This window comes from Phoenix dactylifera, chromosome 17 (genome assembly GCF_009389715.1).
Source record: "Phoenix dactylifera cultivar Barhee BC4 chromosome 17, palm_55x_up_171113_PBpolish2nd_filt_p, whole genome shotgun sequence".
NCBI lineage: Eukaryota > Viridiplantae > Streptophyta > Magnoliopsida > Arecales > Arecaceae > Phoenix > Phoenix dactylifera.
The window spans coordinates 12030242-12100738 of NC_052408.1; the positions used below are offsets into that span (position 1 = coordinate 12030242).

General features: G+C 43.3%; 6 protein-coding genes and 1 long non-coding RNA gene across 8 annotated transcripts in view; 2 read left to right on the forward strand and 5 right to left on the reverse strand.

The window, feature by feature from the left end:
- LOC103701121 (probable serine/threonine-protein kinase PIX13) overlaps positions 1–5719 on the reverse strand; it is a 6488-nt gene extending 769 nt beyond the window's left edge. Inside the window, exons 1-5 of the mRNA XM_008783096.4 lie at positions 5477–5719; positions 4485–4831; positions 1166–1307; positions 489–631; positions 285–408 (exon numbers count right to left, since the gene is read on the reverse strand). Coding sequence (XP_008781318.2) covers positions 285–408; positions 489–631; positions 1166–1307; positions 4485–4831; positions 5477–5540 — 820 coding nt within the window. The 5' untranslated portion in view covers positions 5541–5719. The remainder of the gene's footprint in view (positions 1–284; positions 409–488; positions 632–1165; positions 1308–4484; positions 4832–5476) is intronic.
- A 3484-nt stretch (positions 5720–9203) lies between these two features.
- On the reverse strand, positions 9204–12509 carry LOC103701177 (probable galacturonosyltransferase 3). Its single transcript, XM_039115221.1, has 3 exons — positions 12291–12509; positions 11312–12157; positions 9204–9278 (listed from the first exon to the last, which is right to left on the reverse strand). Exons 1-3 carry the CDS (start codon positions 12507–12509, stop codon positions 9204–9206), a joined length of 1140 nt encoding a protein of 379 aa, XP_038971149.1.
- A 4484-nt stretch (positions 12510–16993) lies between these two features.
- On the reverse strand, positions 16994–21611 carry LOC103701122 (probable serine/threonine-protein kinase PIX13). 2 transcript variants are annotated; one of them, XM_008783097.4, is made up of 6 exons: positions 21278–21611; positions 20275–20621; positions 18981–19116; positions 18304–18446; positions 18100–18223; positions 16994–17693 (listed from the first exon to the last, which is right to left on the reverse strand). In XM_008783097.4, exons 1-6 carry the CDS (start codon positions 21339–21341, stop codon positions 17233–17235), a joined length of 1275 nt encoding a protein of 424 aa, XP_008781319.2. In that variant the 5' UTR covers positions 21342–21611; the 3' UTR covers positions 16994–17232. The 2 variants fall into 2 exon arrangements, with proteins under 2 accessions (XP_008781319.2, XP_038970980.1); XM_039115052.1 differs by lacking the exons at positions 20275–20621; positions 21278–21611 and adding an exon at positions 19779–20255.
- A 5547-nt stretch (positions 21612–27158) lies between these two features.
- Positions 27159–35028, reverse strand: LOC103701123 (probable serine/threonine-protein kinase PBL7). The gene is made up of 5 exons (XM_008783098.2): positions 34550–35028; positions 34048–34211; positions 33736–33925; positions 28425–28816; positions 27159–27799 (listed from the first exon to the last, which is right to left on the reverse strand). Exons 1-5 carry the CDS (start codon positions 34650–34652, stop codon positions 27503–27505), a joined length of 1146 nt encoding a protein of 381 aa, XP_008781320.2. The 5' UTR covers positions 34653–35028; the 3' UTR covers positions 27159–27502.
- A 6725-nt stretch (positions 35029–41753) lies between these two features.
- Positions 41754–43932, forward strand: LOC103701178 (glycosyltransferase family 92 protein RCOM_0530710-like). The gene is given in 2 exon segments (XM_026802169.2): positions 41754–43105; positions 43107–43932. Coding segments are annotated over 2 exon segments (1791 nt in total). The 5' UTR covers positions 41754–41938; the 3' UTR covers positions 43731–43932.
- Positions 43933–62724: 18792 nt separating this feature from the next.
- Positions 62725–63499, forward strand: LOC120104323. Its single transcript, XR_005506766.1, has 4 exons — positions 62725–62802; positions 62913–62980; positions 63092–63257; positions 63416–63499. It is a non-coding gene; the product is annotated as an uncharacterized LOC120104323 (long non-coding RNA).
- A 2806-nt stretch (positions 63500–66305) lies between these two features.
- LOC103713172 (bromodomain-containing protein DDB_G0270170-like) overlaps positions 66306–70497 on the reverse strand; it is a 9609-nt gene continuing 5417 nt past the window's right edge. Inside the window, exons 6-9 of the mRNA XM_008799999.4 lie at positions 68544–68612; positions 68065–68428; positions 67739–67896; positions 66306–67429 (exon numbers count right to left, since the gene is read on the reverse strand). Of these exons, the coding sequence (XP_008798221.1) occupies positions 66572–67429; positions 67739–67896; positions 68065–68428; positions 68544–68612 (1449 nt within the window). The 3' untranslated portion in view covers positions 66306–66571. The remainder of the gene's footprint in view (positions 67430–67738; positions 67897–68064; positions 68429–68543; positions 68613–70497) is intronic.

A 70497-nucleotide genomic window follows, 5' to 3' on the forward strand; every position in this document is an offset into this window, starting at 1 on the left:
AGCAAGCATGCATATATTCTTGTTCATTATATTAGCAGGGCTACAGAGATCTCATGAGAGACAACTCAGAAAAGAGCTTTGGGAGGCTTCATAAAGTTTCATGTGTCCTGCTGCCGGAGTCAGTGGAAGATCAATGATGTGCAATATGGAACAGTGTGGCCCCAATCCAAAAGCACAACAGCATTTGATGCTTCTCTCATTGGGGCCCACAATCCCCATATGAAATGGTGGCTACCTTGATTTATGATGTTTGTAGCACATTTTTGGTTTTTTATGATACATACCAGTGGCAACATACTCTGGAGCTGCATATCCATAGGTGCCCATGACTCGTGTGGTGACATGCGACTCTCCACAACTTGGCCCATGTTTTGCCAATCCGAAGTCAGCAATCTTGGGATTGTAGTTCTACACAAGAAACCAAGATAAAGCCACAATGAGGCCACTAACTCTCAAGAAGAATAGAAGGATGAAAGCAAGAACTTTACCGAGTCGAGGAGGATATTGGAAGCCTTGAAGTCTCGATGAATGAGCTTTCTTTCTGATGTATGCAGGAATGCAAGGCCACGAGCCGCACCTATGGCAATCTTCAGCCTTAGGCTCCAAGAGAGTGGCTCAAAAGCTGCTCCTCCTGCCCATTATATGCTGATCGCATGAGTATGCAAAGAATAAATCATGAAACTGAAGGACATCAAATCATTCCCCAGCAACATAGAACAATGAAATGCAATCTGCAGGCCCACAATACCGATGAATTTTTACAACTTGGTTCTTTCTGAGATACTCCAAAACATGATGAACAGCCTAAAAAAGTATATTTTTCTTTGCTTGAAAGACTATATTTTCACAGTTATATAGGTTTAAGAATAGTTATGCAAAGATAACTTTTCTAAGAGTGAAAATCAAAATAAATAAGATGATAAAACTACTAAGATATATAAAAGAACCTAAGATTCCAGTACATTTCAATTCATACCAAAATTATTATTCTACCCAGGGAAGTTTGATGAAGAAACCACTGTGCCATTTGATGTGACTCATCTTATTACCATTGAGTGGTCTATCATTAGCATTACATTAGTGCATTATCAGTAAAGTAGTATTGCAGCGTGGTCGGTGCTTGCAATATCCTCTTGGTAATATCTGTATTTGCTGCAAGACTCACTTCGAAAGAGGTGATTCGCTAGGATGCCCCTTGCCACGAATTCATACACAAGAAGGAGCTCCTTGTCCTCCCAGCAATAGCCCAAGAGCTTGACAAGATTGGGATGTTGATGTGATAACCTCCCCAGGAAATTTACTTCAGACTGCAAATAAAAAAGAAAAATAAGTTTAACAGATTGAGTACCAATGAACATTGTACCAAAAAAAAATCACAATTAACAGAAAGAAGCATGGTTACCAATTAAAGAACACCTACCAGACATCAACAAAGGTTCTGGAATTCGGATCATCTCCAGTTCAGGGTTGAACTAAAGAGTTCTGGTTCTACATTTCCAGCCATCCATGTATTGTGGAACAGCCAGTGAATGGGGCTGGGATTTTTTGCATTACACGAATGGTAACTGATTTAGAACCGGCCTTCTCTAGTTCAACCATGAATTGGAGAGGATCCCGACTTAAGGTGCTGACTTTCCATAACAATGACAATGAATCTTTTTCCTCTCATTCCTAAATGCAAATTATCACACTTCAAGCACACAGATGCCTAGCAAATTTGATGTAATTAACTGGGTCACATGTCAAAAGATTTAAAGGGTGACAAAAGGATCTGAAATGCCTTTCCCTGATACTTAGAATAAGGCACACTATGATTTCCCAACAGAGTTATGCCAAAGTATAAATGCTCAAAGGTTATAATAATGAATGCACAAGAAGTCATGGGTAGAAGATAACAGAACTTTAACTGATAAATATATACTGATTACACTCATGTGACATCTGTTCTACTACTAAACAGAAACTCCTAACCTCCATGGGTGAAGCTAAAGGGCATCCATGCATACATATCTACTGTGTGAGCAAAATGTCATGCCCCAGATTCAGCTCATGACACGGCTATGCTATTGCAACCTTTACCCACAATAACACGAAGCCACTTAAAAATTTGATATCAAAAGTGAACAATTTTATTCATAAATGTCGTAAAATGTTTTATCAATAGGGAACGGTACAGAGCTTCTAAAAATTTGAACATTTCATATTCAATTTTTTCCAACCCATGAAGTACATCAAGCTCCCTGCTCCTGGCAATCTTATTTATCCGTAAGAAAATAAATGGAAGAATGTGAGCTATAAGGCTCAGTAAGTAACCATGCACAATCTTACTGGATCAAGCATAATATTCCACATGCCAATGCATTATTTAAAGAAATTCACAGTTATAACAAAGTAAAGCATTTCATATAACATATATCCAAATCTGTTAAAAGCAATGCATGCCCAATCATGCAAGTTCATAAATATGGATATGCATCATAAAACATTGCCATTATTCCATGCTTTGAAATCCGTACTCTCAGATGGTAGTGCAGCTATGGCTGCTCTTATTTCCATGGCAAGGCTTTTACTAACTACTATTACCCGCTGGCGGGGGTCGTATGCCGAGCTACTATTACCCGCTGGCGGGGATCGTATGCCAAGCTACTGTTACCCGCTGGCGAGGATCATACATAGCAATCTGAGAGTTCATAAATCATATCATGCTTTTCATAAACCTTACTTCATAAGTAGATTGAAAGATAAATAATGGCATCATATTGTCTAAAATTCATGATCATGCTACAAACTTCATTTTTCATGTAATTTTCTACATCATCATAAATCATGTGTACACAATATAGTCATCATGATAGATGCTATTTAGCCAAAATCATGCAACACTTGCTAACATATGCTTGATCCTAAGTTTTGAGAAATTTACATTATATGCATTTTCATATCCAAATAATTTTACGTATTTGAAAGCAATAAGATTTATGTCAGGATCACTTACTTCGATTTGCTTACAACTCCCTAGACCCAGATGACAATTTCACTACACCTATCAACATCATAGAGAATAGGTTATTTACCACCTACTCATCATTTTCCATTTTTATTTATTTATTTATTTTCCTTTTCTTTTTCTTTTTCTTTTTCTTTTCTTTTCTTTTCTTTTCTTTTCCTTCCATTTCTTTTTTTCTTCTTTTTCTTTTCCTTTTAATTCTCTTCTTCCTTCTTCTTCCCGAAGATTCTCCCTGCTTCTTTTTTTTCTTATCTTCTTCTCCTTTCTTCTCCCCTCTCCTTCACCCGCGACCCAATGAAGGGGGGTGATCCTCGTCGGAATGCTCGGGAGGGCCAGGCCGAGGCCGACGGCGCCCGCGGCGGTCGGCCCTCTCCTTCTTCCCGCAGAGGAGGCACGCACACGGGAGAAGAAGAAAAGCCCGCGGCGGCCGGCCTTCTCCTTCTTCCCTTTTTCTTTTTCTCTTCTTTTTCTTTCCTGATTCATTAGATCTCCCCTCTTTTCCCGCATAGCAAGGGGAAGATCCCCCTATCAGATCCCTCGGGAGGAGACTGGCTGAGGTTGTCGACGCCCACGGCCGGCCAGCGGTGCCCGCAGGACGGCTGCGGACGAGCCTGCGACCACTCTCCACGACGGATCCACGACTGAGGACCCCAGATAAGCCCTTCCCTTCTTCTTCTTCTTCTTCTTCTTCTTCTTTTCTTTTCTTTTCTTTTTTAATTGATCTATCCTCCCGAGTGGATCAGGAGGAGGAAAGGCAGGAAAAAGGGAAAACGAGGTGGTCGGGAGGCTTACGTGGCTCTAGGGATGAGCTACGACGACCCTCTCCGATGGTATCGACGTAGGTTCGGAAAACCATATGTCTGAGGGAGAAGGAAGGGAAACAGTGCGGGGAGGGTTAATGTGACTAGTGCATGTTTGGGGGCTTTTATAGCCCCTAGAGAGGAAGAGGCCGCAATGGCCATTGGGCCTGGCCCACTGGCCCAACTATGTGAGGGCCGGTCGATGGACCGGGCTCTCACACACTACATTTCCTCTCTCCTTGATATGGTTTCATGCGATTTGCATATGCTGAAGTCTGGTAAAAGGGTAAATGGAAAATCTTGGCAACATTTGAGTTTCCTAAGTTATCCAATGCAAGAAAATATAATTGCGTGAATCTATTTCGTCGACATCACAATTTTCAAGAAAGACAAATATTTGGAAAATCATAAAATCATATTACAAGAGAAACAAGAAAAAGAAGAAGAAGAAGAAGATAAAATCTAGTATATAACTATATATACAAGTAAAGAAGAACATTTCTGCTTACAACAATTTCCTACTCCTTGCAATGAGAAAGGAAAGAATATACACAAAAAAAAAGTCATGAAAAAGCTAAGAAGAAAAACAGCAGGAAAAGAACATTAACTACAAATTCACAATATAATCAACAAAAATGGCCATCAACCTCTTAAAATAAACAAATATGGACAATCACCTGCCACTGCTCCAACCCTTGCAAGCTCTCAGGGATCATTTTCTTTACAGCAACCACCATTCCCATCCCACTCTTTGCTGGGTTCAGAGTCTTGTCATCCACCCATCCCTTATATACTCTCCCAAATCCACCTTCCCCTATAACTGTCTCGGGCTTAAAATTCCTCGTGGCTCTCTTCAATTCAGCAAAAGTAAAGATTCGAAGGTTTGGTGCCTCCAGGATCCGACCCTCTGGAGAAGCCTCGCCATCGCTTACACTACTGCCAGTAGACTGCCAAAAGGTGCTACTGCTGATGCTTGATAGCTTCCCAGTTGTGGTGATGCTACTACTGGTCTTTGATGTCGGCCCTACAATTAAAACAGATGGGAGAAAAAGAAAGAGACATGGAGAAAAAAGTTAAGAAACCTTCAACAAGACCCATTCGAAAGCAAATTGGAGAAATCATCCAAACCTGAATAAGAAATACAGAAAATTCTGGCCAAAACCCAGTTTTGAATCACATTTGAGTATGAAATTTCTCAAACCCATTCTAGTTTGATAGATACTAAAGCATCAGAACCACGATTGAAGGAAATGAAAGAAAAACTGGGAAGTTCAGGCTGCCTTGCGATTTCAAAAGGAAAAAAAAAACCAAAAATTCCATTTTTCTTTAGGTAGGAAAAGAGTCACAAAGAAAAATCCATAAAAGAGTCACAAAGTGTTTTTTTTTTTCCAAAACAGCGACCTTGAAACTATAGGATCAGATCAACCATTCATTGTGAAGTAGATACATAAAGAAATCCATGCGAAGAACATATAAAAAAATTGAATTTTTATATGATTACTAGCATGGGGGGAGCAAACTAGCAGATAAACAAATAAAAAAATAAAAGCTTTGATCAGAAAATGGAGAAGACAAAAGGGGAGAAAGGCAAGCAGAATCATAAAAATCTCATCTTTTTCGTTTCGGTGGCACATATAAAAGGTATAGATTCTTGTTGATCTTGTATTACCTGGACTGGATGGTCTGGTTGCAGGACATAGAGACGTCGCCTGAGAACCGAAGCAATTCCCCATCACCTATTCTTGTTTCTCTCTCCCTCCCTCTCTCTCTCTCTCAAATTACATCTTCTCACTTCTCTCTCTACGAGGTTTCTCTTCGTCTCCCTTCTCTCCAGGCAGAAGGAGAACTGGGCGCGGCGTGGAAGGAGGGAGGAAAGGAAGAAAGAAAGGAACAGGCGAAGGAGAAGAAGACGGGGTGGGCTGCTACACCCGGCACCAAGGTGGTAGCCTAGTGGTACTGGGCAGCAATTCTAACCACAAGGTCCCGATTCGAATCACTGCGGCGACCATTAAATTGTGGACCGGAGCTCACTACTTTGGCCACTGCTTGGACTTATGGTGTAGGACCGCTCTTGAACCGCGAGTAGCCAGAGTGGTGCCGGGTGTGACGTACTCACACGTGGGACTCGAGCCAGAGCTCAGAGGAGTAGCTAAGCCGGACCCACGGATGGGGAGAATATAAGTAAAACCGGTCGGGGTGCCCAACACACGGCCATTTCTGCCCGCATCGAACATTCTCCTGGCGGGGCGGGGCCCAGTGGGGCTTGCTACGCGGGGGTGGGCTTGTCCCTTCCTCCCCTACCCCTTTTCTTTAGCGGAAAAAAAAAAAAAAAAAAAAAAAAAAAAAAAAAAAAAAAAAAAAAAAAAAAAAAAAAAAAAAAAAAAAAAAAGGGAGGAGGAGAAGAAGACGGTTGATTTGATGCGCCCATTCCCCATAGTTTGTCGTTGGCTTCCGGTCGCCGAGTCATGAAGTCTAATCTACCGTTGGTACAGTGGGCTTTAAACATGGTTTAAAAGATTATGAAGGGCAGGATCCCATGTTGTGTGCAAAACAAATTTCATGAAAAAGTGGCCAATTATATGTAGCGACAGATTTTTTTTAAGTTAGGGTAATAAGAAGGAATTTCTTTTACTACCAGACATAAAAAAAGGAAAATTTGTTTCAATACATATGAGGAATTGGACCCATTTGGGAGACAACATGACTACATAAGGTAGCCAATTGGACTTGTTGCAGTCCATTGACGCCAACTCTTTTTGCTGAAATGGTTCAAATTCATCTCGAGTTGGTAGCATTTTTATGTTGATTCTTAAAAAATATATAAAGGAAAAGAAAATAAGCAGCATTGTGTTTTTCTTGATAGAATTGTTTGATTTTTCTCTTTTTTTTGGTAAATTTAGTATCAGCATGCATGTTTGTCTTGATTCAATTATGATTTCATGGATCAAAGAAAATGCTAAACTACCTGATGATAAACAAAGAGTTCTGGAAACTAAGTTATAGTGATTATCTAGAACATAAAAGCCAATATTTAGGAGAAGAATGCACTGCTGAAATGTTCCTCATCTTGATCTACTATTAGCATGACACTTTGTGTCAAAAATTTGAATTACATTAAACTAATCCAAAAACAACTGCAATCCTGAAGAATTAGAATAGCCTATACAGATTTTTTCAGGATGGTAATCTTAATTCTTCAGAGTTAATCCATGCATTTATGTTGATCTAGCATTGCTTCATGAGTTGCTCCAACCTCATGAATGAGATGAACCTCCTCATGCTACACTGGCCCAAAGACATTCGTATACTTGTTCTATTTCCATCTAATAAAGTATATTTTGACCTTTATCCTGCAATGAAAATAAAAAGTGTGGTCTACAAACAATGCTCATGGCTGAAAATATGTTGGAGGTTCCACGGCAAATTCAGGTTGGTAAAAGATGCTGGAGGTTTCGCAGCAAATTCAGGTCATCCATTAAAGGGTTGATCATTGAATTAAGGTACCTATTTTAATCGCTACAAGCTTGTAGCAGAAATTCTTGAGGGAGGAATGTAAATAATAGTTGAAAACTTGGTAGAAAATCCAGCAATCCGGTTGACAACTTGGAGTTCAAAAAGATGAGCCAGATGCTTGAGGGTGACTCGACCACAATTATCGGTTGGATTTAGAGAGGCACTGGCGGGCCATGGTCAATGGTGGGTGGTGTTCTAGGCCAAACTTGTATACAGAGAGGCTAATAGGGCCGCGAACTGCGTGGCCTCGTATATGGCCAATCACTCCGGAGGAACTCGTGGGTCGAGGAGAGGAAGCTGAATAGAGCACCTCGAAATATATTGTTTTTTCGATCTTTTTGGATATATCGTAAGTAAAATTGTATGAATCATCCATTTTAGTAAAAAGAATAAAATATAATAATAATAAAAAGACCCGAAGAGTTCTCATGGAATCCATTCACTTTGTGAAGATGAATAGATGGTGCTGACCGCCCAATAGCATGGTTGAATAAAATCTTGCGCCATGAATCATCCATTTTAGTAAAAAAAATAAAAAATAATAAAAAAAAAAAACCCGAAGAGTTCTCATGGCCTCCAGCGAGAGACTGCCAAGGACAACGGGGTGGGTTGAGAGCAAGGGGCCGAATTCCAAAAAGTCGGTCGTTAACTGCAGACTTCAAGATGTGCCATGAAGAATTGGAAGTAGATCCACTTTTATCTTCTTGTGCAGGAAAAAACAAAACAAGAGAAAAGAAAGGAAAGAAAAAAACACTTTGCTTCAGTCAAAGGCATCTATTAAAGTTGATTAGTCGTAATTATGTTAGTATCAAGCTTAATTAAGGTGCAAACAGAAGAAAGAAAAAAGTTTTTCTTTTTTTCTAAAAAAAAAAGAAAGTGTGAGGACCAAGAACAACTTTCCATTTCAGAATTCAGTGGCTTATAAGAATAGGAAAAATGAAGAGCTACTTTATCCAAATAATATTGGCAGAAATGTAATAAATAATTTTTTAATGAAAAAACCTGTATGATTAGCTTGCTAAAATGAATAGGGCTGATGAATATTTAGCGGGTCGGAAGGCAAGCACTAAATAGTTGCTAAATAAAGATATATTCAACTGATTCAAATAATTGGAACAGGACTTTAATTGTTATTATTCTGTTATGTATCGTTTGAGATATAATAAGAACTTTCATTTTTCTTTTTAAGAATAGGAGGGACTCATCTCTAATTTTTCTATCCCATCTTTAATTCAAGTATGATTTTTTAGGGTGGTCACTTTTATAGTTGGTGAATTCATTGAGAATTGGTTCCAAGCTCTCGTATGTGGATTTTAACTATAATTTGTTCTGTCCTGCTTGTTATTAAAAAATAAAATATATTTTCATTAATGATAGGGTATGTATGCACTCCTTAAAATTCAAAGGCCTGCAAACAAAGGCTAAAGTAGTTTGCAATAATTTGCCCATAGAACGTAATAGGATTGACAAATTCCTTTGCGGAGTTATTTTAGGCCATGCAAATCAAATGTAATTGAAGAAATAATTGTTTAAAATTTAGGAAAAGTTGGTTCCAAATTGCAAACCTTTTATTCATATGGTAAGATTTTTTTTCTTTTTCTTTTTTTACAGTGATGATATGGTAAGATACTGAGATATGGTTGGACCACTGTATTCGACGTTACTGCCAAGAGGGTCTTGCTATATTTTAAAACCAACTAATTTTCTCTTCTACTAAGCCATAAAATTTTAAAAGTTAAAAAACAAGAAATAAAATTTACTCTAATAATGTTGTTATGCTTGCTACTGCTAGGCTTGAGTAAGGTTCCGTTGCAGATTATCAAACAATAGATAAGATTATTAGATGAACAGTTGCGATTCTATGGCATTTTCTTGTTGTTTGTTTATGAATTCACAAGAACACTTTCACTTTTCTTTCTAAAAAGAGCACTTTCATCGACCTCTATTGTTTCATTTCTCTAAAACATTTTATAAAAGTATATGTGGCAAAAATAAAACCATGTAAATTTAGAGAAAAGCCTCTATAGCCTCATGCTACCATAGTGGAAAGTTTTAGTTATGATCTACTATAATCTAATCGAGAAAAGAGAAGAAATTCATTGAATCCACTGAACTCAAATATCTTAAGAAAATGCTAGAAAATAGAAAAATTAGCAAAAGTAGGGTCTGATTCTTTTTTCTTCCATTAAAGATGAATGAAACTGAATTACAAGGCCTATTATACTAGTGAGCTTTGCCCTTTTGTATCTAAATTGGATTCCTCTTCTAATTAAAACAGATTATAATTTTTCCAAAATAAACATAATTAGAAGATTTGATCAGTATCTATGAATTATCATACTATCAAATATCAACCAAAATTTTTGCACTACTTTCCATACATATGCTCCCTTTTTAGTTTCCTTTTATTGTCATATGTTAGGGTGGTAGTTACTAAAAGAATATTCATCGGGGCTCAAAAGATGCAACCAAGGATCGGTACCCTATTGTTGTCTATGATTACAATTATTTGCAATCCCAGCAAGCCTATAATTCATCACCAGATGGATTTTTAGCTAGTATATATCATCTCACAAGAATATAGTATGATGTAGATAAACAACAAGAAACTCATGCTCCTATGAACAACGGATTGGGTCGCCTCCTATGCAATGGAGCATTCTGGAGAGTTTCTGTGGACCACTACATCTACTATCCCGACCGCGCTCTATGATATTTTATTTTCTAATTTTCTTGGATGTATCCATATCATGATATTTTATTTTCTTCAAACTGTTAAAAAGTCAAAAAAACTAAACAAGAAGATTAAAAAAAAAAAGAAGAAAGAAAGATGTCAGAGTTTGGATACTGCATCCCACAATGGATATTCAAAAGAGAACTGGAAACTTTAGTCCATGGTCTCACCTCTTGGACCATGTCTTTCTGAATATACGAGGAGAAACCCAAAAGGAATGAAATAACACGAGGCAGAAATGAATCCTTGCTCTCCGTAATGGTTCTTCGAAACTTTAGAACAAATTCTAGAAAATGGGGAGATGGTGAGGAAAATTTACAGCACGAAAGCAATAGTGTGTCGCAGCTTGAAATAAGTGCAGTATCTAGGCACCATACAGAAAGCAATGGGACTAGAAGCAGATGCAAGTGATTGATTATATGTACAGGATTTCTTGCTGTCCAACTTCACATCCACCCTTGATCAAGAGAATCTACCAGTTAAAAACCTTCTCTTTATTGCTGGAGACCGTTCAAACTTTTGCTAACATGGCTACCAGAGAGGCATATACCCTCTCAGAGTTCACCCTAGCAATCCTCTTCTTCATTCACTGAAGCTTCTCCTACCCTCCTGGCAAACAGAAATCATGCTCAAATATCCAGTAATTTAGACAGCGTATAGGTTAACCGAACAAGCAAAAAATTATGGGCTTTAAAAAAATATTGGATTGAGAAATTTCCTCATGTAAATACAAATGTTATGAGACCAGATGTACTGCATGTAACATGTTTGTGCTAAGTTAATTTAATACAAAATTGTAGGTGTTATGGGCCTGAAGGGTCTGAACTTAGTCCCACATCGGATAGGTAGCGGATAGGTCTATTTCTTAAGTAAAGGGGGATACCCCTTTCTCTTAGGAGGCGCCTTTTGTGGGGCAAAGCCGTGCGTTGGGAAGATACTATGAAACCTCCTTCAAAACGAACAATACCTCCTGAGAGAAGCAATCGTTTCCGCTGCCTCAGCTTATGTGCGGACTAACGTTCTGGGGTCCGGGGTTTGACCTCAGCCTGATCATCAGTAGGCATGTGCTTCAAGAGACCTGCAATACTACGAGATCAAACTGGTCAACAGAGGCAGACTTGCTCTCCGTAAAGAATATGAATACATCAATCAAAGAAAATGCTATCAGTTGGTTTAGGCAATTGTTATTGTAAACAATATAGAAGTCACATAGGAAATCTACCGGACAGAAAATAACAACCACCATTTTTTTCTTACCCAGTCTTGCCAATAATGATATATTCCAGTGATATTTCGCTTCTTCCATTCCTTCAAGTCAAAGATGTTCATCCCAAATGCCCATCCACAAGCTTGTGGATCAAAATTTTCAGAGATTTTTGGGTTTGAGAAATGGAGGTAAGTATCAAACCTATGAAAGCTCTCTTTGCATGTCTCGACTGCTCCATTCACCATCCCCTTCAAATCTATAGACCAGAGCGGTGTCAGATCCTTTTGAACAACAACATCATCATCAAGAAAAAGTATCTTATCAAGCTTTGGGTACACTTCTGGCATGTAGAACCTTGGATGGTTAAGCATAGACAGATACTTGGGATTCCTATATTTGATATTTTCATTCCAAACAGAAAGAGATGATGGATGATTTGCTTTGAAGTAGTATTCTTTAATCCTGGCTGACTCAAGTTGACGAAGAACTGAACAATAAGAAGAGTTAAGCCACTTGAAATCATCAATATTCTCCACATTAATTGTCGCAGGTGAAGGAGGATGGACAATGAACCACATTCTCATAGCTGCAAAGTTCAGTCTGTCTGTAACTAAATGAAATACATGTTTTTCTGGTTCTTTGGAATGCATCACAGTGGAATTGACAACTACAGCTATTGCAAGAACATTATCAGAGAATATAATAGCATAGTGGTAGAGGGAAGGATCCTCAAGCTTGTTCTTGTCTGCTAGTTCTTTGCTGGTATAGTTGTGCAAGAAGTAATCAGTTGTTAGCTGTAAAGGTAGGCAGTGGAGGGGTTTAGGGATAGTCTTTGCAGCATGCTGGACTAAGAATGTGTTGTGTTTCTTCCCAGCATTTATGCTTTCATCTGCAGACTAAACAATAATAGGATAACGAAAATGACTGGAAGAAGTACCTTTCATGCAGTTCGGTATCTGAATTTGCATCTCCAATAGCATGTCGGCTATCTTTGATGTGTCTCATCAAGGAATCATAAAGATCAAATACATTCTTGGAACGGGCAATGCTAGCATACACCTTGGCCGTAATAATCTGATCTTTCAATAGTTTCAAAGTGGAATCTGAGTGAGGGCTGTTATGTTCTTTCCTCCATATGTTGTATTTTCCCCTGACAGTGTTATTAAACTGCTTTGTACGTTCAATGGCTGCTCTTTGCATCTCGAGTTCAGTTTCTTTGCTCATGTTAATTAGCTCTTGAGTTCGCATTTCCTTTCTTTTCTGTCGTAATTGCTGCAAGGTGAGAGATGGGGGAGACAACTTATACCTTTACCAGGAAACAACAAAACTAAATCAAAATTGAGAATGACCAGATGTTTACCAGCCGATTAAGCTTCACTGGGCGCATAGGGGCGGTTTGTTGATTTTGATCAGTAGAAGGTTAAGCATTGTCTTGTATCCCACTCGCAATTTTTTGAGATGACCCTTCTTGCCTCTGGCAGTTCATGGAAGAAATAAATATGAAGCAGTCAAATAAATCCAACACAAATTATGAATGCTCACAAAAACGAAGCAAGGTGAGAGTAGAAGGGAGAATACTAAAAAAATTGACTACTGTGATTCTAAGAGGAAAGTTTTTTTTTTCAGCTCTCCTCTATACTTTGATCCAATCTATATAGGTATGGTACAAACATGTGAAAAAAAAATCAAATTTGAAAATGTTTTGATACTTCAGTGGCATCTGCCAACTTCTGGGCCAACATATTTTTGACCACAAGTGGGGCCTGACATGAAATATAAAACTCAGGTTGGTGATCTATCTTTTCTAGATTTCAGAATTTAAGCTCGCATAACGAAGGAGGAAGCCTTCAAGATTCACCTAGACCAGGAAAAGTGTAAGGACTGAAAGATTTGTTGTTCAGAACTGCAGTCATCTCTAATGCAGAGTACAAGCCAAAGGAGCCAAATTGAAATGCAATCCCTTAAATAAGTTGCACACAGTTTCAAAAACCTTTTGGTTTAACATAACTGAAAATATTTTCTCAATTTTCTCACAAATCCAAATATACAACTAATCCTGTGACCAGCAGTGCTGAAGAGGTTAAAAGAGTACCAGTCCAACCATTGCTTGTGTGTGGTTTGCACCAAAAGAGCTCTCCCACACCCAGGAAGAAGACAGGTTTCTTGAGTTGACCTTGAATGTTTGAAGTTCACCCAAAAAAACATAATGGGATAAATAGACTGAACAGTCTACTTTGATGAAGAAGATGTATTCCAGTTACCTCATCTAGTTCGTGGGAGTCAAGTCGTCCAGCCGGACTGCCTGTCCTGAAACCATGTTCCTGTCAAGTCAACATAGAGCCATTCCCCAAGCAAGATAAGGTGATGCAGTAGGGACTCATATATCCCCAGGATAACATCATGTACTTGAACAGATCAAATATTCTTCTGCGAATCCAGACATAATCAACAATATACCTCTACAATCGACTTTGTTCTTGCAGATGTCTTTTGGATGGCAGTGCATGTCTCATTTTTCAGCTTTGGATGATTCAACGTAATTTCAACAGAGGAATGAATTACTATGACACTAACTAAAGTTGTGCATATTTCAAGAACATACTAAATTGGATGCAGACTTTTAAAGAATCTCTTTATGTAATATATTAGCAGCAATAAGTTCCAAGATCTGTACATATCAAAGTTCTGGCATTATCATATTTTGGAATTCAAAAGAATTCAGAGACAAGGAAAAGCACATACAACATCCATCAGGTGTAGCTCAGAAAAGCATGGTAATTGGCTAGCGACAGTTTCAAGACTTTCAATCATCAGTGGTTCACATGTCCCACTTTGAATTTGATATGTATATGTGTGTGCGCACACACACACCGACATATATATATATATATATATGATGTTTTTAAAGAACAATGTGACCTAGACAAATTAATGATTAGCATTTTAAAAGATCACCAGGACAATAGAAGATAACATGAAAGAAAGTCAATATTTATAATGTAGACTACTGAAAAATATCCAAATAGCAAAAAGAAATAAAACAGAAAAGCAGACTAAAACATAGATGTGTTTGAAGAAAAGGAATCACAGGAAAATTGCAACACCTGTTCGTTCTGGCAGTTCTGACAAACTTGCAGACGCCTATATCCTTTGGCATCTCTTTGGCTGGAATAGACACCAAGAGCTCTTAGCTTGAGATGAAGTTAACAAGCAAACAATAAAATAAAACTTAATAATCTCCATCAAAGAAAGCTAATGCATACATATCCTATTGAAAGTCTAAAGCAGAAAAAATAGTTTAACGAGACCTGAAAGACACATCAAAGTGCCAATTTCATACCACTATAAGTTGAACATGGAGGAATTAATGATAGTAGTTAAAATTGTGCGATGAATCCAGACACTCTGTAGGGAGTGTCAAAGCAACAATATGCACATTTCCTTGCTTAAAAAGAAAGGCAGTGGGGGACAATAATGCTTATTCCATCTAGAACAACAGAATTGAAATCCGAAGTCAATATAAAAATAATAAATTCATTGAATTTAAGTAGTGATATGTAACCTGCATAGAAGTGAATAGCCAAATTTAAATATAGCTTCACATTAGATGAAAATGAAAAAGAAATAAGCCAGAGATAAACTCCATGCTTATAATGATGGTCATGAATGCAAACTCAAATTGGTTGAAGATTTAAAAGAGATGGTGCTTTAGCAAAGATAATAACTCTTTATCTTACTTCGGTAAAATATAGGACCGCTCAAAAGGAAATTGTTTGGCTTTGCGCGTGATGACACGGAAGAGTGAGTAGTGGTCGATGGAGACACGGGAGAGCGCAACTACGGCACTAATTTTGCCGACTTTATTTTTATAATATCCTGCAAATGATTGCCGGCTTTTCTTAGTTTTGATTACTTATAAATACAGATCTACCGGTCATTTTTGAGACCCAAGCTAGGGTGCCACCGGATTGGGAAGATTGTGATGTGTCAACTTGACTAGTAAAATTTATATCCTAAACGATATTGGCCACCGAAATTTTAATATGTCTTGATCTATAGATACTTCAACTATCAATACAATATTTTCAGATCGGGTTCGATAATGTCTCGTTTAGATTTTGTTTAGTAGTTTACCCTATATATGAGTGAGTTTTGGTTTTGGATTGAGTTGTTATAGAAAGGTACATGTCAATTATAGAGTGTTTGGTCAAGTTGATAGTGTGGTTACAAATATTCAAGTCGCATTTTGAATTGTCCAAGTCTCTAAACATGACTCAAACCAAGCTGTAATTAGACTTGACATTTTTTTCAATCAACTTCAGTTGCATGTTGACCCTACCAGGCTGTAACTGTTGCTTGAACTTGTCTGTTACGGATTATAGTTGTATCCTTCATGTAAAACAAGGATTCATCTTTCTACGCACAAATCCATCATTGGATCATCCATTGCTCATTTTGAATGATGGAGTTTGGAATGCTTTGAGATCTGTGTAGTAGCCGGCATAAAGGAAGATAAATCTTTTTTTTTTTTACATGGAGGATACAACCGTTATCCGTTAGGTACATACTTTATGAGTGCCAGTTCTAGCATATTCATTGCTGATTCACACACGGATGCACAGAAAGGTTACTGACGTTCCAATTTGTACGTTGGAGCCTTCCAGTTGGAAGACTTAAAAAAAAATCCATAAAGGTTTCTAAAAATTGGCGCACACAGAACCAAAAGTAATTCTCCACAAAAAAAATAGCACTTTTTCTTTTACAATGACATCAAAGGTCATGAATACTTTGCTCTTAAATTTTTCTCGGTCACCTCCTTTATTTTCTTCTTCTTATAAAATATGTGGTTCTTGTGAAAACAAGTGTAAACTTCAATTCCAACAGAGAGAGTGCAGGGGTGGAGATGGTCATTCAAATGCTGGTGGAAGTTGACATTACAAGAAGAGATAGTGGCCCTCATTGGATGTGTGGATGCACATGCTGCTGGCTGGATGGCTAAGATTAGATTGGCATTAAGACAAAGTGTGAATTAGAGGGGAGGGTAATTAAGATGTGCATCATAGTATCAAGGAACTAAGGTCTGTTCTTGGAGTAATAAGGTGATCAAGAGCTAAGGAGGCATTAAGGTGGAATTTTGAGGACATACTCCATTCTTCCCTGCAGCAGGATGATTAGAATTTCATCATCCTAGAATTGAATTGAATCACATGGAGGTCTCTTAGTTTCATATCAAAATGATATCATTCTAGTCGGTTTCGCAGGTTCCTTTTTCGAAGGACCTCAGCATAGAAAGTAGCCTCTGATTGTTAGGCAAGTAATCCTAAACCAGGTCAATTTTCACCAGCATTTTGCCCATATTTTTATGTGTAGAATTCTTCATGAGACCGATTCTTACACAGGAAACCAATACAGGCACACAAAGACAGGGGCCTTTTTCAGTCTTCAGACTTGCATTGTTTAAAGTTGACAAAATGGCATACAGATCAAGTTTCCATCCTAACCAGAACTTGTTGGTAGGGGTGCACCCAAGTAAATAAGCAGAAGAAAAAAAAGCCCTGCTGAATACCTGTGATAAGTAAAACTAGAAACTCCAGTTTATGCAAATCAAACACACTCTTCTTCATGTTTCCATAATTGACATCATTAAAAGCATTAGCTTCTCATTTCAATGCTCAATTACATTTGCCATCGATACAAGTCATCGCATCATTGTAAATAAAAGCAGAAAATGCTATTTTATGGAAATAGGAGTCGCTCCTCTTTAATTTTTCTATATATTAATCTTATAAAATATGTTGTTACAATATAAAAGATAATATTCTGATTTCATGGATCAGAACACTTTCAGTTTGTCGATACAAAATCGTCACAACATCCTCAAACCCTAGAAAAAATCTACAATCATTAGGTTTACAATAAACAAAAATGGTGTTGGTCTACATGCACAATTAATCAGATCAAAGCATGACTGTCAACTTACTCTATGAGGGGGGTGGTTGGCCCGCATGCCAGACCCAACACCATATCTCGACTTAAGTGGGGATCGGGGCTTTGCTGGTATTTGGCCGTTGGGAGCAGTGGGCTGGTGGGAGTCATCTTTAGACTTAGACTCCCTTGACCTGCCTTTTGTGGCCTCGATCTGCTCCAACGTTTCCAACACTTCCTTCATAGATGGCCGGTTTTTAGGTTCACCAGCAAGACACTTCAGTGTAAGCTGAGCAGCCCGAAAAGCTCCTTTGGAGGGGTACCGTCCCTCAAGCCGTGGATCCATCAACCGCGCCAGCTTTCTACGATCAGCTAAGTAAGGTTTACCCCAATCGATTAAATTATGTTGCTCACTCGGACGATTGGTATCAAGTGCTCGCTGACCAGACAGCATCTCCAGTAAGACAACTCCAAATCCATAAACATCACTCTTCACATAAAGATGGCCTAATTGATGCAACGGATTTCAATTATTTCACTTTAAAAAGAAAAGGACGGATGCAAATAAATAAACAAAGAGCAAGCGAGCATGCATATATTCTTGTTCATTATATTAGCAAGGCTATAGAGACCTCATATGAGAACTCAGAAAAGAGTTTTGGGAGGCTTCATAAAGTTTCATGTGCCCTAGTGCCTGGGTCAGTGGAAGATCAATGATGTGCAAAATGCACCAGTGTGGCCCCAATCCAAAAGCACAACAGCATTTCACCACTGTTGCCAACAAGCCACTTCATAGTAGAGGTGGTGAAGCATATGATGCTTCTCTAGTTGGGGCCCACAATCCACATATGAAATGGTGGCTACCTTGATTTATGATGTTTGTAGCACATTTTTGGTTTTTTATGATACATACCAGTGGCAACATACTCTGGAGCAGCATATCCATAGGTTCCCATGACTCGTGTGGTGACATGCGACTCTCCACCAGTTGGCCCAAGTTTTGCCAATCCGAAGTCCGAAAGCTTGGGATTGTAGTTCTACACAAGAAACCAAGATAAAGCCACAATGAGGCCACTAACTCTTAAGAAGAATAGAAGAATGAAGGCAAGAACTTTACCGAGTCGAGGAGGATATTGGAAGCCTTGAAGTCTCGATAAATGACCTTTCTTTCTGATGTATGTAGGAATGCAAGGCCACGAGCGGCACCTATGGCAATCTTCAGCCTTAGGCTCCAAGAGAGTGGCTCAAAAGCTGCTCCTCCTGCCCATTATATGCCGATCACATAAGTATGCAAAGAATAAATCATGAAACTGAAGGACATCAAATCATTCCCCAGCAACATAGAACAATGAAATGCAATCTGCAGGCCCACAATACCGATGAATTTTTACAACTTGGTTCTTTCTGAGATACTCCAAAACATGATGAACAGCCTAAAAAAGTATATTTTTCTTTGATTGGAAGACTATATTTTCACAGTTATATAGGTTTAAGAATAGTTATGCAAAGATCACTTTTCTAAGAGTAAAAATCAAAATAAATAAGATGATAAAACAACTAAGATATATAAACGAACCTAAGATTCCAGTACATTTCAATTCATACCAAAATTATTATTCTACCCAGGGAAGTTTGATGAAGAAACCACTGTGCCATTTGATGTGACTCATCTTATTACCATTGAGTGATCTATCATTAGCATTACATTAGTGCATTATCAGTAAAGTAGTATTGCAGAGTGATCAGTGCTTGCAAGATACTCTTGGTAATATCTGTATTTGCTGCAAGACTCACTTCGAAAGAGGTGATTCTCTAGGCTGCCCCTTGCCATGAATTCATACACAAGAAGGAGCTCCTTGTCCTCCCAGCAATAGCCCAAGAGCTTGACAAGATTGGGATGTGATAACCTCCCCAGGAAATTTACTTCAGACTGCAAATAAAAAAGAAAAATAAGTTTAACAGATTGAGTACCAACGAACATTGTACGAAAAAAAATCACAATTAACAGAAAGAAGCATGATTACCAATTAAAGAACACCTACCAGACATCAACAGAGGTTCTGGAATTCGGATCATCTCCAGTTCAGGGTTGAACTAAAGAGTTCTGGTTCTACATTTCCAGCCATCCATGTATTGTGGAACAGCCAGTGAATGGGGCTGGGATTTTTTGCATTACACGAATGGTAACTGATTTAGAACCGGCCTTCTCTAGTTCAACCATGATTGGAGAGGATCCCGACTTAAGGTGCTGACTTTCCATAACAATGACAATGAATCTTTTTCCTGTCATTCCTAAATGCAAATTATCACACTTCAAGCACACAGATGCCTAGGAAATTTGATGTAATTAACTGGGTCACATGTCAAAAGATTTAAAGGGTGACAAAAGAATCTGAAATGCCTTTCCCTGATACTTAGAATAAGGCACGCTATGATTTCCCAACAGAGTTACGCCAAAGTATAAATGCTCAAAGGTTATAATAATGAATGCACAAGAAGTCATGGGTAGAAGATAACAGAACTTTAACTGATAAATATATACTGATTGCACTCATGTGACATATGTTCTACTATTAAACAGAAACACCTAACCTCCATGGGTGAAGCTAAAAGGCATCCATGCATACATCTCCACTGCATTTCCTCTCTCCTTGATATGTTTTCAAGCGATTTGCGTGTGCTGAAGTCTAGTAAAAGGGTAAATGGAAAATATTGGCAACATTTGAGTTTCCTCAGGTATCCGATGCAAGAAAATATAATTGTGTGAATCCATTTCGTCAACATCACAATTTTCAAGCAAGACAAATATTTGGAAAGTCATAAAATCATATTACAAGAGAAACAAAAAGAAGAAGAAGAAGAAGAAGAAGAAGAAGAAGAAATCTAGTATATGTACAAGTAAGGAAGAACATTTCTGCTTACAACAATTTCCTACTTGCAATGAGAAAGGAAAGAATATACGCAAAAAAAAAAGTCATGAAAAAGCTAAGAAGAAATACAGCAGGAAAAGAACATTAACCACAAGTTCACAATAAAATCAACAAAAATGGGCATCAACCTCTTAAAATAAACGAATATGGACAATCACCTGCCACTCCTCCAACCCTTGCATGCTCTCAGGGTTCAGTTTCTTTACAGCAACCATCATTCCCATCCCACTCTTTGCTGGGTTCAGAGTCTTCTCATCCACCCATCCCTTATATACTCTCCCAAATCCTCCTTCCCCTAGAACTGTCTCGGGCTTAAAATTCCTCGTGGTGCTCTTCAATTCAGCAAAAGTAAAGATTCGAAGGTTTGGTGCCTCCAGGATCCGACCCTCTGGAGAAGCCTCACCAACGCTTACACTACTGCCAGAAGACTGCCAAAAGGTGCTACTGCTGATGTTTGACAGCTTCCCAGTTGTGGTGGTGCTGCTGCTGGCCTTTGATGTCCGCCCTACAATTAAAACAGATGGGAGAAAAAGAAAGAGAAATGGAGAAAAAGGTTAAGAAACCTTCAAAAAGACCCATTTCAAAGCAAATTGGAGAAATCATCCAAACCTGAATAAGAAATACAGAAAATTCTGGTCAAAACCCGGTTTTAAATCACATTTGAGTTGGAAATTTCTCAAACCCATTCTAGTTTGATAGATACTAAAGCATCAGGAACCACGATTGAAGGAAATGAAAGAAAAACTGGGAAGTTCAGGCTGCCTTGCGATTTCAAAAGGAAAAAAAAAAACAAAAATTCCATTTTTCTTTAGGTAGGAAAAGAGTCACAAAGAAAAATCCACACAAAATTTTAAAACAAAAACAAAGTGATTTTTTTCCTAAAACAGCGACCTTGAAACTATCGGATCAGATCAACCCATTCATTGTGAAGTAGATACAGAAAGAAAGGCATGCGAAGAACATATATAAAAATTCACATTTTTATACGATTACTAGCATGGGGGGAGAAAACTAGCAGACAAACAAATAAAAAAATAAAAGCTTTGATCAGAAAATGGAGAAGACCAAAGGGGAGAAAGGCAAGCAGAATCATAAAAATCTCATCTTTTTCGTTTCAGTGGCACATATAAAAGGTATAGATTCTTGTTGATCTTGTATTACCTGGACTGGATGGTCTGGTTGCAGGACATAGAGACGCCACCTGAGAACCGAAGCAATTCCCCATCACCTATTCTTGTTTCTCTCTCCCCCCCTCTCTCTCAAACTATATCTTCTCACTTCTCTCTCTACGAGGTTTCTCTTCGTCTCCCTTCTCTCTAGGCAGAAGGAGAACTGGGCATGGCGTGGAAGGAGGGAGGAAAGGGAGAAAGGAAAAAACGAAGGCAGAGAGAAGGAGAAAACGTTGATTTGATGCGCCCCTTTTTTCCTCTATTCTACAAACTTTCCATTCCCCATAGTTTTGTCTTTGGCTTCTGGTCGCCGAGTCGTGAAGTCTAATCTGCCGTTGGTACCGTGGGCTTTAAACATGGTTTAATAGAATCTGAAGGGCAGGATCCCATGTTGTGTGCAAAACAAATTTCATGAAAAGGTGGCCAATTATATGTAGCGACAGATTTTTTTTAAGTTGGGGTAATAAGAAGGAATTTCTTTTACCACCAGAAATAAAAAAGGGAAATTTGTTTTAATACATATGAGAAATTGGACCATCTAGGAGAAAAATGACTACATAAGGTAGCCAATTGGACTTGTTGCAGTCCATCAACGCCAACTCATCTTGCTGAAATAGTTCAAATTCATCTCGAATTGGTAGCATTTTTATGTTGGTTCTTAAAAAATATATAAAGAAAAAGAAAATAAACGGCATTGTGTTTTTCTTGGTAGAATTGTTTGATTTTCTCTTTTTTTTGGTAAATTTAGTATTAGCATGCATGTATATCTTGCTTCAATTATGATTTCATGGATCAAAGAAAATGCAAAACTACCTGATGATAAACAAAGAGTTCTGGAAACTAAGATTTAGTGATTATCTAGAACATAAAAGCCAATATTTAGGAGAAGAATGCACTGCTAAAATGTTCCTCATCTTGATCTAGTATTGGCATGACACTTTGTGTCAAAAATTTGAATTACATCAAACTAATCCAAAAACAACTGCAATCCTGAAGAATTAGAATAGCCTATACATAATTTTTCGGATGGTAATCTTAATTCTTCAGAGTTAATCCATGGATTTATGTTGATCTAGCATTGCTTCTGAGTTGCTAGCTCCAACCTCATGAATGAGATGAACCTCCTCATGCAACAGTGGCCCAAAGGCATTCTTATACTTTTTCTATCTCCATCTAATAAAAGTATATTTGGACCTTTATCCTGTAATGAAAAATAAAAAGTGTGGTCTACAACAATGCTCATGGCTGAAACTATGTTGGAGGTTCCACGGCAAATTCAGCTTGGTAAAAGATGCCGGAGGTTTCGCGGCAAATTCAGGTCATACATGAAAGGGTTGACCATTGAATTATGACACCTCTTTTAATCGATACAAGCTTGTAGCAGAAATTCTTGAGGGAGAAATGTAAATAATGGTTGAAAACTTGGTAGAAAATCCAGCAATCCGGTTGACAAACTTGGGGAGTTCAAGAAGATGAGACGGAGAGTTTTTATGTAATCGAATCACTTTGTGAAGATAAATAGATGGATGCTGACCGCCCAATAACTTGGTTGAATAAAAAATCTTGCGTTAGCTGCCTCCAGCGAGAGACTGCCGAGGACAACGGGGTGGGGTGAGAGAAAGGGGCCGAGTTCCAAAAAGTCGGTCATTAACTGCAGACTTCAAGCATGTGCCATGAAGAATTGGAAGTAGATCTACTTTTATCTTCTTGTGCAGGAAAATAAAAGAAAAGAAAAGAAAGAAAAAAAACACTTTGTTTCAGTCAAAGGCATCTCTTAAAGTTGATTAGTCGTCATTATGTTAGCATCAAGCTCAATTAAGGTGGAAACAGAAGAAAGGGAAACAGTTTTTCTTCTCTTTTTTTTTTTAAAAAAAAGATAGTGTGAGGACCAAGAACATCTTTCCATTTCAGAATTTAGTGGCTTATAAGAATAGGAAAAACGAAGAGCTACTTTATCCAAATAATATTGGCAGAAATTTAATAAATTTTTTTTTAATGAAAAAACGTATATGATTAAATTGCTAAACTGAATAGAGCTGATGAATATTTAGTGGGTCGGAAGGCAAGCACTAAATAGTTCCTAAATAAAGATATATTCAATTGATTCAAATAATTGGAACAAGACTTTAATTGTTATGATTATGGTATGTATCGTTTGAGATATAATAAGAACTTTCATTTTTTTTCTTTAAGATTAGGAGGGGCTCATCTCTAATTTTTCTATCCTATATCCACTCAACCATCGAGGACCAAATCTAAATAGATTCGAACCCTATTTAGTTGCGGTCCTATGGCATCTTCTTGTTGTTTTTTCTATAAACACTGCCACTTTTCTTTGTAAAAAGTGCACTTTCATCGACCTCTATTGTTTCATTCCTCTAAAACATTTTATAAAAGTATATGTGGTAAAAATAAAACCATGTAAATTTAGAGAAAAGCCTCTATAGCCTCATGCTACCATACTGGAAGGTTTTAGTTATGACTTACTATAATCTAATAGAGAAAAGAGAAGAAATTCATTGAATCCATTGAACTCAAATATCTTTAAAAAATACTAGAAAATAGATAAATTAGCAAATGTAGAGTCTGATTCTCTTTTCTTCCATTAAAGATGAATAAAACTGGATTACATGGCCTCTACTATACTAGTGAGCTTCGCCCTTTTGTATCTAAGTTGGATTCCTCTTCTAGTTAAAATAGATTATAATTTTTCTAAAATAAACATAATTAGAAGAAGAAGAAGAAGAATTTGATCAGTATCTGTGAATTATCATACAATCAAATATTAACCAAAATTTTTGCACTAGTTTCCATACATATGCTCCCTTTGTAGTTTTCTTTTATTGTCATATGTTAGGGTGGTAGTTACTAAAAGAACATCCATGGGGGCTCAAAAGATGCGACCAAAGATTGGTACTCCATTGGTGTTACTTCATATGTCTATGGTTACAATTATTCACACTCCCAGCAAGCCTACAATTCATCACTAGATAGATTTTTAGCTAGCATATATCATCTCACAAGAACATAGTATGATGTAGATAAACTACAAGAAACTCATGTTCCTATGAACAGTGGATTGGGTCATCTCCTATATAATCTAGCATTCTGGAGAGTTTTTGTGGACTACCACATCTGCTATCTTGACCATGCTCTATGGTATTTTTTTTCTAATTTTTTTGAATGTATTCATATCATGATTGTACAGTCTGTCGGACTTTTCAAAAAAAAAAAAAAAAAAGAAAGAACAGAGGCTCAAAGGAGTAATATTATAATAGTAGAGGTGCATGACAGAGAGACCATTGCTTTTGGACACGGTTGTGTCTAGTAATTTGTTTTGTTGATTCCACAAAACTATAAAATAACCAAGGAGTCATTCATTAGGTTGAGTTTTGCCACACCTCCTTCCTATTCTTGGGTGGTGCTTTCTCCTGTACAATTTGTCTCAATCTAACAATGTTCAATCTGTCTCCCTTTCGACACTTTTCACATCTACCAACTCAAACGGTTTGGCCAATATTTGTAGCTGGATGAGAAAGAGACGCCTATGAAAGGAAAGACTCTTTCCACCTCTAATACGCTTTTGGATTCTCCATAATCTTACATCAGATTCTATATTGATGATATCTTGATGTTTACTGGATTTGTTCTTTGTTGAATCGGTCTTTTTCTAGCCTAACCTAAACAAGCAAGTCCTGCATAGGAAATGTTTTTTTTTTTCCTTTTGCTTCATTTTTTGTTTTATTTCTATATAGCTTTCCCATGTGGTTTATTATAGTTGTTACTCCAAGTTTCTTGTAATGAAACCACAAGGCTAAATTAGCTCATGTGGAATAAACTTAGGCGTATATCCTTGCCTAAAAGAATAAGTGAGATCTCTTTTCATCTCTCTCTCTCTCTCAGGGTCCACTAGTTGGGTCTATTCTTAGCCCGTGCACTAGGAAGAGGTTGTGGGTTGAATTCTAAGCATGGCATAGCCACTATGATAAGGGGGGAGAAAAGAAACTATTTTAAGACTCCAGGATTGCTCTCTTATATATGCTTACATGGAGTTTCATGCATAATTATTACCCATAACCTATCAACTATTCGGTGTAGATAATTGCCAATAACATGATGGCTTTTATTTTATTCAGTTGTCCCCACAATCTTTCCCATGATATCTATAAGCCAGAAGGTTCAAATTGCCAATGAATTTTCTTTTTTTTTTCTTTTTTTTTTGCAATAACCTCCCCAAATCAAAGAAGTATAATAATCACCAAGGACAAAGCTGAGCTTATATTTTATGCTCCTCATCCCATTTGGACCTTAGAATGAGTCCTATTCTTTACTTGATAAGGTCTAAAATTAGTATTATAAAATCAGACTGGTGTGACATTGCAAGAATGATAACTAAGTTTGATTGGGTCAAATAAACAAATGCCTTTATCATGTACAATCTAGAACAGGAAGCTAGTTGAGGGTCATAGGCTAGAAGAAGCATGTACTAAATGGATGGCACCTCAAACTTCTGTGCAAGGGTTGGTGGACCACTTCCATCATGCAAGCTGGGTCAACCACCCTAGAAACCATGAAGTCGCCCCTTTGTTTCTTTCAAAGGGTCAAAAGGACTCATCCTAGAAATGTCAAATATTGTACCAAATAGACAATCCTTACTCGGTTTGTCTGACCAAGTCTAACTCGCACTCCTGACCACCAAAAAAACCAAAATGGAAAAAAGCACTAGCTCCTGTCACAAGCCAGCAAAAGATTCTGTGAAAGGAGCCCCTCCTTCAAGGAGGATTTTAACTTATAAGAAGAAGTACATGGTGGCATAATGAACAAGCTATATTGTCCAATGAAAACAGATAGCTATGTTTGAATCTTGTTGAGGCATCGGACCGATGTTCGAGAAGGTAGTAGGTTAGAATACAACAAAGAATTCTTCGAATTCTTGAACTATTTCAAGTTTGACAATAAAAGATGTGGAAGTAAATTGGCAGGAGTAAATTCTTTGCAATCCAATAACTAACATTAAGACGTTATTGCATGTCTGTATTGTTGATTACTTAAAACCCAAAGATTTATAGTTTTCTGAGATGAAAAAAAAATTATTTCAGCGCCTCATGATAGTATAATTGTGCATCATCCTTTTAAGTGATGGCACTGGTAAGAAATAGAGATACTGTTACTTTTATTTATTTGCTTGGAAAACAAATCAGGGTACCATCCACTTTGTTTGTTTAGCCATGATCATAATTATCTTAACTCGCTGGTGCAAGAAATAGAAAGAAAACACCACTTTAAGAGAGCGCACTTCAAAGACTACTGGATAAAATATAGATCAAGAACTATTTTTGCATATTCAATGGAAATTCTCTTGGAATGCACTCATTCAACAACATCCTTGGCATTTACAATTCCGACCTTTTTAAACAAGGAAATAGTATGGACAAAACGACCGACAAAATCACAAACCCCTCCAACTTCTAACTTCCGTTCGGGACCAAAACTCGAGCTTAGAAGATCCTAAACAACAGTTATTCAGTTTTTTTCATAGAAATTTCAACGTACAGTTTACACAGCAGCTACAGGTCAGCTTTTTGGATCTCAGTTCAAGAAAGCATGCATACAGCACTGCAAATCAAATCTAGTGATGATAATCTACAGAAGGCTGAATAAAAGAGAGAGAGAGAGAGAGAGAGATGCTTACATTACTGCCGCACTGCAGTTCCACCCACAATTTTCCAAATTTCCTTAGAAGAAAAAATTCTGCTCCACACTGATTCAGAGGTCCCTCTGGTTCTCTTCCTCGTAGAGAACTCGAGCAGAACCAGCACTTCCAAATATGATTCTGCACACCACATCTGCGAACCATTTCTTACGATCTGACATGGTCAACAACAGAAAAACATATATTCCCATAGCATTAAAATAGAAAGCTTTACACACATTGGACCATCAATGTTGCAGTAGTTGGCAATTACAGTGGAATCAAATTTGATGGCTACAATAACAACAGCAGTCTAATGTATCAAAAACCAATGCATGCATGAAGAGCCGCACACGTTTACTTGCTTCCAATGTATACGTCAATGTGACATTACATCTGATCTTCACATTTGTTTACTGGATCCTCTGGTAGTGAAGTCAAATGACATAAAGATCTGCTCGCATTATACTTGCCAAACTCCATCTCCAGTTAGGATAAACCAGTATACTATTAGTAAGCAAATGATTAACCCTTTAAACCATCGCCGATTGTTGTAACAGGAGCACTGGCAGCCTTCCGTGGGGGTGATGCTGGAGGAGGGGAGCTGTCCTTTTGGTCATTCTCTGAGACATAGGGCTGAGATGCCACATGATCGAGGGCAACAGCCGCATCATGCATGGTGGGGCGAAGATGTGGCTTCTCATGAAGACACATTGAGGTGACAACAGCAAGCTGGTAAAAGGCACGGATTGGGTACTGCCCACACAATAATGGATCAGCCAACTGAATAAACCTCCTCCTATCATTGAGCAAAGGACGTGCCTGTTCCATACATGGTCACAGAAAAAAAAAAAGGAAAGTGCATCTCAGGGACTGTGTTCATGATCTTGAGCTAGCCAGTAGTGGTTGAGTTACAAATTGAAGTCCTATTATCATTTAATAATAGAAACAAACTATTAGAATATAAAATTATAGTGGTATCATTGTGATTACTTTCTTGGAGACTACACTAGCCTACTTATCTATATTTTACAAATAGGACCCATCACTGTCTTTATGATATTGATAAAGAAAATCTACATTATCAGAAAAGTGAAAAGGCAGAAAACCATCAACCTGTTATGCATATTACTCGGATTTAACATGCTTGCGAGAAGATTGATGTTAATTTAGCCATACCAAAACTGTTACAAATTTGGAATTGAAATATCCAAAAATTTTCTTTTTTCTTTTCTTTTGATGATAAAAACTATGACATCTTTCAGAACCAGTTGTCAGTCATCTGATGATGTTTCTCGAATAATCAGAAAAGTAAAGGTTCTAGAAATTTCATATGGAATGATATCATTCCAATGAGATGAAGCTGAAAAAGCAATATTCAAATGTTTTCTGCAGTAGAAATTAAAACATGTACAGAACTGAAATTGCATTATTGGGAGTGACTTACCCATGAAATTAAATTCTGTTCCCCTAGCTTCTTGGAGAAGTCATGTACCCTTCGACCAGTGATCAGCTCCAATACAACCACACCAAAGCTATATACATCACTTTTCACAGTCAGCTTTCCGCTCATAGCATAATCAGGAGCACAATAGCCATAAGTTCCCATCACCCTTGTAGAAACATGAGTTCTGTCACCAACAGGTCCAAGTTTCGCGAGTCCAAAATCAGAGAGTTTAGGGTTGAAGTCATTATCTAACAATATATTAGCAGATTTTAAGTCACGATAGATAACAGGCGGGTTGACCACATCATGCAAATAGGTTAGCCCTTTTGCAGCACCAACAGCAATCTTTATCCTTGTGTTCCAATCAAGTGGTTCTTTATTAGGTGGTAGATCTGAGAAAAGAAAGAACTTGTGGGTCAATATTTCCCACAATAAAATGTTAAAAAGTAATTAATTATTACCATTTAATGGAGTGTTTACGAATATGTCTCTTAGTGTTTCTAAGTGACATCTCTTAGAGGCTAGAGCCTTAAATGAGTTAATAGTTTTCTTTTTGATTGTTGTGATGTATTTGCGAAGGGTCACCATGTAACTATATAAAGCTCTATTGTTAGTCATTTTATAAACGGGGGCAACAGCAAATGATATGTTAACATGTCCCAAAATCAGTCCCTTTGTAATCTTGTCTTGCTTAATTGAAACTTGAGTGTTTATGTGCTTCTCCAAACTTGTCCTTATTGTTATCTATGTTGGTCCTATCATAATGATTCTGGGGTGTAGTCCAGAGTGCCTAGCTACATTTCGAGTATAGTTTTACTCTCCACATAGTATCAGAGCTTCATTACATGGTTCAGTGGTGCTTACGGCTTTGCAAGGATGAGGACTGGAAGAAGAATATAATTTGTGGATTGGTTCCTACACTGAGGATGGACTCCAATGGTGGTGGTTTGAAAGCTAAATAGCACCAACTATATGAATTGGAGGCTTTGCATGGAGGCTTACCTCCAAGGACATGATTTATGGGATGTCATTGAGGAGTTGGAAATAGCTTGTTGAAGATGCTTTGAGAAAGAGAGAGAGAGAGAGAGAGAGAGAGAGATTATGGGATGTGACCCACAAAGGAAGGGATCTCAGTGCATGGATCCAAAGACACATCAAGTTGTCACCTCTCGAGATGTCATCTTTGATAAGGTGTTTTCTTATTATGTGCAGCCTACTGTAACCTTGTTTGAGTGAATAAGTTATGAAGCCAAAATAATCGAAAATGTGAGAGATCCATATTACAATTTGGAATAGAAAATATCTTTCATGATACAAGTTGGGTAATCATGGAGCCATTTTTCGACCCAAAAGAGAAAGTGCAAGCATGGTACAAGAAGCATGAAGTATAGTGATCATAATGCGCACAGTGGAAGAACAAACATGCTCTAATAAAAGTACCGCACAAGCTAGTGAAGATATTTTATGAATTTTTACATCCATGGAGATGGCCATGAACATTCTTTCATTTAGAAGAATGGGATCTTTAAAGAACTACATGCTTCGTAGCCCCTCAACTTTAATATCTTCAAGAAGCTAGATTGATGCTTAGAATGGGACATGGAAAAATTTGATGTAGGAGGGATATTAAAAAGTAAACCAATTTAATGCAAAATGAATTATTACTAATTAATGAAGTGCTTATGAACATGTCTCTTAGTGTCTCTAAGTGATGTCTCTTATGTCTCTAAGTGATGTCTCTTAGAGTTCTATATGAATTAAAAGTTATGTATTTTGGGTTGTAGTGATACATTTATGAAGGGTCATCACGTAACTATGTCTACTGTTGGTCATTTTGTAAAGGGGGCAAGAAGAAATGATATGCTAAGTATCCCCAAATCAGTCCCTTTGTGATATTGTCATGTTTAATGAAACATTGATTATTTGTGTTCTTCTCCAAATTTCTTCTTCTTGCTATCTACTTTGGTCCTACCATAATGATCCTAGGCATGTAGTATAGAGTGCCTAACTACACTTTGAGAGTGGTTTAACTCTCTGCATAAAGTATGAAATGTTAGAATTTTAGAGACATTAATAGTTAATAAATCAGCAAAATTATGGAATGCATTTATCAATCCAACAGTGGAGATGCCACATGATTTTTTTTTTTATAAAGTGTAAATCTACAGTTCGATCAAATAATGTAGCAAAGGCCATTAGTCATATATATGCATATAAAGCAAGAAAAGGGCAATTGTCCTCCAAGCATAAGTTGAAATTCAAAGAAGATTACTGGCTTGGTTAGCAAAAATTTGTTGTAGTTCTCTAACAAGGATGAGAGCACAAGGCTTTCAAATAGGGGTGGCAATCGGGTCGGGTCAGGCATAAACAGGTCAGGTCAGATACAAGTCGGATCAAAAAATTATAAATCTGAACCTGATCTGTTTATTAAACAGGTCAGGATTTATAACCTGAACCCGACCTGTTTAATAAACAGGTCACCTGACCCAACCCGTTTAAGATCCGTTTAAGGAAAGGAAAGGGTGGGGACCGGCTGGATGGGAGGAGAAGAGAAGAGAGAGAGAGAGAGAGTCCGAGAGAGGAGGAGAGACCGAGACCGAGAGAGGAGGAGAGATCGAGAGAGAGAGAGAGAGAGGAGGAGAGTTCGAGACCGAGAGAAAGAGAGAGGAGAGAGAGGAGAGAGAGAGAGGAGGAGGAGAGATCGAGACCGAGAGAGAGAGAGGAGAGAGAGATCGAGAGAGAGAGAGGAGGAGAGATCGAGACCGAGAGAGGAGGAGAGACCGAGAGAGAGAGGCGGGAGGGTAAAGGAGAAAAAAAAATCACTGCTCATCTTCTTCTCCGATCGGCCTCCCTCGCCACGGCTGCGCCCGAGCCGCCACCCTGCACCGCCCGCGGCCTCCGTCTTGCCGCGTCGCCGCCGGAGCTTCACCGATCGAACTCGAGATCTACCGCGAGGCCCACGACCGCCGTTGTGCTGCCGTTGCAGCGCCGCACCAAGCCGCCACCGCTGAGCGCCGCTGCCTCCGTCAAGCGACGCTGCTTCTGCCGCTCTGCCGCTCGGATCCAACGCCCCCTCGCCTTTCCGATCGGACGCTCCACCGCCTTACCGAGCCGCTTGCCTTCCTGATCGGGACTCGGGATTTCTTTCGACGAGAGAGGAAGAGCCGGAGAGGTGGGAGGCCAGGAGGTTTCGACGACGAGAGAGAGAGAGAGCCAGGTCCATCATCCATGGAAGATTGGAGGTCTGGAGGGTTCGACGCGACGGAGGAAGAGATGAGGGACGGAAACGCGATGGAGAGATGGGTTCCCACTTCCCTGATGGCCTGACTCCCTGTCCCTGACCCCGTGGCCCGTCCCATCTCACTAAATCATGCTGGACTGTGGGCTAAGCAACCTGTGGGCTGTGGAGATAGGTAGTTATTGCTTTCCTTTGGGCCAAGGCTTGGGCCGCCTTGTCTGAAACAATCCGACCCATATATTAAACGGGTTAAACAGGTTAAACAGGTTAGACATTTAAAATCTATATCCGACCCAAATAATAAACAGGTTAAACGGGTCAACCTGTTTATGACCCAAACCTGTTTAGACCAAACCCGAACCTGTTTATGGTGGGTCGAATACGAGTCAGGTTGGCGGGTCGGGTCATATTTTGCCACCCCTACTTTCAAAGAAGTGGACTACCAATGTCAATGAGATATTCAGAACTGGCTTAGTTGGGTTAACTAGCCCTTTCATGAAACAAGGAAGTTACAAAAAGGCCAAGGATAAAGAATAAGCAATTCTGCAGCATTACTGATATTTTTATCTGCAAATTTATACCAAGTTTCATCGAAGTAGGCTTGTAAGCCATAACTAGAAGTTTTGATAATGCGAAGTCGAACAAAATACAAGCAATAAGGAACTCATATTCAGAACTCAATTAACAACACTTCTAAATAATTTTTCTCAGTCGTATAAATAATGAATGACCAAAACCATAACCATCAAGCCCTGTCCCAAGTATCTAGGATCAACTTTACGATCCTTATTCACTAAGAAACCTGTCTAGGGCTGCATCTGATGTCATTTGAAAATTTTCCATATCCTCAGTCATACAATTGATGGATCAGAAGATGATTTTAATAGGCATTAAGTTAAACAGAAATCCAAGATAAAAGTATGTACAATTTTAAAGATTTATATGTGGAAGGAATTGCAAGTTCAAGATTCAAGCATAAGCTAACTGAGAAACTTCTTGAATTTGAAACGAACAAGATTTTACATCATTGTTCATCAAACTACACTATTGCAGATATAGCTACAAACATCAGTAGGGATCATGTTGTTGGACGACATTTACATGTTAAGATTATATTATGGTTATTTGCTAAATTGCGATTGTGGGGATGGTGCTTTAGAAGACAAAGGTCTAAAGTAAGTTGAATACTGGGAGTAACACAAAGATTGAAATGCGACTGCAGAGAGAACATAGTTGGAGACAAGTTCCGAGTCAAGAGTCGATGCCTGAATAAAATGTGGAGTGAGTATCTAGCTATCTTGATTCAATAAATACATAAAGGATGGAAATATAGATAAGTTTGTTCTCACTATAATCAAAACATGGAGAATACAGCGCAGCTGCAGCGCTGCACTTCCAGATGGTGTAATTGGAGGAAGCCAATGCAGCAATGAGACATTAGCAAGCAAAGAACAAGGGCTAAATTAGGGATCTAATAAAGAAGGGGATGCATGACAGAAATATTTAACAGAGAATGGCTTAACTTTGGGTCACGCAGTCTGAAAGGTGGAGGGTATTAAAGAGTACATAACATAAAACAAATATTGGAAGGATTTAAAGAAACTTCTATGGTCAAATATATGAATCCAAAGAAAATGTGCGATAAAACAATTAGCTGATGACTGGGCAAAGCAAGCCTTGTCACTTATGGTTGTCACTGGGGTATCATCTTCCCTGTGACTTAGTAACATTGAAGCCATAAAGTTTTAACCGAAAGCAATTAACATTGACATAAGCTACATTTATGCTTCCAAAGCCCTTAAGCTTCATATCAATACCTAATAATACATCTCATTCCTTGCATGATGGAAATAATGAGAAATAAAAGGAAGTTCCATAGGATTGCTCATATTACACCAAAAGGAACATATATTCCAGTGAAATTATAATTTACAGCAATTGATACATAATTTCTAATCAGGCAAAAGATCTGAAATGGAACAAGGTCAAAGCTCAAAACTGTGCAAATATGCAAATCAGATCGGTAAAAGCAAAAGCCTGATAAAAATAGGAGGATTTATTAAAGAAGGTTACCGAATAAGTGATCCTCCAAGCTACCCTGAGGCATGTATTCATAAACCAAGAGCCTCTCAGATCCCTCGGCACAATATCCATACAAGCTAACAAGATTCGGATGGTGCAACATTATCAGCATTAGAACCTCGACCAGGAATTCGTTACTCCCCTGCAACCCATTGTGGTTGAGCTGCTTGATTGCGACAACCTGCCATCAAAATTGAAAATTTATATATCAAATGTTGATCAAAATCAATACTTTCATCAAAATAATGCATGGGATCTTAAGCAAGTTTGCTACAGAATAAGAAGAAGGCAAATGTCGCTTGCCTGGCCCGATTCCAAGAACCCCTTAAAGACCCTCCCAAAACCCCCTTCCCCAAGCAAATTAGACAACTTGAAGTTCCTCGTGGCAGCCGCGAGCTCTCGCAAGGTGTAGCTACGGGCGTTGCAGCTCTTGTCTCCAGCTGGTGAAGGTGCCTTCTTCTCCAAATCTGCAGAACCAAAGAGGGGAGGGGGACAAAATAAAAACTTTGTTTTTAAAATTCCGAGAAAGGAACATAAGTTTCAGAATGACCTTAACATTAAAAAGAAATCAGGATGCCAAAGACCAAGAACCACCCCTCCCCTCCCCACCAAACACACGGGCACACAGAAAAAAAAAAGAAATCAAAATAACCTTAAAAGCTAAAAGGAAGTGAGGAATTCCGGCATACCCAAAGAACATAAATTCAGAATGTCCTTAAAATTTAAAGAATTTGGAATGTCAAAGAGGAAATATTGCAACTTTTTGGAAAAAAAAAAGATAAAAATAAAAACAATTTCGGCATACCTAACGAATCAACAAGGCGGGACAAAGACCGGGGTACCATGCCATCGCCGAGCCTCCTTCTAGCTTCTTTCTGCCGATAGGTAACGCAAGAAAAGCAACTCATCTCTCCCCACCGAACCCAAACCCTAATCAGGACCAACAACCACGACCCTGAGACCTCTCCTCCTCTCAGAGAAAATTCAACACTAAGCTGCTACATTGCCCCTATCTCCTCCCTCATCACGTCCTCTCTCTCTCTCTCTCTCTCTCTCTCTCTCTCTCTCTCACCCACCCACCAAAATAAAACAAAGAAAAGGCAAAAAAATTGAATAAATGATCGACGAAATTAGGAGCAGCCACGTAGCATCAATCCACACGGCAATAAAATTGGAAGAATAAATCGAAGAAAGAAGAGGGGGAGGCGGAAACCCAGACGGAAAGGCCAGAACTAGGGGAGAGGTTTTCGGGGGAAGGAGCGGAGGAACAGAAAAAGAGAGTTTTTTTTATTAGGTACCTCTCTATTTCCGTTTGCTTCTTTTGGGGTTAGGTTTTTTTTGGTTCCTCTCTATTTCCGTTTGCTTCTTTTGGGGTTAGGTTTTTTTTGGTTCCTCTCTATTTCCGTTTGCTACTTTTAGGGTTTCGTTTAGAGGACCGGAACATTCGTCGTATCCAAGCTCGCCGGCCGTTTGCTCCGTCTTCTTTGGGAGTGACGGAGGCGATGATTAGGGAAGAAGCCATGAAAGAGAAGAAAGCGCAATGCACGGGAGGAGAAGGCGAACGAGCGATCCACGGGATAAAGTGAAGAGCTGGCTCTCTTACGGAAAATAACGATCGGGGAGGAATTGGAGCTATGTTAGCTCAGCTGTATGTGGATGAACAGCATGCGGAGAGTTTTTAGCAAATAGAAAGTTGACACGTGGCATATATCCTAAGGCTTTAGGATTGATGGAGTTACTATTATGCTACTTACGCTAATTTTGATGCTGCAAATTGTGCTAAGGTTTGCACCCATATGTATCTACAAGGCATAGATCTTCAATTTATTAGCATGTATTCCGATGCAACCTTTGCATCATATATGATCAATTGAAATTCATTTTTGCTAACCGATGAAGTTAATCTGTGCTCGTTCTAAAAGACTCACCAATCCAATTAGCTTTGGCAATTATCTCGCCCATTAGCTAGCTATCGTATGACATGTGAATTGCTAAGTTAGAGAAAGAAATGGAAGAAGGTAGAAGGAATTGGCGGATGTCATTACTCTCCCTGGCCCATTATTTTGAGATACCAAAGTCCTTCATTAGAGATAAACTCATATGTGCTAAAAGTCTTATAACTGTAAATTTTGAGCATATACATATGATTTCTTCAATATCATCAACCTCTTAACTTTGTATATCCAAACAAATATGTGGTCATCTAAAGAGTTTCATAATAGGTATGTTTACCCTCAGCAGTGGGCCATAACCTGATTCACTTTGTCCACTAAGTGGGGGGAGAGAGAGAGAGAGAGATTAGAGAGAATAAGGAGTAAAGAGCGTGGGAGAGAGAGAGAAGAGTTACCAGCCTAGCACCACCAATGAGAGGAGAGTCTCACCCACCCTTCTTGGATTGGCGACTAATGACAACAAGAGGGGCGATGTGAGGGGATGACCAATGATGACAGATCAAGAGGGGTGATTGGAATCAAAAGGGATCAGTGATTAGGGAAAAACCAAATAGATGATGGGAGTTAGGAATCGGGGGTTTTAAGATCTTTGGCTCACCAAACTTCTATGTGCACACACCTCACTTCAACACAGGATCAGTTACTCAAGTCCTCAAGCACAGGCCCTCAGGCTCAAGCTAGTTATTTCTAATCAACTTAGATATAGGGCCAAGTTGCCTTGAGCTAAGTTCGGGTCCGGTTCCGAGCCCGGGTTTCAGGCCTTGTTCCCAGCTCGGTCTTCAAGTCGGGCTTCAAGCTAAAGTTGGGTTGAACCAAGCGTTAATTCAAAACTGGCCCAAAATTGTTTCGAGACCTAGTCTGAGGCCCAAGCCTGATCTAAACTGCCTTGGGCCTAGCCCTACTCTCAACATAAGTTGTCCATATGACCATTCTTAGGATGTCTTCAGTAACTCCAAGAATAAGAATTGAACCATGGAGCCTATGTATATCTATAGTGGGGGTTACTTGCTGCAGAGACAAGTCAGTGAGGAGAGAAAATAAGATGGAGATGGAAGCATAGACGAGTCAGAAGCCCAAAACACACTTAAATATAAATTTTAAGGTCTCAGTTTTATTGCATGCACCCCTAAACATTTGCTTGGATTGTATGACCTCTCATCTGATACCAATACTGCTCTTTAGGTAAGAGGCGGGGATTTGATTTCATATATGACGTTCCTTTTTGCCTTGGTTCTGCCAACAATAGCTAGGTCCATCTTAAGCTGGATTTCGGTCCAAATAGGAGGGATGGGTATAAGGCAGGAGTTGGGGTTAGAGGCTCTCTTCGTCTCCAAACAAAACAAAAAAAAAATTCCATTCTATATTGCACCATGGAATTATTTTTTTCAACCTTTTGCGGCAGCTACTACTCCATTCCTGTGTTTTTACATATGAGTTGCCAAAATTTTAAGCACTCTATATAATGGAAAAAATATCGCACAGGAAGTTAGAGACAAATGAATGACAAGTCAACGATAAGTGATGTGCAACTCTTAAATTGCTTAGAGCCAAATATAAATTAGAACTTTTATAAATATACCCCATTGCATATTTATTCTCTGAAAAAACTATTTACATATATATATATAAACAAAGACTAGAGTGGTTTTCACTGAGATAATAAAAACAAAGCAACAGTCTACCATCTTTTACATCAAAATAAAAAATAAACACCAACCACTGACTCAAAGCATTTTATATAGTATTCAATTCATCATAGTTCCTCCTGACTCAAGAAACAATGTTCTGCAGGGCTTATCCTCAGCTCTCAACCACTTCATCTGCAAAGGCCTCAAATAGTCCTTAATTACTATGGTCTAATAAGTAAAAATTAAGGACTTCTAGTTTTTTAACAGGAGAATAATTAGAATACCTGCAGACTACCGGTTGTATAATATTATAAAGTAATCAACAATCTATAAAGGAATTCCAATTTTTCATCCATAATAGAAGAATCTGTTAATTTAATTCTCAAATCATGCGTGAGAACTTAATTAGGTTTATCAGAGGTAGATATATTAGTTTCCTCTCCTCTTTTTATTTTGTTAGCAGGATAATATACATGCAGAGAATGAGTGCAGGTACACGTATAAACATAATATGGGTATCTGAATCATATATAGGTGGAAATTGTCGACCCAGCTTAAGAGACTAAGAATCTGTGATCTCAAAACTAAAAAATCTTGCTGATTAAGATAATTGTACCTTAATCTGAAATATATTACAGCTATAATTATATTATTTTGCTGATCAAATTCTCCTAGATTTCTTGTCGCTACAAACAATTTGTCTTTGTCAAGAGTGACCGAGCAGTGGTAAAATTTTGTTTTGAAGTAAAGATTAGGTGATATTTTGTTATATCTGCGCATATGCCATGCACATGACAATATATAAGGGGGAGGAATATTTCACTTCTTTTTAAATAAAAGATTGCGATGACATCTAAACTAGAGAGAGAGGGATCAAAATTTCCAACCATTGGAAAACATGAAGCTCGGGTTTTTGCTTCTTCTAGAAAATAGAATATTATAGCCAATTTTGAGCATAAAAATTTTTCAATAAGGTAAAATCAAATTAGTAGTAAATAAATCATACATTTAAATTGTAGACACCAGACAAAGCTGTGGTTTATCAAAATTTTAAGAATCAATATAGAGTCATAAACACAAAGTTAAAAAAAAAATTGAATTTCTTGTTATATTTTAGATTATATTAATCTAAGAGGACCAAATGTATTCCTTTGCTCCGAGATATCTGGGCAATGATAAGGAACGGAGGGACCTTCCAAACCAAGCACGTTTTCCATAAAGCTAATGGGGTTACAGACTGGATGGCTGATTATGTAGCCAATCACTCCGGCAATATCCTGTGGGCTAGTGATGGAGAGTTGTTCTTAGCACTTCGAGGTATTTTATTTTTTGATTTTATTGTATGTATCAATACTCGACAATTATGATCCAGCCGCCTTAGCCAAAAAAAAAAAACAAAAAAAAAGGGACCAAATGTACTGTACAAACGATGTAGATGGGTTCACCAACAATGCTTAGCTAAGAAAATTCCTTTCGGACGTCCAAAGATAGCATTATTGCTCAATGGTTTAGTCCCCCATGAGGGAGGCAGGAGATAAAAGTATTTACGTGGATACAAAACGTTAAGTTGGATAGATCGATCGGTCACGTTTGGGACCTCGCCATCCCCGCCCACCTCTCCACCTCACGTCTCCTGTCGCTTTGCTTCCTAATGGAGAAAAGGCTCGAGAGAATTAGCTCCCTCGTTTCTCTACTTCCTTCTTCCCCCACCTCTGAGGCTCTCATGACCTCCCCTTGGGGGTATCTATCAAAGGTGGCGTAGCGTAATTACAAATCCATTATAACAAACTTCTCGTCGTCTATCTTATCCATGTGGCTGCTTTGCGTATAGAGTTCACAACCATCAACATTTTTTCAGACATCCATCTTGCTGTTCATGAGCCGGACCTCCCATCTAAATTATATTTATTTTTAATTCTATTTAAAATTTAATATTTTTTATGCCCAAGTTCGATCCATGGTCGGCTCTATTTTGTATTTAGAAAAATAACAAACTTAGAACTTGTTTGGATGATTGAGCCAAGAGTCCTATAAAATTTATAAGTTGGATTAGTACAATCAGTAAATTAAAGCTAAGCTTATATTCATAAATGTCTAGAAATAGCTTTGAAATTGGTCAGTCTGAATCTTATAGAGAGTGAGTCGGCTTGAATCCTAAGGATTTGGCACATTCATCCAAACAGGCTCTTAGTAATTTTGATGAGATCATGAGCATCCCTATTGTTCGATGAAAGTTACAAGATTGATCAACTTGAATATCTATACATATACATACATACATACATATACATATATATATATATACACACACACACACTTAGGATTTGCTTACAGGCGGGCCGGAGGCTCTAGTGGGCCCCATGCAACTTGTTCCGGTATAATATATTCCTCTACGTGGTTGGTTTGCTCGACTGAATTTTTTTAGATGGTGTTCAGTTGTTGTTAGTGAGTTACATATCGACTTGTACGCTAGATGGCAAAAGTTATTAAAAATAGAGGTATTATCCGGTGGTTGCTACCATCCTCTCTTTGAAAGAAGTTTTAAGGTTTAATCCTGGAAATTTTGTGGATATTGATGGCAGAATAGATAGTAGATATAGTAGTGTCTGGCCTTTGGTGCAGTATTATTTCTTTTTTTTTCTTCATGGAATCATGGTTTGCTACAAGTGCCCATTGGCATTTTGTTTTGAGTGAGAATTTGGAAGTGTTCAAATGTCAGTGACTCTGGAGGTTGACAGTACCCGGCTGTTATGGGGTCAATTTTCGTACATACCTAGGCTTTAGCATGAAGTATACAAAGTTTACAAGGATTCTATCAAAGAATTGGAGTTCTGTTTACTCAAAAAAGAGATTTGGAGTTCTGTAAAGAAAACAATTTCGTGACCACACTTCCTGTTCGAAAGAATGGCTACAGAAAAGTTTCAGAATGTCATCTCTCGAAAGCTCGGATTCCATCTGCACTGGATGGTCAGCCTTTGGAACAATCGTCACTCAAGTACACTTCTAGTTGCAATGGCAGGTAGCAGAAGATTTAAAAGAAATTTTGGTTTGAAATCCTCAGAGTTGTCTCTTCAAAAATTTCATTCCATGCCTTCTTTTTTTTTTTATCTTTCTTTCTTACTGTTTACCTTTTGATAGAGTAGATAGCCCTCTCCCAGACCCCTAATCCTCCAAATTCTAGTGAAGGCATGATTCGATCCATATTACTTGATCCAACTGCGTTTGATAGCCTTATTGGGGAATTTCCATCATTTCTTCTCAAAAAAATTATTAACCATTTTATCATTATAATGACTGTTATATAACAAAATTTTTAACATTATTTGATATTTTATTATGCATTTTTCTTTTAAAATTTCTTTTATTTTATGAACAGTGATATAGTCAAATAGCATTGCTATTTTCTACACTATTATTTCTTTCTTTTCGAATGATAATAAATTAGTTTGTTCTTAAATATCCAATCTTAGATTTAAGTACTAAAACTGGACAAAAAAAAGTATATATTTGTCTTACCTTATTTGGAGAGGACAAGTTGCCAATCACCAACGGTGTAGATGGGTTTGGTAGACTTAGATATGATCGATTCTAAATTCTCATATATGCACGAAAATTTAACCCATTTCGACTTGGGAGCTTGGCTACCTGTTCCTAATCAAACAAATATTACAAAATAGACTCACTCAGATGAGACCCAAATATACTGAGAGGCGGTCCAACTTGGATAGACCATACTTTCTGCCAACCGCAATCACGATTAACTGTTGTTAAGACAAAAGACAACCGTTCTTAGTTGATACAGTTCTTTTCCGTAAGAATAATAAGATAATAGATGCAATAATAGCCGTTAGTAGCTGTTAAAAAAATTTATCCGCCAATAATAAGCCCTAAGTGTAATCGAAGGCAAGTGGACTTAGGATTGCAATCGGATATATAGGTAGAATCAAAAAGTACCAAATATGTACATGTTCTTTTTATTAATCAGCTCAGAATTGGAAACCTAAATTTGTTATGTTTAATAAATAGGTAAACCTATTCCACCTCCTTAACATATTTAATAAATGGATAATTTAAATGGGCTGACCTTTTTAAGATCTAAATCTATTGAGCTTAAATATAAATTTATTTATTGTAGGTTGAATGAGAAGATAGATCGGATCATATTTTGCCGGTCCTAAATGAATTCGTAGATTATTAATAAGACGAGGGCTTGCACTTTTTTTTCTTTTCTTTCCTTTTTTTTTTTTTTGTTTTTTTGGTATACCCTGCGTCTCTCTCCCCGTCCAATGTCAGCCTTGTTTTTTTCTATAACTACCCCCTGACAACTTACCCGATATAGCACTCCCTGGTCTCTCTCTCTCTCTCTCCCGTTCTATAACAATAAAAAATAAAAATAAACTAAAAATAACGAGAAAAGAAAAAAGAGATTCATCTCCCTCCCCAGCATTTGTCCCCAATAACCACATTACTTTTGAAGCTTGAAAAATTTGTATAAAAAAAAGCTTAAATTTTAATTTTCTATATCAAAAAACCCATAAGACTGCAACCGCTTCGCCCCTCCTCGATTCACTCTTGTACCCTCTCTCTCTCTCTCTCTCTCTCCTTGACGGAAAGATGCGACGGGGTTTCACGACGTCGCTTCTTTTAATCGCCATCTTCGTCGCCCTTATACGCTCCTACGTCCACCTCTTCGGCGACCTCCTACTCCCCTACGCCACCCTCGACGGCGACGACGCCGGCGCCCCGCCTCCTCCACCGGCGGCCTTCCCCCTCAACGCCAACCTAACCCAGCCACTCTCCCACCGCCCCAACTTCGCCGTCCGCGAGCTCCTCCGCCACCCGTCAGCCCGCCTCTCCCCTCCTCCGCCGGAGTCCATCCTCTTCCCCGACTGGGAGACCCTCCTCGTCCTCCCCCTCCACTCTGCCGCCATCGCCTCCGCCGGCAATCATCGAAACCTCTCCTGCCTCTTCCACAACGGTGCTGTCTCCCCCGCCGGCTTCGTCGGAACCCTCCCCACCTCCCCCGCCCGCGCTGCCTTCCGCTGCCCCATTCCCAGCAGCATCCGCCGCCTCCGCGCCTTCTACACCCCTCGCCTCATTGACCCCGCCGCCGCCGCCGCCGCCCCCGAATCCGATGGCCACGATCCGCAGTCCGAGATGATCCGGTGGACCCGCCTCGCCTACGAAGCCGTTTCCACCCCCACCGACATTGTCGTCTTCGCCAAGGGCGTCAACACCCGCTTGGGCGTCAACCGCCCCCCTTCCGACCTCCGCTGCCTCTTCTCCTCCTACGCAAGCGGGGACGACGCCCCCGTCGCCGCCACCCCCGCCGCCAGCTCGGCCCAGGAGGTGTTCCGCTGCCCCCACCCCGCCGCCACCGCCATCGCCGCGAAATCAAGAACCGGCGAGGCCCTCCGCGTCTCCCTGGAGATCGCGGCCGAGGGCATCCAAATCCCCTCCCTGGCCAATTACCCCTGGCCACCTGTCGCCCGGCGCACAACTGAAGGCCGTGCGCTAATCTGCGCGTGTACAATGGTCCGCAACGTCGCCAAATTCCTTGCGGAGTGGATCGTCTACCACTCGGCGATCGGCGTCGAGCGATTCTTCCTCTACGACAACGGCAGCGACGACGGCTTGCACTCGGTGGTGGGCCGGCTCGCCTCGGATGGGTTCAATATCTCGACCCGGTTCTGGCCCTGGCCCAAGACCCAGGAGGCCGGCTTCTCCCACTGCGCCACCGTGAACCGGGACACCTGCACCTGGATGGCCTTCATCGACGTGGGACGAGTTCATCTTCTCCCCGGCCTGGGCCGGGTCCGAATTACCCAACCGGACCATGTTGGGTTCCCTCGTGGCAGTCCGACGGAACGTGGGGCAGGTCTCAATGCGGTGCTTCGACTTCGGGCCGTCGGGTCTGCGGGCCCACCCGAGAGATGGCGTAACGCAAGGTTACACGTGCCGCCGTAGGAAGCTAGAGCGGCACAAGTCACTGGTGCGGCTCGACGCGGTGGACGACTCGCTGGTTAACTCGGTTCACCATTTCGAGCTGAAAACCGGCTTCGGGACGAGGCGGACCGGGGTTTCTGCGGCCAGGGTGTACCATTATAAGTACCAGGCGTGGGAGGAGTTTAAGGTGAAGTTTAGGAGGAGGGTTTCGGCTTACACGGTGGATTGGACGGAGACGGTGAAGCTGCGTTCCAAGGACCGGACACCCGGTCTGGGGTTTGAGCCGGTCGAGCCGAAGGGTTGGGCCAATAGGTTCTGCGAGGTTAAGGATTCCCGGCTCAGGGATGTGAACCGGAAGTGGTTCCGCGTGGAGGGACCCAACGAGGACTTTAGGATGGCGTGGGAGTGGGATGGCAGGAGAGAGAGAACGAGAGAGAGGGAGAGAGATTCATTTTCTTAAAAGAGTAATACTAAATGGATAGAGTTGGGGAATAGAAAACCGATAAAGGGAGGGACAAAGGTGTTATGGAGAATTTTTGTCGTTGTTGTTGTTGTTATTATTATTGTTATACACAAGTATACTTGATATTTGTAAAAAGAAATATTTTTTTATACACAAATGTTGTTATACACAAATGTTGTTATACACAAATGTTATTATACGCAGATGTTTTCATTTTGGGTGAGTTTAGATCTCTAAAAGACTATTACACTGGCCATTCTTGATATTAGGGCAGATGTTTTCATTTTGGGTGAGTTTAGATCTCTAAAAGACTATTACACTGGCCATTCTTGATATTAGGTCGATTTTTTTTTAGCAAGCGAATCACATAGAATTGTGCCTAATGCATGATTTTTTTGGGAAAAATCTTCTCCTTCTCAATAGCTGGATGTCCTGCTGCAAAGGAAAATGGGAGTCAAACAGTAAAGAGCCAGCAAACTCCCTTGCTTCAAACATGGTAAGTGTTGGGGGGAAAAATGGGTAGCTCAAAGCACAGATATATCGTCGGCACTTGATGACGAGCGCAACGGCGGCAACCCTCAAGGCGTCCGACCTCGAGACGTCCGACCTCAGCGCGCCCGGCCCCAGGGCTTGCAGCCTTGATCTCGGCTAAGTTGAGCCTGATTGACCTCAAGCCCAAATAAGACCCAGTCAAAGGAAGAAGCAGACTCCTTTACTCCACCGAAAATCAAGTCCCCCTTCTCTCCATCTAGGGTCCAATCCCGCGATCTCCGCCTCAACGACTGCCAACGATTAAATGCGCACGATTTCAACGGACCGCCAGCCAGCCCAAAATCTCGAGCCGTATACGGTAACTCATTAATTCATACAATCACGTCCAATCACTACGGTAACTCATTAATTCGCACAGTCACATCACAGGTAACCTATACACCCCTCTTATAAAAGGAGGCTTTCTTTCTTCTAAAAGTGATCTTTTTCTTTTACGTAATCTCTCTGCTTGCTCCACAAAAATCTCTTCTGACTTAAGCATCGGAGGGCCGGCGCCGGAACCCCCGGCTACCGGCTTCTTACAGGTTCTCCGAAAAAAGCTGTCCGCCGCTGCAACCCCTGTTGGAGCTCCTCCTTCTTGGTCTGCAGTCATCTCCGGGTTCAGTTTACAGCAACAGTAAACGTAGGGCATCTCTTGGAGAAAGAATAAACTACCCCATTCTAAGAAATACTGTAGAGCTACCAGCCAGTAGTTGAACCTTGTAAATCTTAAGAGCTTCAATCATGGTCACATCCGTTCCCCTGTCTTGGGAGGGGCAAAACGGGAGGTCATTGTTCACATATAATTATCTTACTTTCTATACTATATACCGATTTGTAAATACCCTATCATGGGAATAAAAACTGGGTGAGTACCCACACCCTCCCGTTACATAAAAATAAAAATAATAATAATAATGAAATATAAAAAAATTTATACTGTAGTTCAGTAGATGCAGGGAGGCATTCTTGTTGTATCAATATCATCGAATATACTTTATATGATATTTAATGTAGCTTTCTTCTTGAGAACACGATTTTGAATTAAATATTCTGGCAGAACTTTTCCTGCCTGTCTAGCTACTATCTCTACTTTAACTATCATAGCTGGTATCCCAGTAGTTTAGGATACCAGCTATGAGTTTTTTTTAAGAGCTACGACATTGGCATCTCAAATAGAGCATCATAAAAAGTTGATTTATCTTCTAGTTCATAAGGTTGGAACCTGAAAGATTGTGGGTTTTTGCTTTAGAATTGATTTCCATCAGCTCATTTAATGGGGCATTTGTACTTGTACCCTTACTAAGTTGCTAAGCCTTTGTTCTGTAGGAGCTGGAAAAATAATCACAGTTCCCAATGACTTATAGCTGGATGGTCCATATAAAGTTTTGTTCCTGCTTTTTGCTTTCCCTTTGAGTGTCTGTCTACCTTCGCTATATGGAAAAGTTGGTTTCCTAGTTTATTGTTAATTATTTCTGTTGCTGGTGGTCCAAACCGAGAACGATTGGCACTGCGGTGTGAACGGGGTTCCGTCTGAGTTGTCTTGGTTGGTGTTGGTTGCGCTCCACCTTCCGCTAAGAAACCTGCAAACAAGCCTTGCACCACCACCAGGGTGGTGATGGCCCTCCGACGGTCAAGTCAGAGGAGATTGGAGGAGGAGGAGAGGTGATAATCGCAAGTAAGAGAGTGCTCTGGGAGATATTGCTCACCTCCCCCCCTTTCTCCCCCCAGCCGCATATATACCTGGCTGGGGGGTCTCTTAGGGGGGTTCGTTATCGTGGGGCACGATGGTGTGGCCACTGACACGGCCGTTACAGGGCGTCGTGGAGCAGCGCCGGGTACGGCCACGTCAGGGCATAGTGGGGCTCCGCTTTGTACGGCTGATGCAGGAGATCGTGGAGCAGCATCGGATACAGCCGTTGCAGGGAGTAGTGGAGCAGGAGGCCGCGGCGTGCCTCTGGGGAATAGCCTGTCGTTATCAAGAGATCTCCGACTCGGGGTCGGATTGCTGGATCAAGGGGCAGCCGACTCGGGGTCGGGCTGCGGAGCCGAGGATATCCGACTCGGGGTCGGATTGCTGGATCAAAGGGCAGCCGACTCGGGGTCGGGCTGCGGAGCCGAGGATGTCCGACTCGGGGTCGGAGCGCTGGATCAAAGGGCAGCCGACTCGGGGTCGGGCTGCGGAGCCGAGGATGTCCGACTCGGGGTCGGAGCGCTGGATCAAAGAGCAGCCGACTCGGGGTCGGGCTGCGGAGCCGAGGATGTCCGACTCGGGGTCGGAGCGCTGGATCAAAGGGCAGCCGTAGTCTTCCTGGGCGCGCGTGCCGGTCACGTGGGGCATGGCAGCTTAGTTCCCCCGTAACAGTAGCCCCCCACTTCCGAGCCTGGAACCAGAAGGGGAACAGGTGAAGGGAGTGATGTTTCGGGATTGCCGCCGTTCCTCGGAGAGGCGCGCGCGCTTCGAGCTCCCCGCCCTTTTTATGGCGTTATGGCGGTTATTGCTAACCTGGCAGTCTGAGGATTTCGGCGGACATCCTTCCCTAATGGTGTCGATTCGCCTTTGGGGCGCGAGCGACCCTTCGGCAGCCAGGCGTCCTCTGGCGTCATCGAGGCGTCACTTGCCTTTCCGCCTATTTAATCGGGGGCCTTTCCCCGTCCGTCTTCTTCTTTACAGATATTTTCAAGTTTTCCCCTTTGCGCTGCTGTTGCTGCCGTCGGACTGTTCACTTGTTTCTCCTTTGGCGCTCTCGGAGCCGTTCTTACCTCTTTTCCGGTGAGTTTTCCCCATTCTTCTACTTAGGGCTCTCCATACTTTCCCCTCTTATACTAGTGTACTCCAGTCGCTCCGGTCTTTCCCCCCTTCCTGTCCCCGTCCTGACCGTAGGTTTATTGGCCATTAGGAATGGGCGAAGTGAGGGCAGACCAAATTAAGTCGGAGCTGGTCGCCACAGACTTAGACAGACTCGTGGCTCGGTACCACCTTCCCGAGGCCTGCAACGCCACGCTCCCGGGGCCTGAGGAGAGGATGTCCCATCCTCCTCCAGGGAAGATCGCCATCAATGAGGGCATTCTCCAGGCCGGGTTCCGCTTTCCCCCTTCGGACTTGGTCATGCAGGTGCTACGGGGTTTAAGAGTGGCACCGACGCAACTGGTGCCGAACTCGTGGCGGGCCCTGACAGTCTTCCAGGTTCTCTGCCGTATGCACGAGATCCCCGCCACTCTGAATGTTTTTTGGGAGTTCTACAGCCTGAGCGGCCACCCCCAGGACAAAGGGTGGTGGTGCTTCGCAGCGCGGCGAGGATGCGGCCTTGTCAAGGAGGCTCCTACCTCCATTCACAAATGGAAGGAGCGCTTCTTTTTTGTTGATGCAGATCCCTCTTGGGAAATCAGGGCGACCTGGGAGACCCCGATGAAGTCTCCAATCGGCCTATCGAGACTGTCAAGGGAGGAGTCCGATGGCTTGGCCGCCTTGAAGGGGTTGGTTGCCGAGGGCCAGCTCCCCCCCGTGGCCCGCCTTATTTCCGAGGATACTTTGGTGAATGTCGGTCTGAGCTCGGTCCCCACCGACCGTGAGTCCGCCACCGATTCTTTCTTGACTTTTTCCCTTCTTTCGTCCCGTTCTTTCCTTTGGTTTCTCCGTCTCCGACTATCCCGTCCTTTTTGCAGAGATCGACGACGTCATGCGGTCGGTGAAGACAAAGGCTGTTGGTAGGGCGTCCCTGCTGGAAGCAGCCCAGAGGAGGAAACGAGCTCTTCCGAGCGGGGCCCCACCGGCGAAGAAGTCCCGTAAGGAGGTGCCTCCGACGCCGACCGACGAGTCCGGGCCCACCGATCAGGGAGACGTCGTGGGCACGGACCGGCAGCTGACGCTGTATCAGCCCTCCGGTGGTAAGATTGCCGCTACTCCGGAGGTATCATCCGAGCCTGCCCGAGACGGACGGGTCGGACATGATCGGTCCCCGACCCGGCCTTCGACTCGGTCGGCTCCTGATGACTCGAGGAGGGACGCGCCGAGGCCCCGACCGAGCGGGACCCTATCAATTCCTGGGGTGACCCCCGCCCCGAGCGCGATCGGCCGGACTCTTCCCCAGGCGATGGATAGGGGTAAGGCTGCAGAAACACCGTCCGGCTCTAGGGAGAAATCGGGGTCTGCCTTCACTACCGATGGCGCCCGAAATCTCATCGAAACAGTGCTGCTGGAGAAGGACCGTCGGCGGGTCCGGAAGTTGAAGGTCTCTGACGTTGGGGCTGCCAGCTGTGTCTGTCTCATGTCGGTGAGTGTTCTTCTGGCCGCTTTTCACCATTTGTTGGCTCTGTTGTTCTCCGCCTGACTCCCTTATTTTTTCTATTTCTTAGCTCGCCCAGTACATGATCCGTCTGGAGGAGTGCTACAAGGAACAGGCGGGGCTTCTGGCGAAGGCCGAGGACCGGCTGAAAGCGGTGGAAAAGGGAGGCCAGGCTGTGGCAGGCAGGACGACCGGGGACTTCGAGGCGAGGCTCCGGGAGGCCGAAGAGCGGGCACTCGGCTTTGCTGCCCTCGAGAAGCAACTGTTGGAGGCTCAGGAGCAGCTCAAGGTTGCCTCAGGTCTCGAGGGCGAGGTCAAGAAGGCGGATGAGCGGGCCGAGAAGCAGTCCCGGAAGGCTGCCGACTACCGGGAGAGGTGGGAGAAGGCCCAGCGGTCAGCCGACAACGCCCGCAACCGAATCCGGTCTCTTGAAGCTAAGCTGGGCGAATTGGAGTCGGCCTTGGAGAAGTCCCGTGCGAGCGATCAGGAGCTTCATTCGCGCCTGACGGAGGCTGAGGCTGCTCGCATTGCTGCCGAAGCGAAGCACAAGGAGGCTCGGGCTGAGCTGCTGAGGGTCTCCACCGAGGCGGAAGGCCGGATTGTGGCGAAGGTCTTGGAGGCGAAAGCCCAGATTATGGAGCGGGCAGAGGCGGCGCTGGCCGAGAGGAGTGCGGAAATCGGGCGTCAGGCGGTAGAGGCTTATCGCCAGTCCGCCGAGTTCGCTCATGATATGTCGGAGGCAGTACAGACCTATCGTCAGTCCGACGAGTTTGTCCGTGACGCGTCGGACGCGGGGGCCGAAGCCTTTATCTTAGGCTTCGAGGAGGGCCTGGCAAGGGTGTCGACTAAGTACCCCGAAGTTGACTTGAGCGAGATTTCCCTTCTCGATTCCTCTCCGGCGCCATTGCCTGCTGGTTCTCCTGCTGCTTCCCTACCTCCTGCAGACGAGCCCGACGTTCCCGACCCGGGAGTTCCTCCAAGCTGACCTCTTGTACCTTTCGTTGTCTTCTTTTTTTTTTGTATACCGGGGTTTTGCCAAATTGTATGGGCCTCGGCCCTGAAACAATGAAAATTAATGCAAGTTGAATGTTTCTTCATCTCGCCTTCGTCCTTCTTTTTCTTTTAACTCTCGGTAGCGTCTTGCTGACTCCTGGCTCCCGAAATTCTTCCGGCGCTAGGCCAGGCATCCGAGGGTTAGGCCTCAGGAAACTCTTCCGGCGCTAAGCCAGGCATCCGAGGGTTGGGCCTCAGGAAATTCTTCCGGCGCTAAGCCAGGCATCCGAGGGTTAGGCCTCGGAAAATTCTTCCGGCGCTAAGCCAGGCATCCGAGGGTTAGGCCCCAGGAAATTCTTCCGGCGCTAAGCCAGGCATCCGAGGGTTAGGCCTCAGAAAATTCTTCCGGCGCTAAGCCAGGCATCCGAGGGTTATGCCTCAGGAAACTCTTCCGGCGCTAAGCCAGGCATCCGAGGGTTAGGCCTCAGGAAATTCTTCCGGCGCTAAGCCAGGCATCCGAGGGTTAGGCCTCAGGAAATTCCACTCGTTGGTCGACCAAGGCTGGCGCATGCCGAGGCAACTGGTCGGGGCTTCAGGCTAGTCTGCTCCCGGGATGGTCATCGGGTTAGCCTGGCATCCGAGGGCCGAGCCTCGGGACCTTCCACTCGTTGGTCGGCCAAGGCTGGCGCAAGCCGAGGCGACCGGTCGGGGCTTCCGGCTAGTCTGCTCCCGGGATGATCATCGGGCTAGCCAGGCATCCGAGGGCCGTCAAGCCTCAGGAAATTCCGCTCGTTGGTCGGCCAAGGCTGGCGCAAGCCGAGGCGACCGGTCGGGGCTTCAGGCTAGTCTGCTCCTGGGATGATCGTCGGGTTAGCCTGGCATCCGAGGGCCGTCAAGCCTCAGGAAATTCCGCTCGTTGGTCGGCCAAGGCTGGCGCAAGCCGAGGCGACCGGTCGGGGCTTCAGGCTAGTCTGCTCCCGGGATGATCGTCGGGTTAGCCTGGCATCCGAGGGTTGTCAAGCCTCAGGAAATTCCACTCGTTGGTCGGCCAAGGCTGGCGCGAGCCGAGGCGACCGGTCGGGGCTTCAGGCTAGTCTGCTCCCGGGATGATCATCGGGTTAGCCTGGCATCCGAGGGCCGAGCCTCGGGACATTCCACTCGTTGGTCGGCCAAGGCTGGCGCAAGCCGAGGCGACCGGTCGGGGCTTCCGGCTAGTCTGCTCCCGGGATGATCATCGGGCTAGCCAGGCATCCGAGGGCCGTCAAGCCTCAGGAAATTCCGCTCGTTGGTCGGCCAAGGCTGGCGCAAGCCGAGGCGACCGGTCGGGGCTTCAGGCTAGTCTGCTCCCGGGATGATCGTCGGGTTAGCCTGGCATCCGAGGGCCGTCAAGCCTCAGGAAATTCCGCTCGTTGGTCGGCCAAGGCTGGCGCAAGCCGAGGCGACCGGTCGGGGCTTCAGGCTAGTCTGCTCCCGGGATGATCATCGGGTTAGCCTGGCATCCGAGGGCCGAGCCTCGGGACATTCCGCTCGTTGGTCGGCCAAGGCTGGCGCAAGCCGAGGCGACCGGTCGGGGCTTCCGGCTAGTCTGCTCCCGGGATGATCATCGGGCTAGCCAGGCATCCGAGGGCCGAGCCTCGGGAAGTTCCACTCGTTGGTCGGCCAAGGCTGGCGCGAGCCGAGGCGACCGGTCGGGGCTTCAGGCTAGTCTGCTCCCGGGATGATCATCGGGTTAGCCTGGCATCCGAGGGCCGAGCCTCGGGACATTCCGCTCGTTGGTCGGCCAAGGCTGGCGCAAGCCGAGGCGACCGGTCGGGGCTTCCGGCTAGTCTGCTCCCGGGATGATCATCGGGCTAGCCAGGCATCCGAGGGCCGAGCCTCGGGAAATTCCGCTCGCTGGTCGTGCGCTTGTCGCTCGCTGCCCGACGGGGTTTCTCCGTGGCCAGCCGCGATCATGTTTCTCCTTTTCTCTAAGCGTTGCCTGGGGGAACACGAGAAGGGCATTAAACGCTAATTAATGCGTTACCTGGGAAATCGGATCGCCAGCTGCTGCTTGCGAGGAGTGTTAGTTGAGCGGCCGCGATACGCGGGTTCTTCGAGGAGGACACGGCCTGGGCGCGAGCGGAGATATGTGGACCTAGGGGTACATGACACCCGGATTGTCCTGCACAAAGAATGCGGTTTAAGGAGAATGACGCTTAGGAAATCGCGGGGAGATACGCCTCGGGAGCCGGAACGGCTCCGGTTTCAATGCGCCTGCATTTATTGGAGCCACCCGCATCGGAACGACCAGGGGGCCGCAGTTTGGCTATAAATACAGGTGCAGGTACGATGGAGTTTGCCAAGCCGGAGCTGTTCAGGTTGCCATGGACCGCGGACCTCCTCCTTGGCATATGACTGAGAGACTCCTGTTGAAGGAAAGGGGAGGCGCTCCCCTTGCGACTTCAGCCAACTAGCCGTTTCATCTGGGATCAACAAGGAGGGTCTTCCCGGCGGAACTCCGCTCTAGGCGTTTCATCCGGGATCACATCTCCCCTCCTTGAAGTTCAGCCTCCCGATCGAGCTCTGCACCAGACGCTCAGTCCGAGGCCGCGCCTCCATATGCTCTTCCCCCTCGAATTCCTTCTCTCTCCTATCACTGGGGAGGATGGGAATATCCTTTGGAGGCGGCGTTCCCCTGGGGGCAGCGGGAGCTTCTTCTGCGGCGGCTCCTCGTCTTTTTGGTGAGGTGCTGGATGGCGCCTCCGGTTAGAAGCACCCACTTCCGGTGGGATTGCAGCTGCTTTGGATTGAGGGTTTGGGATCCTCGGTCCTCAGCTCCACGGATTCTCCACCTCTTCTTTGCTTTCTTTACTCCCTAATTCCCCTCTGGGAATTCCTTGTAATCACACGAGCACGCCATTGTAACCAGAAATTATTGAAATGAAAAGTGTTGCACCTTTCCAAATTGTCTTTCTGGCCTTGTTGTTCTACTGGTAATACATCCGCAGGTTAGCGGAATTCCAGCCCCTTGGAATTTCTCGGCCATCTAGGGCTTCCAACTGGTAGGAGCCAGGTCGGTTTACCCAACGAACTTTATACGGGCCTTCCCAATTCGGCGCTAGCTTCCCACCTTCCGTAGGTTGAGATGCCTTAGCTCGCCTCAGCACCAGATCTCCAATTCTGAAAAGCTTCGGTCGGACTTTGGAGTTGTAATATCGGGCCACCCTCCGCTGATACATTGCCATCCGAACCTGCGCCATTTCCCTTGCTTCTTCCAAGAGATCCAGGTTCCCTCGGAGTTGCTCCGAGTTGGCCTCGGGTCGGTGTGCGGCTACCCGAGGTGAGGGAAGTCCGAGCTCTACGGGGACAACGGCTTCCGTGCCATAGGTTAGGCTGAAAGGCGTCTCCCCGGTAGGAGTCCGATGCGTGGTCCGATACGCCCAAAGGACATTCTCGAGTTCCTCGACCCAAGCTTGCCCCGTCCGTCCGATCCGCGCTTTGATACCTTGGAGGATTGTCCGATTTGTGACCTCGGCCTCGCCGTTGGTTTGGGGGTGCGACACGGACGTGAACCGATGTTCGATCCCGAACTCCTCGCAGAAGTCTCGGAAATGCTTGTTATCAAACTGTCGACCGTTATCCGAGATGAGGACCCGAGGTACCCCAAATCGGACAATGATGTTCTTCTTTACGAACTTCCGGACTTGCGCCTCCGTGATGGTGGCCAGTGGCTCTGCCTCCACCCACTTGGTAAAGTAGTCGATGGCGACAATCAAAAATTTCCGCTGGGCCGAAGCGATGGGGAATGGTCCGAGGATATCCATTCCCCACTGTGCAAAGGGCCAGGGGGCGGTGATTGGCGCCAAGGGAACAGAGGGGACTCTCTGGATGTTGGCGTGGCGCTGGCAGGCGTCGCATTTCCGTACGTGATCCTTTGAGTCTTCCAATAAGGTCGGCCAATAGTAGCCTTGCCTCATGATCTTATGTGCCAGGGACCTAGCCCCCAGGTGCGATCCGCAGATGCCTTCGTGGACTTCGCTGAGGGCGTAAGCCGCTTCCGAAGGGCGGAGGCACCTTAAGAGGGGGGCGGTGAACGAGGTCCGATACAGCCTCCCTTCGTAGAGTACGTAGTGGGCGGACTTCATAACAAGTCGCCGAGCTTGATCTTCATCTTCGGGGAGGATCCCTTCGGCGAGGTAAGCTACAAGCGGGTCCATCCAAGATGGTTCCGGATCAATTGCCATTACCGCTTCAGCCTCGCCGATGCTCGGGGCATCTAGGGTCTCCAGGTATATCGCCCTTGACAAGTTGTGTGCCTCAGCGCCCACCAAGCGGGACAACCTGTCGGCCCTAGCATTTTCGCTCCTTGGGACCTGCTGAATGTCAATACTGCCGAGGTCGGGAATGAGTGCTTGCACCTTCCGGACGTAGCTCTGCATGGTCGGGCTCCGTACCTCGAACTCCCCTCGAACCTGCCCGACCACCAGCTGGGAGTCGGTGAAGACCTTCAGACGCCGGATGCCGAGCTCCTTGGCGAGTTTGAGTCCCGTGACTAGGGCCTCGTACTCCGCCTCATTGTTGGTCACTGGAAATCCGAACCTCAAGGCATACTCGGCTATCACTCCATCGGGATTGGTAAGGACCAGCCCAGCCCCTCCACCTTCAGGGTTCGACGACCCGTCAATGTGGAGCGTCCAGATCGGGAGATCGAGGCTGGGTGTTTCCGGCGGCCTAGGTTCCGTCTCCTGCACAGTGCACTCAGCGAGAAAGTCCGCGAGCACCTGGGCCTTGATGGCGGGCCGGGGCTGGTAGCGGATGTCGAACTTACCAAGTTCTACTGCCCACTTCACCAGCCGTCCCGCATTCTCAGGATTGCTGAGGATCTGCCGCAGTGGTTGATCGGTCAAAAGGGTGACAGAATGAGCCTGGAAATAGGGGCGAAGCCTCCTGGTCGCAGTCAGCAGCGCGAAGGCGATCTTTTCAGCCTTCGCGTACCGCGTCTCGGCATCCCGGAGGACTCGGCTGGTGTAGTACACGGGCTTCTGAAGTTTTGCCTCTTCCCGAACCAGTACTGCGCTGACTGCGGTTGGGGAGACCGCCAGGTAAAGGTAGAGCATCTCCCCCTCTTGCGGCTTGGACAGCAGGGGAGGAGACGCCATGTACTCCTTGAGCTGGTCGAACGCCACTTGACATTCAGCCGTCCAGAGGAAGTCTTTCGGGCGCTTCAACACCTTGAAGAACGGTTGGCAGCGTTCGGCCGATTTTGCCACAAATCGTCCGAGCGCGGCGACCCTCCCAGCGAGCTCCTAAACCTCCTTCACTTTGGTCGGAGGGGACATATCTTGGATAGCCTTGATTTTGTCCGGGTTGGCCTCGATCCCCCGCTGGTTGACAATGAAGCCGAGGAACCTCCCGGCCGAAGCACCAAAGGCGCACTTCGCTGGGTTTAGCTTCATACGAAACTTCCGCAAGGTGGCGAAGGTCTCCTCCAGATCCGCAATGTGCTGATCCGCATGGCGGCTCTTTACCAGCATATCGTCCACGTACACCTCCATGTTCCGGCCGATCTGCTCCTTGAAGATTTTATTGACGAGGCGCTGGTAAGTAGCGCCAGCGTTCTTCAGACCGAAGGGCATTACCTTGTAACAGTACAGCCCCCTGTCTGTTATGAAGGCCGTTTTCTCCTCGTCCTGTGGAGCCATCATTATTTGGTTGTAGCCGGAGAAGGCGTCCATGAAAGACAGCAGCTGATATCCGGAAGTCGCGTCGACCAGTTGGTCTATTCGCGGGAGCGGAAAGCTATCCTTGGGGCACGCCTTGTTCAGGTCGGTGTAGTCGACGCACATCCTCCACTTCCCGCTCGCCTTCCGGACAAGTACGACGTTTGCCAGCCACTCGGGGTAGCTCACTTCCCTTATGAAACCTGCCTCCAAGAGTTTGTCTACCTCCTGGTCGACCACCCGGAACCGATCCGGGGCACAGTGTCTCTTCTTTTGCTTTACTGGTCGGTGGGTCGGGTCGACGTTGAGGGCGTGAGAAATGACCTCCGGGTCGATCCCAGGTACATCGGCCGCCGACCAGGCAAACACATCAGTATTGGCTCGGAGGAATTCCACTAACCGGAGCCGAGCTTCCGAGTCGAGGTTGGCACCGACCCGGACCGTGCGGTCCGGGCGGCCTTCTTCGAGGGGAACCTCGATTACGCCCTCGGCCGGCTCCCCGTGCCGCAAGGCCACTTCGTCTCTGGCGTCAAGGGACTCGACGCTTAGGGCCTCCATGGGCTTCTTCCCTTTGAGAGTTGCTAGGAAACACTGCCGTGCAGTTAGTTGGTCACCTCGGACCTCTCCAATCCCGGCCGCCGTGGGGAACCGCATGAGCAAATGGTAGGTAGAAACCACCGCGCGAAGGGCGTTCAGTCCGGGTCGTCCGAGGATAGCGTTGTAGGCCGAGGGGACACGGACGACCAAGAACCCGAGTCGCACCGTGGCTTCTGCGGGTGCAACGCCCGCAGTCACAGGCAGCTCAATGACACCTTCGGCCGAGATGGCGTCTCCAGTGAATCCTATGAGGGGGGTGGATGTTTTGTGCAACAATTGTCGGGACAAGCTCATCTTTTGGAAGGCCTCGTAATACAAAATATCAGCTGAGCTTCCACTATCCACAAGAACACGCCTTACATCATAGTTCGCCATAGTGAGAGAGATCACCATGGCGTCATCGTGGGGAGTCTGAACCCCCTTTACATCTTCATCACAAAAAGTGATTACATTTCCGACCCGCTGCCTCTTCGCGACGGCCACTCCTGATGCTCCCGCCGAGCCCCCTGCGTTCCTCACGGGCCGAGAGCAGCCCCCAGTGATGGTGTGGATCACTCCCGCAACGGGTCGATTCTGTTCCCGAGGCTCCTGAGGGGCCGGGTCGGCCGGACGCGGGTCTACCGGGGGACGTCGGTCGTTTACATATCGACCGAGACGCCCTCGGCGAATGAGAGCCTCGATCTCGTCCCGAAGCTGGAAGCAGTCTTCGGTATCGTGGCCGTGGTCTCGGTGGTACTCACAGTACGCCCGAGAAGGCCTCCTCCCAGGGATCTTCTTCATCTGCCTCGGGACCGGGAGGTCCTCCCGCCCCTTGACCTCCATGAGGATCTGGGCCCGGGGGGCCAGGAGTGGGGTGTACCGGTTGAAGCGTCGGTGCGGAGAACGAGGGCGTGTGGCGCCGTGGTTCCTTGCTGGTGACGGGCTTCTGCGCCGGCGTTGAGGCGTCGGGCTCCTCCTCTGGGGTGCCTCTTTTCGCCTTTTCTTCCCGGGCTTTAGAGGGGCCTCGGCGGCCTCCTTGTTCCGGTGGGATGCTGCCTCCTCGGCGTCTGCATACTGGTTTGCCCGAGATAACAGCTCCGGGAAGCTCCGCGGCAGGCGTTTGTCCAGGGAGAAGGTGAGTCTGCCCTTCCGGAAGCCACGCTTCAGGGCTGAGAGAGCCACTTCCTGGCTCAGGTTCCGGACCTCCAGTGTAGCCTTGTTGAAGCGGGTGAGATAATCCCGCAGGCTTTCTCCCTCATTTTGCCGGACATCAAAGAGGGAGTCGGAGACCAGTCGCCGCCTGCTACTGACGGCGAAATGGCTGATGAAGAAGCGGGTGAACTGGTCGAAGGACTGGATGGAGTTAGCCTCCAGGCCGGCGAACCATGCCCTTGCCGGGCCACGGAGGGTCGCCGGGAAGGCCTTGCAGAGGAGCGGATCCGATGCTCCATGGAGGAGCATAAGAGTCCTGAAACTCTCCACGTGGTCCCGCAGGTCCGCCGCCCCGTCGTAGGGTTCGATCGCCGGCATTTTGAACCCCGGCGGGTTCGGGGTCCGCAGGATCCTCGAGGCAAGCGCCGGCTGGGAGGAGATCTCCAAGTCAGCGAAGGGATCTTTGGAGTGGCCCTTCAGGACCTGGAGTTGTCTGTGGAGATCGTCCACCCGCCGGTCCAGGGAGCGCGACCGGTGGGTGAGGGACAAGGAGCGGCGCGAGGGGGACCGACTGGAGTGCGGGCCCCTCGAGGACTGGGGTGTCTGAGAACGCGCCCGGGTCCGCCTCTCGTACCCCGCACAGCTTCGATGAGAAGGTCCTGGCAGAATGGACCGCACTCGAGAATCCTCCTCGCGCCGGCGCTCCTCTCCATGGGAGAGGAAGGAGCGCGGGTTGTGAGGAAGAGGCGAGTGCTCGGGGGGCAGCGGCTCCTGAGCCCGTTGCGGCACCCGAGAGATCACACCCTGCAGATTCTGCACTGCCTCCGCGAGGGTGCGAACCTGCTGGGCTAGCTGGTCGAACTGAGCAGCTTCGACCGTCTGAATGGGAGAAGGGGCGGTGGAGTGCTGCTGAGAGTGCGTTGGGGACGCAGCAGCCTCCCGGCCGGAGGCGCGGGAGGCTCCGCGACCGGAAGCATTGGAAGCTCCACGACCACCTCGCCGTGCCATTACGATCGTTCTAAGATTCGTCCCTTCCTCTAGCGCCAACTGTTGCTGGTGGTCCAAACCGAGAACGATTGGCACTGCGGTGTGAACGGGGTTCCGTCTGAGTTGTCTTGGTTGGTGTTGGTTGCGCTCCACCTTCCGCTAAGAAACCTGCAAACAAGCCTTGCACCACCACCAGGGTGGTGATGGCCCTCCGACGGTCAAGTCAGAGGAGATTGGAGGAGGAGGAGAGGTGATAATCGCAAGTAAGAGAGTGCTCTGGGAGATATTGCTTACCTCCCCCCCTTTCTCCCCCCAGCCGCATATATACCTGGCTGGGGGGTCTCTCAGGGGGGTTCGTTATCGTGGGGCACGATGGTGTGGCCACTGACACGGCCGTTACAGGGCGTCGTGGAGCAGCGCCGGGTACGGCCACGTCAGGGCATAGTGGGGCTCCGCTTTGTACGGCTGATGCAGGAGATCGTGGAGCAGCATCGGATACAGCCGTTGCAGGGAGTAGTGGAGCAGGAGGCCGCGGCGTGCCTCTGGGGAATAGCCTGTCGTTATCAAGAGATCTCCGACTCGGGGTCGGATTGCTGGATCAAGGGGCAGCCGACTCGGGGTCGGGCTGCGGAGCCGAGGATATCCGACTCGGGGTCGGATTGCTGGATCAAAGGGCAGCCGACTCGGGGTCGGGCTGCGGAGCCGAGGATGTCCGACTCGGGGTCGGAGCGCTGGATCAAAGGGCAGCCGACTCGGGGTCGGGCTGCGGAGCCGAGGATGTCCGACTCGGGGTCGGAGCGCTGGATCAAAGAGCAGCCGACTCGGGGTCGGGCTGCGGAGCCGAGGATGTCCGACTCGGGGTCGGAGCGCTGGATCAAAGGGCAGCCGTAGTCTTCCTGGGCGCGCGTGCCGGTCACGTGGGGCATGGCGGCTTAGTTCCCCCGTAACAATTTCTTTTCTTCCTGTATTTTTCTTATTATTCGACAACATAGTAGATTTTATGTATACAATGCTAATGCTTTTATATAAGTGGCACTGCTTATGCATTGGGTGAATTGAGAAATATGACCCTACGGTGAATAATGGGAACTGTAACAGTTCTAGGTCAACTTGGGAGCTTGGATCATTTTTTTCTCCGCGTTATAAAATTTATACTTTCAGCCGCTTGTTTTGCTAGTTACCTTTTATATGCGAAGCAATTCAGTTTCTTATTCATGATTGCTGACCACAAATTTGGATGTATTAAGCAACAATCCTTTATGCAGGTCAGCCTTTTGCATATTCCACATAATTAAGCAACGAGGTAATGCATTATGCTCTTGTATTGTTCTTTCTACGTGTGTTTCTGTTGGATTTAAATTTTGTTATTTGAGAAAGGATTGGACATCCATATTAGAATGGTTTTAAGTATATCTGTTCTCAGTGCAATTTGACCATACCTATCTTGCAATATATATGTTAGTTGATAATAGAATGGTTTCAAGCATATCTGTTCTCAGTGCATGTCTTGGTCCTCATAATCTCTACAGAAAAATAATAATATATGGGAAAAGGAAACATATGTTAGCTAAGTGCTTGCAGAGCTCTTTGTTGAATTTAGAGGATCTTCTTGTGCAGCTATGAAGTGACAATTTTAGTACTCTTAACCAGAGCTCCTCCTAGGTGACTTGGGAGCAGAACAGCAAGAAGGCTAGGGAATCGAGCAGACTTGCCTGAAAACCAGTAGCTCTCCAGCTTCAGAGGTGATCTCTTTTTGAATCTCAGCCCGATGCCATACCGCCCGAGGGCTGGCATATCTTCCCTTGCAAAGCATCTTATAATCTGTCTACCGTCCTTGAGATATTCTTTTGTTGTTGGGTTGGGAGAGTAGCAGCATGTAAATTATATCATATTATGCATCAGACATGGGGAAAGAAACATGGTTAAGGGCTAAAGATCTGAGTCATCTGACAGACACAAGAAGTATGCACAAGGTCTTCCTTCTCCCATGCCCTTCTTCTGCTGACTGAAACCTTTTCAATTTTTTTCTTGGGAAAAAAAGGTTCTGTTACGAATGATGTATGCGTGTTTAAAATTTCCTTGTGCAATTGCTGCCGCTGCTGATTTGGCGTGGTCGATAAGTGGCCTGTTTTAAAAGATGACCGTAAGTGACAGATGGAAGGCCAACGGGCCATGTAGCATAGTATGTGCTGCCCACTTGCATTTACATATATCCTTCATCTTGAATACAGATATCATTTCTGTATGCTCTCCAACTGTGGTGTCAATTAATTGAGCTTGGTGGTCTCTTTCAGAGCAAAAAGAACATCTATAATGTAGCATGTCGTATCCAATTTGAGTCATTCTTTTCAAGTCTAACAACCAAAAGTTGATGTCATTCTTTTCAAGTCTTACAACCATGCAGTAATATGTTTACGACCATGAAAGCATTAAAATTTCTAGCAAGATGATGATGCCTCCATGGCAATGGAACTTTATTTAGTATAAATTTATCATTTAACCAAATATTGATTCTTTTTTGTGCATACCAGGTAACAATATGCCCCGAGGGAGACGATTTAGAGATGTGGAGTTCCAGCATTCTCAGGTGGGATCTACTTCTGATCAGTCCCTACAGTCCCAGCAGCCATGTGAGCATCAGCAGCACGAGTCAGGATCTCAGCGCGAGCCTCCTGCTGATTGCCCGAAGGATGAGCTCCGGATCCAGGGTAATTCGATTTAAAGTTCATATTTTATATTCATATTTGTCTTCAACTTTTTAAGACATATTTTATTTAATTTTAATAGATGGACAAGGGACGGTGAGGACGAGACGGGGACCCACTCAAGTAAAGGATGTGTGGAAGCTTCCTCCGGGTGAGAAGATCATCATCCGATGCAACGAATTGGGGCAGCCCATCAATAGAGCTGGAAGTCTACTATCAAGCTTTTTAGGATCGGTTGCACGCAAGGGTCAGCTGTGTCCACTCAACTATACGAAGTGGAATGACATGCTTCCTTCGTATAAGGTTGAGCTTCTTAGACTTATACAGGTAATGAATTGAATTTATTCTTTTTAATTCGACACCTCCTGTATATTAATTTGCTTAGTATCATAATTTATTTTAGATATTTAATATTATTATAACATTCTGAATCTTGTTGTAGGGTAAGTTTGTACTCCCTCCAGAGAGCCATGATTGGGTGCTAAAGTCCCTCAATCGCAAATGGAAAGAATATAAAGCAAAATTGAAGACGGACTTCAAGCGCGAAGGTATGACAGAGGAGGAGGTTGCTCGTGTGACTCCTCCTGATGTATACCCTCAGCAGTGGAGGGAGCTTGTTCATTACTGGTTTTCTGAAAGAGGACAGGTCACGTATTATGTTTCAATATCTTCTATTATCTTTATTATTAATATAGATTGCAAATATATACATTGAATCATATTATACTGTGTGCTTTTACTTTGGCAGACATATTCTAATATTGGTAGAGCTGCACGAGCATCTCAAGCAGTTCCTCATACTTCAGGCTCGAAGAGTTATGCGAGACGTAGAAATGAATTCGTAAGTTCTTTTGAAACTATTTGAAACTCTACTAACATATAGCACGTATCATGATATATAGTTTGCCCATATACTTTCCGTATGTGTAGATAGTAGAGCATGGAAGGGAGCCTGGTGAGGTAGAGTTTTATAAGATGACCCACACTCACCGAGATGGCAGCTTTGTCCGGGACGAGTCGAGAGATATAGTTGTATGTATTATGTATTCATTTTTTATTTGATCATAATTATTTTATTAATTTTACTTCCTTTAAATTATTAATGTGACCGTTTATTTTTTTGAGAGAGATATAGGAAAGAGCTACAAATCTCATTTCAGAGCGCGTCGGGGAGTCATCATCATCCGACGCGGCCAGTCGCGTCGAGGCTCAGGTCTATACCGAATTAATGGGCCCAGAATGTTATGGACGCGTGAGGGGTTACGGTATCGGAGTTACCCCCACTCAACTGTCTGCAGTGAGCCGATATACCCAAGATGCCAGACAAGGTACTAGCACTGCAGAGGTTTGTAGTTTGAAGACAGAGATGGCACAGATAAAGCAGTCATATGAGACAAGGATAGAGGAGATGAGGCAGAGTCATATGACTGATATGGCGGAGTTGAAACAAAGCCAAGAGTTGAAGATACAATCTTTGCAGGACCAGCTTGACCATATTTCATCCTTTTTGCAGAGATTTGCTCCTCCGGTACATAACTAAATCTATTTGAATATTTTATGTAATTATAATGTATTCTTGTATGAGCGTGATGACTTTCGTATTTTTAGTTTCTAAAATATTTTTTTTTCTTGTAGGTTGATGATACTTCATCTACTCGTAGAGATAATGATGCCGACCCTTGATACATATTGTAGATTGTGTACTTAGGAATTTGACTTATATGTTTTTAAAATTTTGGAGATTCCTTTGATTAATCTTGTATGATGATCATGAGATCTTTTTTGAGCAACATGATAAGTAGAATCTATCAAAACCTATGTGCCTTCTTCCGCTTTCCTTCATTGTTAGAATGGAATGCAACATCCATTCATTTGCTTTTCTAATTAATTGCTGTGAGTTCATTTTGAATCATATTTTATTCTATGAGCAGGTCACTTGACAGCTAGGAGTGATGTCTACAGCTTCGGGGTTGTCCTTCTTGAGCTCTTAACAGGACGCCGGTCTGTGGACAAGATATTCCATATTTTCTGATTGTATCAATCTTTTTTCTGAATGGAACAGGCATGGGGGCAGGGCTTATGCTTTGTGATTGCCAGCTTGTCCCAGGATCACTACAGATTGGCATTTATGGACGACTTTGTACGTACGGATCACTTGATACCATTTTCAAATTATTGATCATATTGTTTCTTGATGCATATTTAGATTGAACCTCACCCTATGTTCCCATATAACATGTTGCGTAACAGTTGAAACTACAGATGGTTTTCCTTGGCCATGACCGAGCACTTCTATAATTTTCGAAGTCCTGTGCATAGTAAGATGTATTAATGCATTGAATGTATCCAATTACATTGGTTTAATATTGTTTTCTTCAACATTTTACCATACACAGTTCTTGATGTCTGTTAACGTTTTTATTCTCCAGGCCATACAAATTCTTTCTCAAGCACTCAGCAACCAAACATCCCAATGTGTTAAGGTCCTACATATACTGGAGAACTGCTAGCAAGACTCAGATATTTACTTCTTAATGCTGAAGGTTATGCATTATCTAATGACTCTGCAAGCTAGTGTTTTACTATAGCTGACAGGTTAGCATGTGAATTTGTGAATGTTACGTTCGTGGAGATTACTTAATGTTTTATGACTCTTAGAACCCTACTTCCTCAAGGCTCATTGTAGTTTTGCAGCACACACTTTCTATTATTATATAATCTAACCCAATAAATGGTATTTTTTATTGTTGCAGTCGCAAGAATTCTTTCAATATCTTTTAGAATGTTTAATGACAATACTCGCCCGAGCAAGGAGCAGAGCAGAGCTTAAGAAGACTCCGGTCCGTGGACAAGACTCGCCCGAGCAAGGAGCAGAGCTTGGTTGACTGGGCTCGCCCCAAGCTTAATGACAATATTGTAGAGATGATGATGCCGACCCTTGATACATATTATAGATTGTGTACTTAGGAATTTGACTTGTATGTTTTTAGAATATTTTTGAAGTACAATGTAATCAAATATGATAATATGAATGTAATCAAAATTCTTGTTTGTGACTCGTATTTTGTTATATATGTGATTCAGTGTATTTGTTTCTATTATTTTGTTAGAATTTGATGTACACAGAGTATTTAAAAATTACTTTTACAAAAAATTTTTTTAAAAAAAATTAAATGCCGACGCTTATAAGCGTCGGAAAAAGCAACCAGAACCTAAACTGGCACGCCTTTAACGACGCTTTTAAGCGTCGGCCTAACACAATAGTAACCAACCGTTCTCGCCGACGCTTAAGCGTCGGAGTCTTATAAAAGGAACGACGCTTAAAAGCGTCGGCATAGACCGACGACGCTTTTTTAACCCGACCCACGCCCAACCGGAACGTAAACTGGCACGCCTTTAACGACGCTTTTAAGCGTCGGCCTAACACAATAGTAACCAACCCTTCTCGCCGACGCTTATAAGCGTTGGAGTCTTATAAAAGGAACGACGCTTAAAAGCGTCGGCAAAGACCGACGACGCTTTTTTGACGCGTCGGGTTAAACCCGACCCACGCCCACCTGCCCGACGTGTGACCCACGCTTTGTGAAGCGTGGGCTAGGAATTTGCCGACGCTTATAAGCGTCGGTAGAGGCCAAAAAAACCGCCGGGAGTTATTCCTTCTTTTGTAGTGCCACACCCTCCCGTTACATAAAAATAAAAATAATAATAATAATGAAATATAAAAAAATTGGATAAGAAGACCCGCCGAGACATCTAAAGAGTGGTTCCGAATGATTCACCATGTACAATATCATCCCATCAACAGCATCGTTCGATTTGCTATAAATATAAACAAAATCTAAAAAAATAGTAGTGATCACATTAATCTCTAATAATTTTAGAGAAAAAAAATGAAGCCTAGCCCCGTTGGTTATAATTTTTGTTATGTTGATTTAGACAACCGTCTTTTGTTGTTGTTATTATTGTTGATTTCCTTTTTCTTTTCACCACTCTGCCGAAGTTGCACATCGATCTTTCCCTTGTTATTTTCTTAATTTGATCGGATTAGGCGATGATTCTTGGAACCGGGTGCTTTGTTTTTGATCGGATTCGCTGATGATTCTTGGAACCGGGTGCTTTGTTTTTGTTCGCGGTGCAAATTATTACATTCCATTCGTAGCGATGCAGTCAAAACATGCAGAAGGTGGTGACACCGAGATTCGCGTGGCGAACATCACAAAGGCAAATTTTTAAGGCATCATAAGCACTCGCGGAACACACTGGCACGCTGATGTAGCTGTTCCTAAGAATAAGAACAAAAGGTAACAGTGGCAAGGCGTGTACATTTCTCCATAGGAAAATACTGTCGTCAACCGCAGCCAATCGGTTCTCTACGGAACTCGTTGAATAATTATTGACTGAGTAGAACCTGAGACCGTCGCTTTCGCAATCCATGTTACGTAAAATTATTGACTACCACGCAGTGAATTGAGCAGTGACTCAACAAGTGATCCATAACAGTATATATTTTCTCCACAGCCAGATATGTATGTGTGCGCGTGTGTATATTTATATATATGTATGTATGTATGTATGTATGTATGCACAAGCATTTCTTGTAACTATTTATGAACTTGTTTTTACCAAGAATTCCAAGAGTAGCAGTGGGAGAGTAACCTTCCGAAGTCTGGGGTCTTTCTCGTGGTGCATGCTGCATGATTTGGAGGGAGGGTGCAAACAAATGAAACTCGTCTTACTATATATTTCATTGATATCTGGCACGATTTGGATTAAGGAGGAAGACACTGCTTTGTGAGCCTTTCCATGGCAATGGAGTGTTCCATGCATGGATCCAATCACATAGAATTGATGTCAACCAATAGACATCGATGGAATGTATATTATCCATATAAGATAAATGTCTGTGATGAGTGTTCCTTGTAGTTATTTTAATTTTTTTCACCTTCCCGTGGTTTGGAGAGAGGGTGCCAACCAATAGACCTCTTGGTGAGTGTGCGGGTGAGAGAGATAGAGAGAGAGCACAATGGGAGGCATCTTACAATGAGGGAGGGATTCTCAAGCTGCATGGAGTTATTCCCTACCTCGGTGGTCAAAACGAAGAAGCGGGTCGTGGAAGAGCTGCATGTAAACATTTTATAATAATTTATAAAAGATATCTGAACCATCCAACATAGGGCATTTAGGGTATCTTGTTCCTTCGACAGAAGATTTTACCAGCTTTCCTATTTTTTTGGAGCATACCCACAAGATTCAAGAACTGACTTTAGATGTCTGGGAGATTTTGTGGCAGCAAAAATCATATTATACTGATTGATCAAAGGAGATTTGTTTTCTTTATCTGTGACTTAGGACTTGAGCATGGACTGGGACAATCTTTTTCATCAATTTGATAAAATTCGAATACGATTTTGCACTTCCAGAGTTGTGGGTCAACCCCTGTAGGTTCATCACAAACTAGGCCTACATATGGATTCTAGAAAGCACTTCAATAAAGCAAAATCAATCCCCCAAGCAAGATAAAATCCAGGACCTGATTTCAGCAGAACGTTCAATTTGACTCTCAAAACACAAACTGCAAGATACTGGAAAACCACCAAGAATTCGTTAGCTCCATAAGATCGATTGGCCAAAAGGGCAATCATCTGGATATGAAAGCAGAATCTGTATTCTTAAACCCTGGATTCAATACAACTATGAAACAGTTTCATCTGGAGAATTAATTTTAATTTTAATTAATCTGTACAAATGCGCCCTCAGAACTTCTACAACACAATGCTGGTATGAATAATTGTTAAAAAAAATTCACCATCCATCCCCTGTATCACTCTCCATCCACTTCGACATCACCTAGCAAATTCAAGACTTATCTCTCCGTCCACGCCAAACAGGGGATGGATTAAGTTACACCATCATAGCTGTAATGCTAAATCAGGATGCTGGGAATCTACCAAAACACCTGGCACTGGTGACCCCGTTGACTGGAACCCAACGTTTAGATCAGGGGAGACAGAACCAGGCTTCGCATTCGACAAGCCCCGCCATGGCCCTTGAGAACTGTGGCCAGAACCCAGGAAGTGACTGCCAGAATTTGACGATGAACTTGGATTACGCACCACCATCTTGTCCGCATTTGATTGGTTCAAAGGTGCCTGGTTGATGTGACTGTTGTTGCTTCTAGAAACTGCACCGAAAGCTCCAGCATAGGTATTCATTACCTCTGTTGGACAAGAGCTCCCAGGTGGCCTGGATGGTCTAAGCACTTTTCCAGCATGAGAAGGCAGATTAAACACCAAAGAGGTATTGAAACCATTCACATTAGGTTGAATTGCTGCATTCTGATGAAGAGTCTTGGGCTGAATAACACCACCACTATTCCCTAGGCTTCCATAGTTAACCACTGCTGCAGGCTCTGAGCGATCTGTGGAGTTGGTGGGTCTGCTTGGCACAGCACATGTCAAAGCCGGTAGTGGAACACTCGTGATAACCTGGCTTCCCTCAGCAGTCAAGTTATTGGAAGGTTCAGCTGTTGATACTGTCATGGTGGGCGATGTAATCTTTGGTTGGAATGCAGAAAGCAGAGATGTAGAAAGTAGTGGCCGAGATTGATGTGGCACTTCGCTTTCGCCAACCCATCCAGGGCCAAACCTCATCCCACGAGGAAGCGCTCGTTGAATCTGTTTGGCAGCAATTTCCCAACCAATGGGGCCAAGGTTTGCAGCAAATCGAGCCAAGCTCCGTGCATATGCATGCTCCATATGAAGACCCACCTGTTTTTCAATCAAATCATTGTTACAGATGGCAAAGGCAATACTTTGCAAGGTAACTATTATTTGAATAAGAAAAATTATTAAATACGAGAGAAAACAATAAAAAAAAAACAGTCTCATGATTTTCAATGGAGGCACATGTGAAAAATAAATTTTCATATTAATTTTTGTATATTTTTTTGCATTAATTTGAACAAATTCCAGTAAAATAATGCAAAGTGAAATACAGCCGATCCATTGACCCCATATTAATCATGCCATGAAGAAAATTATAAAAGAAAAGGTTCCTGAGCAGCAGCCAGAACTTACTGGCACCAGCTGCTTCCTCTCCCCGTCCAATGCAGTTAAGACTGCTGGCTCATACACAGAGGTTGACAGCTGGGGTTGCTTATATGTATTGCGACGATTTTCATCTATAGCAGAAAGTTTCTTTCCATATTTCGTTGAAACATTCTTCATCCCAGAACCTGCAAGATAGGACCAACAAAAGGAAGGGACTCAGCACCAGACCCATAAAAGGAAAGAAAACCGTGCCTCAAATCTTAAAAAAAAAAAAGGGATGCAACCAAAATTATATTTTCAGTTCTAAAAGCACATAACTGAAGGGATGTTATGTTGAATGCATAATCACTTACCTGAAAAATCTTCATTTCTCTCTGTTCTATGCCCACTGATCCAACTATGAGTATCGGCATTGCGAAGATGATACGCTCCTCCAGGTAAATCTGCAATCCTAGGCTTATCCACCGCCGACCCTCTTCTCGACAAATCATTGGCCAAGTTCGAGAAGTGACCATTATCTCCAGCACTGGCAAGTGTTGCACCAGGGGAGAAATCAGAACCAACACGATCAGAAGGAGGCCTGCCGACTGATTGTTTGACAGTTTTCTTGCTTGGCGGCCTGCCTCTCCGCACAGGCTTTGGTTCTGGCTCATTATCATCACTTTCTTGTCTAAGATTCTCAAAGTTCTTTGTTGCAAGCTCTTGGATGGATCGTGCCTGTAAGGACAGAGCACTTATCAAGACTAATATACACACAAATACAAGCAGATACATCCAATGTATTACTCCATAACCCAGGAGCATTTATAGAGATCTGGATCGCAACACATACCTGTCGATAATAAATTGTATCTCGTGCATTGTATCGCATTGCATTTGAGCTAATTAAGAAAACATCTTTCTGCAAAAACATACAAAATCCAAGTCAAAATTCCTTTGGCCTGACCAGAAAACGAGGTCCAGTTTCAAACTTCAATGATGATAATAGAGAAAGCAAATGACAGCAAATGTCAGTCCATTCTTACAAGTAAAACATGGAAGGAAGCCAAAACAATCAAATATACATCATGAAGCTAGTCTAATCAAAGAAAATGATTGCCTTGGAAGGGTTATCATTGGATCTAGCTCTTCTGCCAGGCAGATGATGTAGCAATTGTAATTCAAACAACAGCATAATAATGTGGGCTTCAAAATTATCTAGCAGTGAGAAGACACATCAACTGTGCCAATACTGGAAGAATACAAATTTAGAAACTAACTTGCACTGCTCTTAGGTTTATCAAACACAAGGTTAACAAATAAATATATATTTAACACAGATTTACTCGTCTATCGATGTTTGCCTCCTTTCTGCCTCAGGCAAACATAAACTTGTTTATGAATCCTATAGATTCCCCTGTTTGAGAAAACAAAGATTCAAGCTTTGATTAAATAAAGAAAAAAACAAGAGTTTCAGCTGATCATGCATATATCTTTAACAGTAAAATAATTTCATGAAATGCGTTCTTAAGAGCAAAACCAGGCATACTTGATAAGATGCCAACTGAGCATCACAAAATATCATGACATAGTTATGCTTTGTTTTGTGTTTTCCTTCGAAAACAAAATAGTTCGCAGGTTCCTCATAGAGAATATGAATTTCTGATTATGTAACCTTGTAAGTCCATTATATACCGGCGTTAGATATTTAGATAAATCTTCTTATCTGCTTAGGGTTGTACAGGTTTTCATCCTCTTCAGTTCGGGTTCCTGTCCAGCCATTGCAGTTAATTCGCTTGCCAACAAAGCAGCTACCTAACAATAGTAAGCAACTGGACAAATAGCAGGACTGGTACAGTGGAGAGTGGTGTTTGATTCAAAGAGAATGATTGGGCAGACGCATGAACTGAGAAGATTTGAACTCAAATAGTGTCTGTCAAATATATCATTGATTACCAGTGACAGCTCTATCATGGTGTATTTGTATTTTTTAAACTTTTATGAAACTCATTTGGTGCTGTCTCATTCCCTATTATGCTTATTTACAATAGTTTGAAGCTAATCATCAATGGTAGGTTCCTAATAGTTTAACAAGGAAAACTGTTTAATTATAACAAGTTATCAGCATTATAGCATGACTGCTATGAAGAACTCTATTGCAGTAACATTATCTCTAAAAGCAAGTGATTCACTATCAAGTCTCGGATTTATTTATAACCTTCAAACATGTCATGCAGTTGCACCCCACATACACCCCCCCCCCCCCAAAAAAAAAATACCACCACCAAAGAAAAGAGGAAAGATCCTGGCTCTACCCTCTGTCACATCATATTCAGATCATTTAATAACTGAAGATTAATGGTGTCATAAGTGCCTTCGTCATCTTAGAGCAGGATGGATAGTGGCACCAGTCAATGGAGAAAACACCCTAGTATGTAAGGTCATACCTTAGAGACATGCAAGTGCATCAGCTGTTTGCAGTGGAGCCAAAGAGAATGTGAGGTGTCAATGAAAAAGGAAACAGGAATGGTCTCTCCATGGAAAGATCATCATACCATCAGGTTCAGGTCACCTTTGTGTGTCAGGTGCATATCCATGACAACTTGGTGTATCTATCAATAACTCTGCTAAAGCACGCTTCGAAGGCATTTTTCAGTCCTTAAAAAAAATATATTACTATATAAATAAGCCAACATTAGTTCAATATCTACTTATGACAACCATAATGCATACACTAAAAACCACCTATGTACATGTTAAACCATTGGATCATCAAATTTTACCAACCAAATTATATTTTCCATGCA

Coding starts and splice junctions, on each gene's coding strand:
- LOC103701177 (XM_039115221.1), bottom strand. CDS start 12,509: ATGCGAACTCAAGAGCTAATTAACATGAGCAAAGAAACTGAACTCGAG. Junction 12,158..12,290: donor GCATTGCCCGTTCCAAGAAT/GTATTTGATCTT, acceptor ATTATTGTTTAG/TCTGCAGATGAAAGCATAAA. Junction 9,279..11,311: donor ATCATTATTGGCAAGACTGG/GTAAGAAAAAAA, acceptor AAAATGTTTTAG/AGAAATGAAACAATAGAGGT.
- LOC103701123 (XM_008783098.2), bottom strand. CDS start 34,652: ATGAGTTGCTTTTCTTGCGTTACCTATCGGCAGAAAGAAGCTAGAAGG. Junction 34,212..34,549: donor CCGCCTTGTTGATTCGTTAG/GTATGCCGAAAT, acceptor TTGGTTCTGCAG/ATTTGGAGAAGAAGGCACCT. Junction 28,817..33,735: donor CTTGGAGGATCACTTATTCG/GTAACCTTCTTT, acceptor TTCTTTTCTCAG/ATCTACCACCTAATAAAGAA.
- LOC103701122 (XM_008783097.4), bottom strand. CDS start 21,341: ATGGGGAATTGCTTCGGTTCTCAGGTGGCGTCTCTATGTCCTGCAACC. Junction 20,622..21,277: donor AACCAGACCATCCAGTCCAG/GTAATACAAGAT, acceptor TTTTAATTGTAG/GGCGGACATCAAAGGCCAGC. Junction 17,694..18,099: donor TCCAGAGTATGTTGCCACTG/GTATGTATCATA, acceptor TGCATCAATTAG/GCCATCTTTATGTGAAGAGT.